General features: G+C 39.4%; 3 protein-coding genes across 5 annotated transcripts in view; 1 reads left to right on the forward strand and 2 right to left on the reverse strand.

Moving 5' to 3' along the window:
- Positions 1 to 14,635: 14,635 nt before the first annotated feature.
- Positions 14,636 to 31,561, reverse strand: LOC107798867 (vacuolar protein-sorting-associated protein 33 homolog). Its single transcript, XM_075225558.1, has 23 exons — positions 31,277 to 31,561; positions 23,329 to 23,413; positions 23,205 to 23,244; positions 23,013 to 23,093; positions 21,496 to 21,690; positions 21,292 to 21,402; positions 21,136 to 21,201; positions 20,909 to 21,016; positions 20,761 to 20,805; positions 19,908 to 19,964; positions 19,655 to 19,749; positions 19,134 to 19,185; positions 18,922 to 18,978; positions 18,575 to 18,637; positions 18,384 to 18,490; positions 17,541 to 17,663; positions 17,346 to 17,427; positions 17,189 to 17,259; positions 16,940 to 17,020; positions 16,478 to 16,535; positions 16,302 to 16,363; positions 15,460 to 15,553; positions 14,636 to 15,122 (listed from the first exon to the last, which is right to left on the reverse strand). The coding sequence occupies exons 2-23, from the start codon at positions 23,379 to 23,381 to the stop codon at positions 15,033 to 15,035; spliced, it is 1,791 nt and encodes a 596-aa protein (XP_075081659.1). The 5' UTR covers positions 23,382 to 23,413; positions 31,277 to 31,561; the 3' UTR covers positions 14,636 to 15,032.
- A 15,000-nt stretch (positions 31,562 to 46,561) lies between these two features.
- Positions 46,562 to 51,416, forward strand: LOC107780427 (protein FLOWERING LOCUS D). The gene is made up of 5 exons (XM_075225559.1): positions 46,562 to 48,377; positions 49,211 to 49,972; positions 50,205 to 50,250; positions 50,379 to 50,830; positions 51,011 to 51,416. The coding sequence occupies exons 1-4, from the start codon at positions 46,712 to 46,714 to the stop codon at positions 50,770 to 50,772; spliced, it is 2,868 nt and encodes a 955-aa protein (XP_075081660.1). The 5' UTR covers positions 46,562 to 46,711; the 3' UTR covers positions 50,773 to 50,830; positions 51,011 to 51,416.
- Positions 51,417 to 70,837: 19,421 nt separating this feature from the next.
- The window catches only part of LOC107780426 (uncharacterized), a 3,778-nt gene continuing 2,526 nt past the window's right edge, over positions 70,838 to 72,089 (reverse strand). The window contains exons 2-3 of one of the 3 annotated variants that reach the window (XM_016600968.2): positions 71,596 to 72,089; positions 70,838 to 71,347 (exon numbers count right to left, since the gene is read on the reverse strand). The exon at positions 71,596 to 72,089 is cut by the window's right edge and continues 213 nt beyond it. In XM_016600968.2, coding sequence (XP_016456454.1) covers positions 71,645 to 72,089 — 445 coding nt within the window. In that variant the 3' untranslated portion in view covers positions 70,838 to 71,347; positions 71,596 to 71,644. The other 2 variants (XM_016600967.2, XM_016600966.2) reach the window with 2 other exon arrangements.

The raw sequence follows: 72,089 nt of genomic DNA on the forward strand, positions 1-72,089 counted from the left end.
TTTAACAATAAACCTTCATAAAGTGATTAAGTCAGACAATAGTGCGGAAAGAAAGCACGACATCGAGGTATCACTAGTTATGAGAATCTACAAAGGACTGTCTGATAACACTAAGACATATACAGACTGGAAAACAACTAATAACAATCTATATGAAGACAGGAGGGAGAAAAGAAGGGTTGCGATCACCGTGCATCTACCTTACTAACTCCAACAGATCTATGACAAATGAAAAAAAAGACACACTAGCACGTCCAGCAATCCTTGGATCTGCATATAAGGTGCAGGGAGTAATGTGAGTACGCCAAGTCAGTAAATAATAAAAGTAAATAAAGACTGAGTAGTAAGAAACACATAAATCCACGTCACGAAATCTCGATAAGTACAACATGCTTTCAGATCAGTATATAAGGCAAATCATCTCGTTTAAAATCTAATTTTGGTAAAAAAATCATTTGAAGATGTTTTTCAACAGTTTCAACAGAGATTCAATGCAATTTAGAGTAAAAGTGATGAAAATCATAAATAGCCCCTCGGGCAAAACATGTATCATAAACCGCCCATCGGGCATAACATCACTCAGAATCAGCCCCTCAAGCAAACCTCACAATCACTAATAATCAGCCCCTCTGGCACAACATGGATCAAGAACAGCCCCTCAGCAACATCATATCACTCACTGAGGGTACCCGTGCTCCCTAGGGGTGTACAGATTCCAGAGGGGCTCCTACAGCCCAAGCGCTATAACAAGTCACCTCGTGGCATAATCAATCAGGCCATCAGCCTCACATAATCATAAATCAATAACAATATCAAGCCACCTCATGGCATAATTAAATCAGGCCCTCGGCCTCACAAAATCATGAATCAGAATCTGCACGGACAACTCACGTGCCATAGTCTCAATATCTCACGATCGGGCACTCGGCCTCACTCAGTTATGAATCAGTAATAACATGCTACGGCGCGTAGCCCAATCCCATAAATATCCTCACAAAAATAGGCCATCGGCCTCACTCAGTCATAAACCTCTCAAGCCACTCGGGCTAGTAGTAAAATAGGGTGCATAGCCCAAAATAATATTTTTATACGTCAAAACAAAGTAATAAAGATTGTGTTATGAAATTAATAAACATAGCATGATTGAATATAGATTTTTAAATCAAAACAGTGAGAGGATAATAAGAAAAAGGCCCCTAAGGGTCCAAACAGCTTTGGCACAAGGCCCAAACACGGCATTCAGCCTAACTTTATAGGAATTCTTTCTAAAACACAAAAATATCATATCGCTTCAGTCAAAAACGCAACTTAATAGTTGTTATGGGACGAATCAAGTCACAATCCCCGATGGTACACGCCTACACGCCCGTTACCTAGCATGTGTGTCACCTCAATGTGAAATCTGGGGTTTCATACCCTCACGACAAGATTTACAATCATTATTTAACTCAAACCGGAAAAAACACTAACCAGCGATGCCTTTGCCTCTCGATTCGGCCGCCAAATGCTCCGAATCTAACCAGAATTAGTATATTATCATCAATATATGCTAAAGGAATGAATTCCATATGAAAATAATCAAATTAGATCAAAAATCCTGAATTTGGCTCAAACCCAGCCCCCGAGCCCACGTCTTGGAATCCAACAAAAATTGCAAAACTAGAAATTCCTTTCACTCTTGAGTCTATATATACCAAAATCATAAAAATCGGACCTCAATTGGCCCCTCAAATCCCCAATCAAAACTCTCCAAAACTCAAGCCATAACCCTTCAACTTCACCCCAAATCCTCCACTAATTTCATAATTAAATAGTAGAAAAATCATCACAAACACAAAATACAAAGCCCAAGTAACTTACCTCATTGATAGCCTTCGATTCCCTCTTGAAATCACAACTCTAAGCTCCAAACTCGTACAAAAATGGTGAAAATGGACTGAAATTCGCGAAGGAGATCTTATATACTTTCTGCCCAGAACTTCCGCATCTGCGGTCCATAAGTCGCTTCTGCGACGCCGCTTCTGTAGCCAAACCAACCGCATCTGCGGTTTTCACTTAAACGCCCTTATCCGCATCTGCGTCCAAATACCCGCACATGCGGTCACGCAGGTGATGACTGCTGGTGCGTTCCTCCTTCCGTACTTGCGGTCTCTGGCCTTCTCAGCTGTGGCCGCTTCTGCAATAATCGCACATGCAGTCCCCACTTCGCAGGTGCGTTTATAACAGTTGAAGGAAGTCCTCAAATCCCATCCTTGATCCGTCAACCTCACGAATTCAACCTGAGGCCCTCGGGACCTCAACCAAACATGCCAATAAGTCACATATCACCATTCATACTTATTCAAACCTTCAAAATTCTCAAAACATCATCAAAAAGACCAATTCACCCTAGGATTCAAGCCTAAAGATTTCTAAACTTCCGAATTCCGCACACGATGCCAAAACCTATCAAACCTCATCCGAATGACCTGAAATTTTGCACACATGTCACAAATGACACAACAGACCTACTCCAATTTCTGGAATTCTATTCCGACCCCGATATCAAGATTTCCACTGCCGACTAAAAAACGCCAAATTTCCAATTTCGCTAATTCAATCCTAAATCTACCATGGACCTCCAAATCACATTCCGGATGCGCTCTTAAGTCCAAAATCACCCAACTGAACTAACCAAATCAGAAAAATCCAAATTTGAGATCATATACTAAAAAGTCAAACTGGGTCAAACCTTTCAAATTTAAAGTTTCAAGCTGAGAATCATTCCTCCATATCTATTCCGATTAACCTGAAAACCCAAAATTGACTATTTACATAAGTCATAATACATCATACGGGACTAGTCATGCCTGAGAACTGGCGAGCGAAGTGGAAATGCTCAAAACGACCGATCAGGTCGTTTCATTAAGTCTCTCTAGTTCCCCCAAGTAAAAAGAAAATGACTCAAAGAGTCGACAAAGTATGAGCCAAAAAGATAAAATGGAGTGCTTAAGGAAAGATGAACCCATTCTATTCCAACAAGTCCTACCTTGATCCAAAAGCCTTCATTACATCCCGAAAAAGCCCTACATGATTTCAAGTCGAGTGAGCTTACATTAGTGGTGATTTACATGAGGGGCAAGCATTTGGTACTTAGAGTCGTACTTGTGACATTCTTTTGAGAGAGATGAGCGAACTTTTCACAATTCTTGAATTGAGTGTTACATTCTAAAGTGAGATATGCTAATGGAGAGTAGAGGAAGAGGAGTTTGGGATCCACAATGACCTACATGATAGAGCGAGCTTTCTTGATGAATAAAGTCAACTCTTGATGATCTAGTGTCACATTAGAACTATTGTACTCAAAAGTCAAATCATTGCATTGTTGATAATTCATACGTGTTGTGTGTAGTTGTTGGTCCCAATTGATGTGTGATTGATTCACCTTAGGCTAGCTAAAATAGTTCTTTTCTTGTGGAGGTGGGAATTACCTTATTTACTTGAGGACAAACAAAAGTTTAAGTTTGGGGGAGTTGATAAGTAGGGATTTTGACTACTTATTTGCACTCTTTTACTTTCGTTTTAGCTCAAAATTGCTTAGAAGTATTCCCGAAAACTAATGAAATGTGCTTTCGTGTAGAAATATTGGGAAACGAGCCAAAGAAATGAAAATTAACTCAAAAGGAATAAAATTGGACAAGGACCAAAACAAGACAAAAAGGACCAAAGTGCGGACTGCACAATACTGTATGCGGCCGCAAAACTCTCAAGATCCACTGATAGAATTCTTTCGCAAAGTGCGGACCGCACATTTATTGTACAGCCGCAGAAGACAATAATCAGAGAGTTGTGTTTTGGGGGTCTGAAGATGTGTGGACTGCACTATTATTGTGCAGCCGCAGAATGCAAAAGTGTGGTTGTACTCATAAATGTGTGGTCCGCAGAAAGTGCCAAGTTCCAACCCAAGATCAAGAGTGCAGCCGCACTCAGAAATGTGCGATCCGCACAATCAAAGGAAGTGCGGCCGCACCCTAATTTATGCGGCTGCATAAGGCCGCCCTGTCAAGTTAGCTTCAAAGTGCAGACCGCATACAGAATTGTACAGCTGCACTATAAATAGATCTTTTTGTCATTTGTAGGTTAAGTTTTGTGCACCTGAGAATAGATAGCCGTTTTTCTTTACTGTATTGGGTAACTTTGTAATAGTTTAACATTTTAACATTAGATTTTTTTCCCTTAATCATCTATTATGAATTTTATCTTAGTTTCTTCTTTAATTTCTTCATTTTCCATGAGTATCTAAACCCTTAGCTAGAGTTGTGACCCAACCCTAGTATGGGTACTTAACGGGTGATTGATTTAGGGCTTATTTATGATTGGGTATATGATATTTGGACTAGTTCTTGCTTGAATTTTAGAACTGATGGTTGCAAACATTGATTCATGCCTAATTGACTTAGTATCTACTTGAGAAAGAGAGACTAAGTCTAGGAAAACTTGGCTAACAAGGAATTGGGGTGAACTCAAGAAATTGATAGCCCCAATTAAAGGTTCGAGCCTAGAGATAGTAAGACCCGACTTGAGCATCTATCACTTGTTTCGTGAAATACCCATTTGGATTTGAGAAGCCAAATTGGGCAAAAATCACTCTCAAACAACCGAGAGGTTTAGAATGAGTAATCGCGTGTGATTGTTATATTGTATCCCGATCAACCAAACGTGACCTAAAGCTCTCAATCCGTTAGGTAACCATCTAGGAGGAAGTTACAACCCTAGATCTTTTATAACCTGAAAAACAACAATACCAAAAACATTGTCTCTTAGCTTTTCAATTACAAGCATTAGCATACAAACAAGAAGTAGAAAAGAAACAACTGAATATGTGGAAGTGCAATCTTGGGAACGTCATACACTAGACTAGGTATATACCTAATCCTACATAAAGCTCTCTATGGAATTGACCCCAACTCACGTTGGGTATTATAATTACATAGACCGCCTCACAATCCCAATTAGTGGTGTGAGTTTGGGCGACATCACTGTGTGGAGTCACTTCTGAATCAACTTTACCTTTTCCAAGGCATCTTTCACCAGATCAGTACCATATAACTTAGCCTCACCGCGCTCAAACCAAACGATGGGAGAACAATATCGCCGACCATATAAAGCTTCAAATGGAGCCATCTCTATGTTGGACTAGTAACTATTATTGCAATAAAACTCGGTCAAAGGCAAGAATCGATCCCACCGCCCTCTAAAGTCAATCACACATGCTCTGAGCATGTCCTCCAAGATATGAACTGTCAGCTCTGACTACCCGTCGGTCTATGAATGAAATGCTATGTTGAGATCTACACGAGTCCCCAACTCACTCTGTACTGCTCTCCAAAAATGCGAAATAAACTGAGGGCCTCTATCTGATATGATGGAAACAGGTACACCATATAACCGAACTATCTCCTAAATATAAATCTAGGCCAACCTCTCTGAAGTATACCTAGTTACAATCGAAATGAAGTGTGCCGACTTGGTCAATCTGTCGATAATGACCCAAATGGCATCAAACTTCTGTAAGGTCTGTGTCAACCCGACTACGAAGTCCATAGTAATGCACTTCCACTTCCACTCAGGTATAGTCATCTGTTAGAGTAGGCTACTTGGCCTCAGGTGCTCATACTTAACCTGTTGGCAGTTTAGGCATCTAGCTACATACTTAACTATATCTTTCTTCATCTGCCACCAATAATGCTGCATCAGGTCGTGATACATCTTCGTAGCACCTGGATGAATGGAATATCGAGAACTGTGCGCCTCCTCTAGAATCCTCTCCCTTAAGCCATCGACATTAGGAACACATAGACGACCCTTGAGTCGCAGAACACCATCCCCGCCAATAGAAACCTCATTGGCACTACCCTGCAGTACCGTCTCTTTGAGAACCATCAAGTGCGAATCATCAAACCGTCGAGCCTTGATCTACTCCAATAGTGAAGACTGGGAAACAACACATGCAAGAACTCGGCCGGGCTCTAAAATATCTAACCTCACAAGTCTGTTAGCCAAGGACTGAATGTCCAAAGCTAGTGGCCTCTACTCCGCCGAAATGAATGTCAAGCTACCCATACTCTCTGCCTTTCTTCTCAAGGCATCCGTGACCACATTCTCCTTGCCCGAATGATAAATAAAGGTGATATCATAATCCTTCAGTAACTCAAGCAATCTACACTGCCTCAAATTGAGAACCCTTTGCTTGAACAAATGCTGCAAGCTGCAATGATTAGTGTAAACCTCACAGGACTTCCCATAAAGATAATGCCTCCATATCTTAAGAGCATGAACAATCGCGGCCAACTCTAAATCGTGCACAGGATCATTCTTCTCATGGGGCTTCAGCTTATATGAAGTATATGCAATAACTCGCCCCTTCTGCATCAATACACAATGCAATAACCCACCCCTCCTACATCAATACACAACCCAAACCAATGCGTGAAGCATCGCAATACAAAGTATACATCCCTGAAATGGAAGGCAACACTAGGACTAGTGTTGTAGTTAAAGTTGTCTTGAGCTTTGGAAGCTCGCCTCACAATCATCGTACCAACGGAACGGAGCACCCTTCTGGGTCAATCTAGTCATGGGTGCTACAATGGATGAGATCCTTCCACAAACCGGTGATAATAACCTGGTAACACCAAGAAGCTCCCAATCTCAGTCGTCGAAGTGGGATGAGGTCAACTCTGAACTGCCTCAATCTTCTTGAGATTCCCCTTAATACCCTCGCCTGATACAACATGCCCCAAGAATGCTACAAAATCTAGCCAAAACTCACACTTGGAGAACTTTGCATATAGTTTCTGTTCACGCAAAGTCTGAAGCACTACTCTCAAATATTGTTGTGCTCCTCCATGCAACCTGAACTCTGCCCCCAACCGGGCACCTCTAAACTCTCTAGAAAAACGAAACCACTTGTCCCGCTACATATACTCTCTACCTCGCTGACGGTAACCCTCAATCCTCTGAGCTATCTCCACAACCAGCATATAAGAAGTACCTATCTCGACCTCTTGAGCCATAGTGGCATGAATACCAAAGTGCAATCCTGCAACAAACCTCCATACTCTCTCAGTATCAGTAGAAAGTATCATAAGTGCATGGCGAGATAACTCAGAGAATCTTACCTCATAGTCGGTCACTGATATCTGACCCTACTGGCGCTACTCAAACTGACATCGCAACTCTTCCCTCTGAAAGGGTGGAATATACCTATCCAAGAAAAGGCGTGTAAACTCATCCCAAGTCATGGGAGGAGAACCTGCTGGTCTGCCGAGAAGATGTGACTGCCACCACCTACGGGCACTGCCCTCCAGCTGGAAAGTAGTGAAATCCACCCTATGGGACTCTAATATACTCATGTTGTGTAGTTTGTCCCTGCACCTATCAATGAAGTCCTGGGGATCATCATGTCGCTCACCTCCGAAGACAGGAGGGTGAAGCCTGGTCCATCTATCCAGTAGCTTCTGTGGCTCGCCAGTCGCAGCAAGTCTAGGCTGAAGTACAGCTGCTACAACTGGCTGGGCTCCGCCCACGGGTAGTGTGCCCGGGGTCTGATATCCAGCAGCTGCATGCCCAGCAGCCTGAGCAGTAAGGGTCTGTGCTCCCCCTCCCACCTAAGATGTGACTGGGTCTGCTATAAATAAACCAACATGGGTCATAGAATTCATGAAACATAGCATGTTGCCCATGACCTCTTGAAAGCCCGGTGTTGTCATGAAATCGACCGGGGATGGCTCTACTGCGGGCAGCTCGCCGTGCTCCTCAACAATGGGATCCTCTCTGGACCCACGGGTGGAACAACTAGGGTAACTCTGGGGCGTCCTCGTCCCCTAACTCGGGATGGGGTCCTCCCTCGGCTCTGCCTCGGGCTCGAGAAACAGGGGGAGTAGCTCCTCTCGGGTCCGAAACATCTGTCGTGCGCGTTCTGACCATCTGTGAGAGAATAAGAGAAGAAACTTAGTACACCATCAACTGCATGATAGGAGATGAATAAAGAGTAGTTTCCTAATATCCTATAGCCTCTTGAAGATAAGTATGGACGTCTCCGCACCGATCCACAAGACTCTATTAGACCTACTCATAACCTTTGAGACCTACGTGAACCTAGTGCTCTAATACCATGTTGTCACGACCCAATTCTATAATAGGATGTTGTTGCGCCTAACGCTGCCGCTAGGCAAGCCAACTGTGAACTAGCCACATGATTTGCTCTTACATATAAATTTTTCCAAGTAATTAAACTTTCCTTAAATTAAAAAGATTTAAGAAATAACAGATTTAAAATAAATAACACGAAAGCAACTGAATGCAATCATAATCATAAAATAAAACCAAAACCACAAGTCTATTAGTGTATGCCAAGACCTGATGTCACAAGTGTATGAGCATCTAGTAGAATATATAAAAGAATACTAGTCTACTGTCCGAAATGAAATAGACAAAAAATGCAATCAAGAGAAAGACTCTGACAGCTGCAGAACGGGCTCAGAAAGCATGTCATCGTGACCTCAAAGTGGTAATCATGTGTGTGCACCGGACTGATATCCAGATGCATCTGCCTCAAATCCTACACATTAAGTGCAGAAGTGTAGCGTGAGTACATAAACAACATGTACCCAATAAGTATGCAGTCTAACCTCGAAGAAGTAGTGACGAGGGGTCGACTTCGACACTTACTATGGGCCAACAATATAATAATATGAAATTCTAATTAAACATGATATATATAAGTGACAATAGAACTCAGAGCAAGAAATAAATAAATAAATAAATTCTTTCACCGTTAGTAAGAACCAAATCATTTCCTTCATTTAACCATGTAAGCTCTCCAGCCAATAAAACAATATTAAATATAAAGGGGCTTCTGGTATCATCACGCACGAATTATGACGAGGACGTACAACCCGATCCAAATATACATATGCGTATACTGTGTGCACTGCCAAGGGTCGAACTGCACGAACCATAGATGCATCTATTAACCTGCCGAGATGAACGGCCGGCACCCATGAGAGTAGTGGAAATTTACCCTGATCACGGAATATAGTTGCGACGCGGTTGAACATAGATTTTTCAAGTTATCATAATATCCCTAAATTCTTTCCAAAATAAGAAATTCAGCTAGAACTTTTAAAATCTTGAAATCCTCAACCTCAGCTATATTCAAGGCAATTAATAAGCATAATCAAATAATAGTGTCAACATAGCATGATGTGAACCTAAAGCTACCCGAATATAAGCATGAATAGTATCTACGTACGGACTGGTCACCTCATGGGTATGTAGCCCCCACAAATGGAAGCACTTATTAATCTAGTTCACATATGGTGTTAATTCCCTCTTACAAGGTTAGAAAAGAAATTTACTTCATCTCAAAGCCTACTTTTCGGTCCAAGATTGAGCTCCAATCCCCAAATTCACTGCCAACGACTCAAAGCTAGTCAAATTTTATATAAAATAATCAATACATGCTCAAAAGTTCATATCCTAGCTATCAAAGTGATTTTCCAAGCCTATTTGAAAAATTCCCAAAATTCACCCCCGGGCCCACGTGCCCAGATTCCGAAAAATTTTTAAGAAAGTTGTTACCCATAACCTCATGAAGTTAAATATATGATTTTTATCAAATTCCATAACCACTTTCGTGGTCAAATCTCATTTTTATTCAAAACCTAAGTTTTCATCTAAACCGTTGATTTCACCAATTTTTATATGTTAATCTACCCATAATCTATGTATTTAACTTATGTTGTGTAGAAATTACTTACCTCAAAGTTCTAGGTAAAAACCTCCTTCCAAGAGCTCCAAAAATCGCCCAAGAGATGAAAGATAATGAGCTAAATGGCCTAAGTGCCGCATTTAATAAAGTTGTGTACAGGTCGCAGATATCACATTTGCGACACCTGGTTCACAAATGCGAAGGCTGGCCATCTCTACCATGGTCGCAAATGCGACTAAAAACTCCGCAAATGCGAAGAGGGCCAGTTCGCAAAAGCGGCAGGGTCTTCGCATATGCGGCAGGGTCTTCGCATATGCGAAACCCTCAGAGCCTTCCCAACTTCGTAAATGCGAATGGCTATTCGCAAATGCGTGCTCGCAAATGCGATCAAAACTTCGCATTTGCGAGATCTGCAACTCCAGCCCAGAAACACCAGAAAACTAGAGCTTTTCATCATCCTTCCGAACGTCCAAAACTCACCCGAGCCCTCGGGACTCCGCACCAAACCTCCTCACAAGTCTAAAAATATCACACGAACTCGCTCGCGCGATCGAAACACTGAAATAACATAAAAATCATGAATCAGACGCCAAAACGCATGGATAACTCATGAACTCAAAAATTTCTAAAAATACCCCCGGACGTCCGATTCCTATCAAATTAACTCAGAGTGACGCCAAATTTTGCGTGCAAGTCTTAAATAATATTACGTAACTATTCCAGGTCTCGGAATCCCATTTGGACCTCGATATCACCAAAACCTACTCCAAACCAAATTTAAAGAACTTTAAAAACCTTCAAGGAAAACCCTTGAAGGAACCAACTTTCACTATTAGGCAACCCGATCCGAGCATACGCCCAAGTCCGAAATCATCATACGAACCTATTGGAACTATCAAATCCCGATTCCGAGGTCATTTGCTCAAAATGTTGACCGAAGTTAAACTTAGCCTTTTTAGCCAACCTTAAGGAACCAAGTGTTTCAATTTCAATCCGAACCCTTCCAAATCCCGAACTAACCATTCCCGTAAGTTATAAAACAGTAAAAGCATATACGGGGAGTCTTATTTAGGGAAACAAGATTCTAAAAAGTAAAATGACTGATCGGGTCATTACAAAGCCGAATATTTGCCACTTTAAAAAAGTATTTTCAAACTAATGTCACATCTTCTGCTTCGAATATGGCAGGTACTAAAGGTGTTGCTTTAGAAAATTCACCTTACTTAGTACGTAAGGATACTTATTGCACATGAAGTCTCTCAATCCTTGACTATTGCTAATGGGATTTAGAAAGTCCCAAGCTGGTTTTTAATAGCAACTTAGCATTCCATACAGTGGTGAAGCCAGGACTTTCACGAAGAGTGTTCAAAGTTTAATACTCTCTCTGTTCCAATTTGTGTGAATCTGTTTGATTTGGCACGAAATTTAAGAAAAAATGAAGACTTTTGGAATTTGTGGTCCTAAACAAGTCAAAATGTGGCCCAGAGTATTTGTGTGGTTATAAAAGCTTCTCATTAAAGGTAGAATTGGAAATTTAAGCTAAACTATTTTCAAATTTAGAAAGGGGTCATTCTTTTTGGAACGGAACAAAAAGGAAATAGGTTCACATAAACTGGAACGGAGGGAGTATATATGTTTAAAAAATAATTTTTACATATATATCGTATAATTTTCTATATGGTATAGTATAACTTTTCGATAAAGAATATTCAAGTGAACACCCTTCACACTATGTGGCTATACCACTGATTCCATGGTCTGCCAGATTACAATATATGTCTTTTTATAAAGATAGGTCATCACTTCTTCTCCAAAAACCACTTGTCATAACTCCTCTGTGCTCCAATCTTGAAATTATGCACATCTATACGTACAAGAAATGCACGTAGACATACACGAACCGTTTAATGTTCCATCTTTTGATTGATCAATGTATTTAATCATTTTTTTTATGATTGTGCAAGTATATAAATGTTAAACACTTTAGTTTGGACTTTGAATGCATTCATTAGTTATTGATTTCATGTAAGTAGCACTTTCTGTTATTGCACCGTCTTACTCGAATTATCGCTACATTACTTGCCTTAGCTAATTGGAGATAGTTGCAGATAGGACGAAGGACAAGTTGCATGAGAAAGAGAAAGAGAACGATTTTCTAGGAACATGCATGGGTCTTTGACGAAGATATGGACGACTCTCTAAAGTAGGCTTTAACTTTAAAGTTTTTTCTTTATAAGCTTTGTTCTATGTCTTTGGGCTTTAAAACTTATAATATACATTAAAGGAAACTTTTTATTGGAACTAAAACATGCTTGGACACCACTAAGCTGTGGATGAACAGTGAGTTGTGCAACATTATGGATATAGAATAGTGAATAAAAAACACGTTCTCGACACTGTTTGAAAATTTCAATGTTTGATACATTACAAATGTGACTAATTGGCATATCTCAGGAGTCCAGTGGCGAAGCAATAAAAGTGTTCAAAATATGAACACTCTTTGCCAATAGGCTATACAATGATGCTCAAAGTCTCTTTTTTGATTAATAACAAGTAATATTTATCCTATACACATTATAATTTTTCGGTGAAGGGTGGTCAACACATAGCTTCGTCCTCGGTCAGGACGACTGGAACCGGGGCAGAGGTGGTATCTGTATTGGTCAAAATCTGACCGCTGCGGTTGACCCAACCGAGATCCCGTCCAAGCGGCAAGACAGTGGAAGACGACACGATTTGCTCCAAACCCCGTGCTCACAATACCCGACAAGTCAAAAAACAATACTCAGGGAACAACGAAAGCAGACGTGGTATGAAAGTGTACTGACCCGAGATCATAGTAAAGATTCCATAACTATATATAGGGAGGGAACCTTCCTAGGAAAGGGGCTGCTTCTCTTTCTCTTTCCTCTCCTCTGTAATCTTCTTAGTAAAAAGAAGACAAAGCAATCTTCCATGGAAGATGTAAAACAGTTATTTCCACCGATTAGTGAGAGGAGAAATGAAAAATATCAATAAGATTGGCCGCCCCTATTTTGTCTTATGCATTATTTTCTGATTTGCTTATATATCTGGAGTTTATTATGTTTGACTAAGATTTACCTCATCATCTTCTTTAATTGATTTAATCAAAAAGGTTTAAATATCTTTTGGGTCAAACATTATCCACGTAATGGGTAGCACAGGCTATAGTTTCAAGTGCATGTGTTGTTTGCCGTAGTTTCTTAGATAGTTAGAAAAGTGGGCGAAAAAGGAGCAAATACACGAAGAGCTTAAGTCGTGCAGGTATGACTGAACGAATCGAAAATTAGACGAATTGAAGGGAGAAGAGAGAGTTTGAGACTTTGAGCTATGAATGAAGAGAGAATCTTCAATTTCTTGCCTCAAAGTTTCGCATACTCTTCTTATGAGGTGTTCGGATGCCATAAGTTGATTTTTTGTAGAATGAGAAGGAAGGAGGGGAAAAAAGTTAAAGTTTCCCCAAAGCTAAACAAACCTTATAAATACATACCAACGCCCAACTTTTCCTTCTTGATCTAGTTTTATTCTTTTCTTTTCTGCCTTTTCCTAGCCAAAAAGATTTTTTCATGTTTTCATCACCAACAACAGAGAAGAGGGTTTTAATCTTGAAGTCTTCAAATGGTGACGATTTTGAACTTGAAGAATCCATAGCCATTGAGTCCATAACAATCAAGAACATGGTAGAAGACGATTTTTCTACTAACATCTTCCACTCCAGAATGTTAACAGTAAAACACTAGTCAAAATCATCAAATACCTCAAGAAGTATGCAGAGGTCTCGGTTTCAAACGAAGAACAACAAGTCAAAAACTACGATAAGGAATTAGTGAAAACTAGCTTATAATCAATCTTTAAAATTGTATTGGCTACAAATTACCTTGAAATTAAAAGTTTGCTTGAGCTTTGTACTCATGCAGTTGCTGATAGGATCAAGAACAAGTCGCCTAAGGCTATATGTAAGATATTCAATGATATCACATGTTATTTTACCCCAGAAGAAGAGGCAACAATTCACAAAGAATTTGCATGGGCCTTTTGAAGGAGAAATAGATGCCTCTCTTGCGTACTCAAGACTTCTCTTTGGGGTTTTCATTTTAAGACATCTTGTTTCTTCTTTATTTTTCATTATGTTTACAGTCCTACGCAGGTACGGACACACCCTTAGATCGCTTGGTCCAGAATTTTACTAAATATAAATATAGAGAGATGAAATTATTGGGTATAAATATAGAAAACGACACCGATTATCATTATAGTGATTTATTCTTTTGTTTATTTCTTCAAACATTGACAATGCTTGTGAAAAATTCTGCCTACTCCACTGGTCCTACGAAGTCTATTAGGGGTTTAAATATGGATGTTGAATATATATGTATATTTTTTGAATTTTAAACAATGAATGCAAGTTATAGTTACAATATCTAAATTATTAATTAATACCTTATCATAAAGATATGTCTATTTTTCTTTACCCAAGCGGCGCAAACTTTTTTTAGAATTGAAACTCGCATGAGCTTATGACGTTTAATTATTTACTTTTTTCATTTAAAAACAGTGTGCTGTAATTGTGGAAATGAATTTTCGTTCGCTACAAAATTAATATGTTCAAACAAGTCGCCATATATATAGCTAATGAAAACGGCAAGATCAACGTAGAACATGATGAACATATTTTTTTTTTCGGGATAAGGTAGAACATTTTGTACATTGATCCCTCATGGATTACTTACTTTTTGTTTGTGACTTGGGACCAAGTGTTAAACAGTGTTTATAGCTAGGATATTCCATTATTATTTCCACATGTTCCGGAAAACAACCTCTAATGCAAGGTAAGGTTGCGTACAATAAATACTTGTGATAGAGCTTAATGCACCAGGCTGCCATTTATATCGATTAATGTTCTGAAAAATATAGATAGAAAAAAACAAATAAATCCACCATCTTGTTCTTACGTTGCTCGAAAGAACCAAACATAATATAGGTAACAGAAAACTCCAATCTTAGAAATAGGACTGCTGCCACTCGAAGCACACAGAGGGCGTTCTAAGCCTACACCACAATAAAGATAACACAGTTGTGTTCGTACAAACCCGTGTAGAAAAAATGTTGACAAATGGCCACGAGAGAAATATCTTAGGAACGGGAAGTCCACTCAATCTTCTCATGTCACATATAATTCAGCAGTAAAACTATGCATCCCTATCACACAAGCAGCAGAGATTTCCCGGAGATGATCGACCAAAAAAAACGTAGCAAGTCAACCCAATTTTTCCACAAATGTTTCTGTCAATGTGCTTCCATTGACAATTTTTGTAGTTGCTACAATTATGTCATATGCCATCCCTTCCTGTAACAGCATAACTAGCATTAGCACAAATGGAATTCATTGAAGAGGTTGAGAATGATAAATAAGAGGAAGCAGGGGATCAGCAACGAGACCAAGTGACTGATTTAACGAATGCAGTTATTACAGCATTTAGAATTGGAGCACTGGTCGAAAATCATGCATTGAATATCAGAATACTCTAAATTTATCCTTTTTAATTTTTTGGTTCCTTTTCCATAGCATGTTTCCACAGGAGCAATCTCCAATACCATCTGAGATACTTTGAATACGACAATAAATTTACATGATTACAGGTCATCAAAAATAAATTTACATGATTACAACTTATCAGACTGACCTGGCCGCTCAGGAAACGAAGAGCAGAGATCTCTGCAGATGTCACTCCGCCAATGAAAACAACAAGAATCAAAGAACGCCTTCCATCAACAACTCTGGAACATCATCAATGGTATTAGAAGGTTTAATACTGGCCAGAGATGATAAAAGAAATTTTCAGCTTGATGCTTGCATGAATTAGCATAATGAAATATAAGGTCCAGCAGCATTTCAAATGCTTCCTCAATCAAATAAAGATAAGAGCAAAGACAGAATACAATAAGGTGCAGCAAATGCAACAAATCAAAAACATAATGACATAGGCAGCCATCACTTGGGTGTCCATCTCTGCGTATATCATCCCATTCATGGTACAACCATAAATTTCCACTTAGAGCAAGCCCTGTCAGAGACTTTGCAGACAACTGATTTCCAGGTAACTTGAACCTATACAGTTATATTTCCCGAACAAGACCACAGCACCAGGTCCCACCTTCATTTCCTTATTTCATTCTCATCTAAATTCAAACATGATTTACACGACCTCTTGTCAATATCACCCCTAAAATTCACAACCAAACATATCTCTCCACTTATGTGCTTTTTCAGTCTGATCACACTATACAGGTCCCACCTTCATTTACCTCGCTTCAATTTCATCCAATTAGAAAACATTATTCATACTATCTCTTATCAATATAACCTTAAGTTTACAACCAAACAGAGTTCTCTCCACGTATTGGCTTTTCTGAGCTAACTTATGATGGTAAGCATGCATCTAAAAACTTCATTTACTTTATTGTCAGTGCTTTATAAGCCAGGGAATGTTACAGAGCCAGTAAGTGGATGCTCTTTAATACATACTTGTCCGAGCCATGCAAAGACCCGTTTAATGTGTCCAATGACGGACTGCTGGAAAATCCACCCTGTGGAGAAACAAGCAAAAACAACAGATTAAGAGTTGTATGCCATGATAATATGATCAAAAGATGGAAAAATCCATGTGAAGAACAAAATATAAACAGAAAGCTAAAGCTTACCCTCTTAATATCTGAGTGTGGACCTGGCAGCAGCTTCAATATTTCTTCAATCGGCCGCCTGAATATAAAATTTTCCAGATGTCATAAATAGTGGGACTGAGATTAAGAAATTAGCTCTTGGCTCCAAACTACATTTGTTGAGATTGGGGAGTTATCCACCCACATGGGGGACAGTGGAGGAAGGAAATCAATTACTGAAACATTGGTAAGATTTCTAACTGCAAAGAGGAATTAGTGAACTTTTCTTGCAGAAGACTTAATTCCATGACAACTTCTCAATGTAATGAAGGCCAACTCTAGGTTTATATATAGAATAGAAGTATCTTCTTCCAGTAAATCACAAGGAGATCTAATCAAAATCATCAAAGCAGCCAGATTCACAATCAAACCACAGTTTATTTGAATTAGGAATGTTCAGATAGGCGACATAGCACAGCAAATCTCTTAAGAACAAAAACTCACCACCCAGATCGAATTGCATGTTGAACCAGGCGAATACTGAGAGGTGCATACCCAGAGAAGACATAGGAGATATCGTTGGGACTGTATTTGTCAGAGATCAAATTTAAAGTTAACAATGATTGCAATGGTAAGATAGTGATGATAATGACAGCTGTGCAAGAACCTGTTTTAAATACATAGCCACATTGTTCAAGTTTCAAGGGAGGGAAGCGAGATGAATTTTTTATCAAGCTCAAAAAAATATCATACTTAGCAGTATCAATATCCTCCACTACGAGCTGCAGAGCACGTTTAATTGTTACCCAATTGCTTTTAGTCTCCTGCAATGATGAGGTAAGTTAATAGAGAGAACAATGCTGATAAATTTCCAGGAAGCAATATAGTTGATGAAAACTCATGAATGAACCTGTTTCTTAAGCAATCCAGACTTCTCCAAATTATTCAAGGTTGCTATATGCTCAAAACCATAGCTGTGAAGCAGTTCTCGCCTAATCAAAAGAGATGAAGTTGAAGACATCAGTTAGAGGTTCGCGTGGTGATACCTAAAACATGGAAGCCATGTCAAGTATAAATAAAACAGCTATTGCTAGAGTTGACTCGCCTCAAATAGTCAAAGTTTTTCTTGGGCAACCCTGAATTTGTTATTGAGAACAGGACAAGAAGACGTAGAACATTGATAAGTGGCTCTTGCTTATGGATCATTTCCTCAATGTACTCAAAGCATCTGCATTTACCCAGTGACCAAAAAGTAAACAAATAGAAAATGAAGACAATCACCCCAGAAGAAAGGAAAATGGTAGAACACAACCAAGACCCCCTCCCACCCCCTCTCTCGCACCTCCAGCCCATATCACCTCTTTCTGCTCATCCTTTCCTCCAATGGTCTACAATTGCTTGAAAAGCAACCCGACAATGAAATCAAAAATTAAAAGAATTTAATAGTAACAGTAATGTTTCTGATTAATTCTGTAAATGGCAAGAAAACTGTTGATTTAAGTGCAAGACTAGTTGATGGTATTGCAGGCATTTTTCTCTAAGTAGTTAGTGTGGAGACTGGCATTTTTGAGAAGGATATCTTCATTTTCTTTAGGTTGGTTCAGTATGGACTGGCCAAGAATGCTATGCATCTCCAGATTGAATAAGCATTTTCCTTACTACACAATAAAAAGAAAAAAAAAAAGAGAGAAGAAAGAAAGAGTGAGAACTGAAGGACACCCTTGTTCACAAGCACAAATAATCTATTACATGGCAATGCAAAGAATTTGTTCTAGGAACAAAAACTGGACTTGAATTTACAATTGTCCAATATTTGAAGCCAAGCACTCCATGTAACAGAGCTTTCGAGTACCCATTGAATATTATAACAGAGAACTGAAAGGTTGAAATGGTATAAGACTACCAGAGTAAATACAAATAGCAGAATGAAAAGTTCAACTTTACTCACATATCATAGCTTTCAGCCTCAACAAGAGTTTGCTCCATATCAAGTCGGCCAAGGAATGAAGGTTTGGATGTAAATGTAGTTAAATGCTGAGCAAGATTTATGTGTCTCTGGAACAGAAAACCAATAGTATTATAACACTGCTAATGTCATTAAAGTAGTTGTATAATCAAACAGTAGAAAAGAACTCTTACAGTCATTTCTGGCAATGAGTTCAGCTTTTTGACAAAATCCTTCAATTCGGAGACTGTCTGGGTCTATATGTAATACACAACGTAACATAAAAGTCAATTATTGAACAAGCACCTAAGACCTTTAGGAGTTAAACGGAAATGAATCACTAGATTTCAGTTTCTTTTTTCTTTTTCAGGAACCACAAATTAAGCATCTCACTGAGGTGGTCCAGAACTATATATATATTGCTCCAGACTGCTATTCTATTTTATTGCACAAGCAAAAGATGATCAGATAACTACTACAAAAGTCAAATCATGTAACAAGGGCAAGGCTAAGACATGCACTTGTAAGATCTCTGACTAACCGTAGTCTGCATCTCTGAGTAATCTTGCTTCATGGAAGTTGCTTTTTGACGTAGAACCTGCAATTGTACTGCAAATGACAATTAAAGAAACAGAAGACCAAGGAAGAAGACGTGCGAGTTGACTGTTATGATAGAGCATGATAGATTGATAGGTATGCTGAAGACGCCTAGAATTTGTTAAAACTTAGAAGATGGCGAGAAAATAAATCAACCTGGACAACAACTTCAAAGTTCTGGTCCCGTATCTCTTTGAACAACTTGTCACTACAAAGGCAATGAATTAATATTTCAAACAGAGAAATAAAACGTCTAAGGCACGGAGAAAACGTCAAAATAAGACAACTCTTTTTTTCTTTTAAAAAGAGACAAAAAATAGTAGATGTGTATTTCCCAGTGGTCACATCTGACTATACATTGGCATGACAAAGACCTGGAATCCATATGAGAGAATACCATATAACAGAAGAAATTGCATGCATGAGAATCAAGGGCATTATCATGTAGCACATAAAAGAAGCATGAGGTAGATCACTAGGAAATCACACAAGAATTTATTGTGCTCTGCACTTCGCACACTCCTTGTATACAAGAGTCTCTCATTTACATCAATAAAATTACTGCATTATCCCCCCTCCCCCTCCCCCTCCCCCTCCCCCTCCCCCTCCCCCCAAAAAAGTATAACATTCTTTTTTTTTTTAATGAAACTAGTTTAATACCAATGAAACTAGCTTACCTTGAATTAAGGGGAACCTTTATCTTCTTGCCTTCTTGCTGGACACCCATAATAGATGCATCTAGTTCCACAGCACCATTATTGATACCAAGAAACTGCATGAAGCCTATTAGAGATAGCTTTTAAAATTCTCACAGCATATAGTCTGTTTAATGTTCTATAAGCAGCAGACATATTATACAACCATTAACTGCTGCCTAAACGGTTTCCTAAAGATATAGATCCATAGCAATCCTAAGAACATCACTTTTACCTCATCCAGCAGCCCTTCATATGTTAACTGCGAACACATTGGAGTTATCATATCCACCTGCACAATCCCAGGAAAGTCTTACAACCACAGTGACAAATGGACATAAAGGCCAAAAGAATAGTGTCCCAAACAACTAAAGATACACTAACTATAGTATTTCCACAACTATGAAGGTTCAAAAAAATAAATAAAACTCAAGCGCCAGAGCACTTAACTGACCGTGAGGATCAGAGACAAAAGGAGTAAAACTTTATGAACTAGCAAGATTAGACCTGAAGAATGCTCAACTATTTGTACACTAGACAAATAAAAGAGAATGCTTTTTTCCAATTCTTAAATCCTGAAGTTTCAGGCTTTAGCCAAAGTCGGAATTCAGAAATAAAAAAGTTCCTCAATTTTCCACTCAAGCAAGCTGAAAGACTATGATAAGATGTTCCCCTTCCCAGCATTTTTTATCTTCAAAGGAGAAAATTGAGATCATGAATCAACGGATCAGTGCAAGAAAAGGTACTCAATTTTAAAAGATTTCCTTCATTACCTCATGCTTTGAACTGTGTCATTAGAACAGACCAACTACTTTTGGACATGATACCATTCAGAAAAGCCAAACCCCTTTCCTCTCACCTTTGTTTTATGAGAAAACTGAGTCTCACTCTCTCATTATCCCAATAGAATGGCAATAAACACCTACTCCAAACTAGCCTGAACCTTCAGAAAAATTCTATAATGAAGCCTTCTCTTTATCAAATAACTGATGAAGCCACACGGTAATACTTTTTATAACTACATTAAATGCATATACTGAGAGAGGAGGAGGGGTAGTGCCAAGGGGAAGACAAAAAATACGTGGTACCTCTCTGTCCAAGAGGATGATAGTATTTATTTCAGGTACACCCATCTGCAGTGAAAGAACGAATTGGTATTATTTTGTGACAATGCATGGTGCCCATTATTTTTTTTATGTATGATATTGATCTAGTAGATTTAAGATTTTGAGTTACCTCAGATGTGTTCACAGGTTCTTCCAATTGCATCCGATTCAAAATGTCAGCAACACGAACTGATGCTTTTCCTTTGGCCCTCACATTTGGAATCACTCCAAAGGAAAACTACATTTCTCAGAAAACAAAAGGCTGTTAGCTAATGTTTATGCTGAACCTACTTTGCCCAAAAACAATGAAACCGATTCCAATAGTAGTTAGTTCTATCGAGTAAACATAAAAAGCACCTCGAGTTTATGGAGAGCTTTTGCTATGTGCCACAGGGAGGTAGTGTCCCCATCAACTAGGTACTCCTGTCATATAAATGTAACTATTTTTACATATGCCAATCTTTAGAAAAGTACATAACCTTTTCCTTGAATCAATGCAAGGAACAGACGTACTTTGTGAGCAACATCAAGTTCAAATGATAATACATCCTCATCCAGTGGAATAAGATAAAGGGGATACTCCCCTATAGTCAACAAGTGATGAACTTTTTCTTCCTCAAGTATCTGTCAAAAATTATATACAATTGTTAATGAGAAATACATGCCAAACTAAATTCTTAAAGAAGTTTATTAAGATTTTTTCAAAAAAAGGCTAACCTTCTCACATGCAACTGCACGACGAGGGACAAAATAAACAAAATACTCCCTTTGAATCCCTTTAGAAATATCATTATGGATGTGTGAGCAAATGAACTTCATCAAGTCAAGCTGAGCTCTGACTAGATAAACTACTTTCGTGCAATCAGTTTGAACTGGTTCCGCATTAAGATGCCTCAATTCGGCCCCATGCTCCTGTTTACAAGTGTAAAAACACAAAAAAAAAAAAAATAATAATAATAATAATAATTAGTGTGAAAAAGAACACAGTATCAACATGTTTGTTACCCAATACCACTGCAAAATAACAGTTCTCTTTAACTCAATATTTCATTTCTTTTAGAAACTCAAAAAATTAGGGAAATTTTCACCACGGAAACTTTCTTTTGCAAAGACAGCTAACATAAACTCTTTGCAAAAACTCAAAAATTCAGCTAAAAAATTAGTAAACTGAATACTCCCTCTATCCTAGTTTATGTGATAAGTATTACTTTTTTTAACCCATTCCACAAAAGAATGACAAAGACAATTAAATTCACATTTCCTATTTTACCCTTAATGAGAAGCTTTTGTAACCATAATGGGGGTGTTTACTGGAAACCGACCAAACCAAACTGAAAACCGACTCAAACCAAAGAAAAATTCAACATATTTTTGGTTTTGGTTTTGGTTTTAATTTTAAAAAACGACAAAAATTTTGGTTTGGTTTTGGTTTTAAGCAAAAAATAAACGGAAAAAACCAAACCAAACCAAACTAACTATGTAAATACCTATGTAGAAATTATAATTATACACATATATGTATATTTTTATATAAAAAAAATTAAAATGTCACAACATATTAATCTTTTACACTCTTGGTTTGTAATCTAGTTCTTTGCCTTTATTTTCTAGTTTGATTTATTATCTATATTTAGATAAGTCCAAGAATCTATTTCATGTTAAGAACAACTTATCATTAATTGAGTCCTTCAATTATTCATTACTATTCAGTTCAATTATCATCAAGATGTCTTGGTAAATACAATTTTTCTTAAAGAATAATAGGCTTGGTAGTGTTATGCTAGAATATAATCGGTGGAATGTGTTTGACAGCGTATTTCACATACACTTCAAAAAAACAGACAAAAAAAACGAAAAAACCAACAAAACCGACTCAATTAAACTAGTTTGGTTCCAATATTTGAAAAACTGACATAATTGGTTTGGTTTTCAAGTTTTCTTTTAGGAGAAAACCAACCGAAACCGAACCATGAATCATACAAATGTTATAGAATATAATGCCACAAGTTTCAAAAGTCTTATACCCACACAAAATTATTACTCCCTCCATTCTACTTTATGTGATACACTTCCTCCATTCTATTTTATGTGATACACTTTTTTTAGTCTATCCCAAAATAATGATACATTTCTAAATTTAAAAATAATTTAACTATAAACTTCTCACTTTACAGTTTACCCTCAATGTAATGATTTGTTGTATACCACAAAATCAGAGAGAGAGAGAGAGTTGCCTTGAGAAGTGAGCTCTGTACAATAAGAGAGAGTGACCCGCCAAGCTTAGGATCAATTACCAAACACTTTTTCCCCCTAATCTGCAACTCCAAACAAAAAAATTCAATTAAAGTTTCAACTTTTCGGTTAAACTTTTCAAATATTAATAAAAAGGAAAATTTTAAAAATCCAAATTATATAAATAAACTCACGTTCTTCAAAACCGTAATAAGTTCTTTCAGCGATTGATCTCTGTAAGACAATTGAGAGAGAATGATCAATTGGGGATATACATATGCATAAGCATTAAAGTACATTATGTATAAGTATTTGTACCTTAGAGATTTCAGATTTATGGGAGCGTTATCCAAATTGGGAACTTGCGCCATATTTGATCGATCGATCTCTCGAGCTTTCTTTCCTGTCAGTAAAGTGTGAGCAAAGAGATGTTACGAGCACGACGATGATTGAGACATGCTTAATTCTCATCCAGTGAACTTGTGGAAATATAGTCCAAGTTGAATATGGCCTTTTCAAAATGGGCTATGTTGGGCTCTTAAATGGGGCTTTTTAGGAGTGAATCACACAAATAGCCGCTTTTTAAAATAGATTTTTTCCTTCATATACAATATTTGAAACTTATTTATCAAAATTGTCCAAATTTTGTATATTACCCGCCCTAAATAAATTTTTCTTATAATTTATATACAATCCATTATTAATGCCTTAAATTAGGGGATTCTTTGCTTGGAAAAGGGCGTAACTGAAGGGAACAACGTCCAAATTGTCCTTCCATCTAAATAAGACTCCTTCCAGTTGTGTGTTACCTATTTTAAGCCATAATTAGTGCAACTTCCTCTCTCTTTGCCATAATTATCTATTTAAAGAATAATGTATGGTACAACAAGATACAAATTAAAAATAAAATTCATACAAAATTTGATATATCTACAACATCATACATACTAAAAACAAATTTCATACAACTAATAATGCAGTATGCAACTTATTTATAACTTATCTGCAACTTTCATAGAGTATACTTACCCAGTTAAATACAACTACAATATCATACAACTTAAATACAATTTTCATAGAAATTTTATACAATATATCTTTTGTATATATTTTGTATGTGGTGTGTTCTGCTGCTTCTTCTTCGAATTCCAATCTAAAAATCCAGCCAAATCAAATCTAATCTTCGCCAAATATCCTACAAATCGAGATATAAACTCCATAGAATATTATTCTCAATCGTTTGCAATAACACCCAATCCAAACACATAATGTTTTTTGAAAAATCTGAATTTGAAATCAAGGCTTCAAAGCTTTTTTAATGATTGTCAATGGTGGAGAATCAAATAACTCCAAAATTTATTGATTAATATCCATATACTGCTAGCCCGATATCGGAACACCAACAAGAAAAGGGAAAGCCCAGAAAAGATCAAAACTCCAGCCATGGAAAATTTAGATAGATAAAAGATTAATCCCTTTCTTCGCCATCGTTAGAAAAAATATGAGCTTTAGAAGAAAAAACCTTCTAGAAAAAGGGTTGATTTCAAAGAGAGAAAGAGAAAAAAGGTATTGCGATTGTGGGATTTACTAAATTAATGGGGTACAATTAAGGGAGTCTCATTTAAAACTATTTTGTATATAATTGGTAAATTGTATATGACCATATAATTAAGTTATAACTTGATTAGGGAGGGTAAATAAGTTTCATATGTAGTATACATATGTAAAAACCCCTTTTTAAAATGACTTTTTTCAGAATTTACAAAGTTTTTAAAATTTAACGACGGTCTAAAGTAACCTTCAATTTGAAGAATGAAGTTTTAGGCGAAAAGCATGATGTTTGATTTTTGCAGTTAAAATATCAGACTATCTGGTATGAAGTAGGGATAGCAATGGGGTAGAGCAGGTGCGGCGCGAGGCAGGTTTTATTTGATGTGGGGCGGGGCGGGGCGGGGTGAGGCGATTTTACTCTTATGTGGGTGTGGGACGGGTTAAAACAGTTTTTAAAATTTTTAAAGCAGGCTGCAGGTTTAACACAGGTTCAATGCGGGGCAGCTTTGTCTTTTTTTGAAACAAGGCAATCACTTCAACTACAATTTTACATTCTTGTTTACTAGCAATTTAACTTTCGGTCTTTTCCTAGTAAGCATTCTTGTTTATTTATCTTGTAATTATTTTATTTTTAATCTTTTCATATTTGAAAACGATGATGGTTACTATTTTAGAGTGTTCATATCGAGAAACGTAGCAGTGAAATACATTATGAACCGTTAAAAATGGTTATAAAGCTTTTAAAATTTGTTTTATTTCAGCTTTATTTTGCAGAGTGTGGGGCAGAGTGTGGGACCGGGGTCAGGGGAGGGACGGGAGGCAGGGGAGGTAGAGGGGGCAAGGGAGCCTATAGGTTGAGAATCGGGTCATGGAACATAGGTTCACTAACGAGTAAGTCTATAGAGTTGGCGAAGATCCTTCAGAAGAGAGATTAATATAGCAGGTGTCCAAGAGACTAGGTGGGTTGGATCGAGGGCAAAAAATGCGGATGGGTATAAGTTATGGTACTCTGGAGTCCGGAGGGGTAAGAATGGAGTGGGTATCCTGGTAGATAACCATCTTGAGAGTCGGTGGTAGAGGTCAGGCGGGTGAATGATAGACTAATGACTATTAAATTGGTGGTGGGTGAGTATACTTTAAATGTCGTTAGCGCGTACGCGCCGCAAACAGGCTTAGATGAGGAGATTAAAAGGCGCTTTTGGGAGGGGTTGGATGACATCGTTCGTAATATTCCGCCTTCCGAGAGGTTATTCATAGGAGGAGATTTCAATGGTCATATTGGGTCGTCTACGGGTGGCTATACTGAGGTGCATGGCGGCTTTGGTTTCAGGGAGCGGAACGGAGGGGGCATTTCGCTGTTGGACTTTGCCAAGGCATTCGATCTAGTGATTGCAAACTCATGTTTTCCGAAACGGGAGGAGCATTTGGTTACTTACCAAAGTTCGATGGTGAAAACTCAGATTGACTATCTCCTCTTCAGGAGAGGCGACAGAAGGTTGTGCGAGGATTGCAAGGTTGTCCCAGGTAAGACCCTTGTAACGCAGCATAGGCTTTTGGTGATGGACATTGGTATTATGATAAGGAGGAAGAAGAGGTCAGTACGAGGCCGCCCGAGGATTAGGTGGGGCGCTTTGACTAAAGATAAAGCTCAGGAGTTGGAAGGAAGGTTATCGGTAATGGGAGCTTGGAGAAGTAGGGGGGACGCAAACACTATGTGGTCGACGACGGCGGACTGTATAAGGAAGGCGGCGAGAGAGGTGTTAGGGATATCTTCGGGCCGCACCGGTAGCCACAAAGGAGACTGGTGGTGGAATGCAGTTGTCCAAGGTAAAGTGGAAGCAAAGAAGGCGGCTTACCTACGGTTAATAAGGAGCACCAGTGAGGAGGAGAAGAGAGCGAACAAGGAGAGGTATAAGGTAGCTAGGAAGGAGGCGAAGATGGCAGTAACGGAGACTAAGACAACAGCTTTTGCTCGTTTGTATGAGGAACTGGGGAACAAAGGCGGGGAGAAGAAGTTATTCCGACTCGCTAAGGTGAGAGAGAGGACGGCTCGGGATCTGGACCAAGTGAGGTGCATAAAAGATGATGACGGCAGAGTGTTGATGGGGGATGACCAGATTAAGAGGAGATGGCAGACCTACTTTCAAAAACTTCCAAATGAAGAAGGGGATCAGGATATTGTACTAGGTGATTTGAGGAAGGCCGACAATCCCCGTGGTTATTGTAGGGACATTGAGGTCGATGAGGTCATAGAGGCAATGCGTAAGATGCGAAGGGGCAGAGCTACCGGGCCAGACGAAATTCCAGTTGAACTTTGGAGGTGTGTGGGTAGAGCAGGCTTGGAATGGCTTACTGGGTTGTTTAATGTTATATTCAAGACTAATAGGATGCCTGAAGAGTGGAGGTGGAGTACAATGGTTCCGTTGTATAAGAATAAAGGTGATATCCAGAGCTGTAACAACTATAGAGGTATAAAATTACTGAGTCATACCATGAAAGTCTAGGAGAGAGTGGTAGAAATGAGAGTGCGAAGGACAATGTCTATTTCAGACAACCAGTTCGGGATCATGCCGGGGCGATCTACCACAGAAGCTATCCACCTTATTAGGAGGATGGTGGAACAATACAGGGATAAGAAGAAGGACCTCCACATGGTGTTTATTGATCTAGAGAAAGCGTACGACAGGGTTCCTAGGGAGGTCTTATGGAGCTGCTTAGAGGTTAAAGGGGTCTCGGATGCCTACATTAGGGTGATTAAAGACATGTATGATGGAGCTAAGACACGGGTTAGGACAGTAGGAGGCGACTCCGAGCATTTTCCGGTTGTTACGGGGTTGCACCAAGGGTCTGCGTTCAGCCCTTTCCTATTTGCCCTGGTGTTGGATGCACTAACTCATCATATTCAAGGGGAGGTGCCATGGTGCATGCTATTTGCTGATGACATAGTTCTAATTAACGAGACACGAGGCGGCGTCAACGAGAGGCTAGAGGTTTGGAGACAGGCCCTTGAGTCTAAAGGATTCAGGTTGAGCAGGACGAAGACGGAATACCTCGAGTGCAAATTTGGGGCCGAGCCGACGGAAGCGGGAGTGGAAGTGAGGCTTGACTCTCAAGTCATTCCTACGAGGAGTAGTTTCAAGTACCTTGGGTCTGTTATTCAGGGGATTGGGGAGATCGATGAGGATGTCACACACCGTATAGGGGTGGGGTGGATGAAGTGGAGGTTAGCGTCGGGAGTCCTGTGTGACAAGAAAGTGCCAACGTTACTAAAAGGTAAGTTTTATAGAGCAGTGGTTAGGCCTGCCATGTTGTATGGGACCGAGTGTTGGCCGGTTAAGAACTCACACATCCAGAAGATGAAAGTAGCAGAGATGAGGATGTTGAGGTGGATGTGCGGGCATACAAGGATGGATAAGATTAGGAATGAAGATATTCAAGAGAAGGTGGGTGTGGCCCCCATGGAGGACAAGATGCAGGAAGCAAGACTCAGATGGTTCGGGCACATTCAGAGGAGGAGCATTGATGCACCGGTGAGGAGGTGTGAACGACTGGCTGTGGTGGGCACGAGGAGAGGTAGAGGGAGACCTAAGAAGTATTGGGGAGAGGTGATTAGGCAGGACATGGCGCGACTTAGGATTACTGAGGACATGGCCCTTGACAGGGAATTGTGGAGGTCGAGCATTAAGGTTGTAGGTTAGGGGAAGTTGTGAATATTTCTGCAGCGCACTAGAGTGAGACTAGCCAGTTAGGAGTTAATCTTAGGATGCTACTGGTCAGCTACTGATGCAGGGCTTTATCGGCGGGATGTTATTATACCTTCCACCTTTCATCTTTTTAGTATTTCTATATTTCCTACATTTCTTATATTACTATTATTTTGTATTTTATGTTATTTTATTATGAGTCAATTGATCGTACTAATATATCGTCTCTTGTTACTTTCTTGAGCCGAGGGTCTCCTAGAAACAGCCTCTCTGCCCCTCGGGGTAGGGGTAAGGTCTGCGTACATATTACCTTCCCCAGACCCCACTTGTGGGATTATACTGGGCCGTTGTTGTTGTTGTTTGTTGTTTGCGGGTAGTAATTAAATATTCCTAATTAAGGATGAATGCAAAATTGAAAAGGAATGTATTATGCATATAGCAACTGACTGATTAGATGAAAGAATCTTGTCTCTCTTATTTCATGGGCAGTGCGTGGTTTAGCTTTATACATTTGAAAAATTATGTTTCTACTAATGAGATTACTTGGTACGAGCATCTAATTTCACACTACGACAAAGAGAAAAACGTAATTCCTTGAATAATATTAAACTCTCCATTTTATAAAATAATAAAATATCAAACTAGTTTGTTTTAGAAAAAAAAAAGAACAAAAAATTTAAGTGGGGTGGGGCGAGGCGGGTTGAAAACTGAAAAAATAGCTTTATGGGGCCAGGCGAGACAGGCTGAAATTTTTGTGGGTTTTGCCACCCCCACCCCCGGCCATCGGCGTTGGCAATTCAAAATCTTAGACTCCAAGGTCTAAAAGGAGACGGAGGAAGAAGAGAGAGAAACTATCTATAGTTTACTATATTTGACTAAACTTTAAATAGTTTTTAAAAATACAGTGCTCTCAAATTTAGCTACATGTTGCCATTTTTACTTTTTCAGCAAGAACATAAGGGTCTTTCCAGAAAATAAAAATAAAAAATGAACTAAGGTGAGGAGTTCATTGCTCGTAGGCCATTGAAGTCCTGACTCCTGAGCAAGCTTAAGTAGCATATACAGCATTATTTACCTTAAAATAAAATGTAAAGTAAAAACTAGGTCCTGCTTTTTTTCCACTAAAATTACTAGTTCCTTATTTTTTTATTGTGAAATATCAACTTCAATCGGATGTAGAAATAATAAATTATTAAGGTTTCCTATTGCTCAGTGAGAAATGCAATGTGTTTTGTAAATATATGTAAGTAATTTCAATTTATTGCACCATGACGGTGCTAATTCCTGTTCGGTGAGAAATTATCTTATGACGGACTCCAAAAAGTAGATTATGTTTATTTGAACTTTCCAATTCTTCAGTCAGAGACCTAACTGCTTAAAAAAGTACCTAGGATTAAAGAAGTGACTGGAACTTCACGAGTCCTGATTAAGGAGATGGGGATTACCATCCTCTTGTTGCCAATCACTAGGATTATTAACTAAATTCCTATCTAAAAAGGAATGTGAGTATTGAAATAAACAAAGTTTTGAATGCTTCCCAATTTCCATTTTGGAATTATGTAAGTCAAGGAAAAATGTAAAACTGAAGTTGCTTACCAAGAAAATAAAAGAAGATTATTGATCTCACATTATAGCAAAGAATTATAACCACTCTTATTACGAAGTTAACTTATCTTATTTTGTTTACACAATCATTCCTGTTAGCGGTTTTTGCTGAAAGGTACCTATGGAGAAGGAAATTCCAAATAACTGTGGATTAAAAGGTGACTAGAGAGGACATTGTCCAGAGAACTATTACGGTACAACAACAATTCAACAACAACTACGCTTCAACCCAAAACTATTTGCAGTCGCTATGTGACTTCTCTATATCCATTCCACTCCACTTGGGTCCGTCTCATTTCACTACTCAAAATTTGACTTTAAGGACAAACTATGATTTCTCTTAAATTAGGGATTATCTAAATCTCACATCTATCCTATAGAGTCAAACAGTCACTAATATAACTAAAATACATGTGTTAAACGCTAGACCTAGTGAAAGAGCCTTAATCCCCACTGGTTAATATCATCTTATGGATTCTTTGCTTCCATTGCATTCTGCTCTTCGCTGTTTTCACAAGAATTCTAAATAACGGTAAAGTTACTTTATTCATATTCGTACTTGAAAATCAAGCTTTTACTAACACTTTCCTACTTGATTCTCTAACGGTGTGTTCACTGGTTAATCTTGGGAGTTAGCAGTGTAAAATGCCAATGCAGAGTGAATTGACATTTTACTAACACTGTTTGCACTTAAACCAGACTTTGTTTTCTATCAGAAGTTCAACACAAATACATACTAAATGATGCTGTAACTATTTTCAGATGATTGAAATTGCCATCCCTTACATATGTTTTTGCTGATATCATGACTTCAATACAATGTTGCAAGCAGTGGCGGGGCCACATAGCTCCAAGGGGCGTGTATATACTATGTGTTGAACTCCCTCAACTTCTTCGTATATTTACTTCTTCAAATTTTGACACCCCTTAATGAAAATCATGGCTCTGTTACTGTTTGCCAATATCAAACTACTAATGCCCTCAGTAACTTTTGATCAATCAATGAATCAATCATCTATGCATCGGTCCTAAACAATTAGGATAAACCATACGAAATATAACTACAAATCAATCAATCAACTATTGCTCAGTCCCAAAATAGTTGGAGCAATTATATGAATCACTAGATATATTACAAATTACCACTAGTCTGAATGAAGAAACAAATGTAAAAAAAGAACTTACAAATTACCAAATTTTAATCTAATCCCAGTCACTGAAATGACTAGGTAAAAGCCCAAAAGACCAACATAAAAGAAAAAGGAAAAAATCAACTTTATGATAGGATAGAAACCATATTGGCAAAGAGGAAAAGTAACAATTTTTAAAGCACAAAACACACACACAGTGTGTGTGTATATATTTATATAGGAGTATATATTTAGAGAGACAGAGAGAGAATGTACCAGTTAAACCAGCAAGTCGAGGCAATGAGCAATGAATGTATGTGTGTGTCTCTCTCTGCGTGTGTGTGTGTATAGAGAGAGAGAGAGAGAGTGACAAAGAGCGAGATGAGGGGTAACGGAGAAGAAGATCGCCGGAGAAGAGATCGACGGAGGTGGAGTTGAGAATCGGCGAGGCACAATTAGGAATACGGTGTCGTTAGGGTTAGGTTCTTTAAAATTTATTTTTAGCCTTATAGCAATTGGGGGAATTTGACAGTGTCCATAAGGTTTTGTTTGGATGTACATAGATTACACAACTCCTTGTTTGGAAGGAGGGAAAAAGGGAAAATGTAACAATCTTTTATCAGTAATTTCATAAAGGACAATTTCTTCTAAATCCTGACATATTTAATTTAATAGTTAATGTCACAAAAAAGTAATTATAGATAATTATAGACTTTAGCACATAAGAATGTTTTTTGATAGAGCATCCTTCAAGAGATATGAAAAATAGTTCGTTTTACTGCAAATTTTATTACGAACAACCAATTTCAAATTACATTTTTCGATTCGTTTACCGTTGGATCAAGCTGAAATTTCGACTGAGTAGCTGAAATTTCGACTGAGTGTTGCTAACATCTTGATTTTTTATTTGAGTGATGGAGATCGGATTTGGAAGCCTGTAGCATCCGATTTCGAGCCTTGAATAGTAGCTCTATTTTTTGTGATTTCTCCTTTTTCTTCAATTGATTTGTTATTGCTCTTGTTGCTCGGTGTTTGGTACTTATTGGGTAGCTAATTTGGAAAACTATTGTAACTCTATTATTGTTATAGTGTAGCCTTTTGAATTTTTGTAATCTTGTAATTTTTATCTTCGTTTTCAAGGGTTTTTCTTCTTTATCTTCTTTATTTTCAAGTTTGCATCTTTCTCGATACAACATTTATGACTTTTATCTCAATTAAATTTATAAGGCAAAATCAGTTTATGAATGCATTGGTATCTCATCGCACGATGCGCAGCAAAATTAACTAGTGGTGAATAACAAAATAGTCTTTGGCTCGCATAGAACTTGTGTTAGAGATGTACATTTTTTAAAAAAATTAATATTAAAGTATAATCTTATAAAACTAGATAGTGGTCATAATATTTTTATAACCACTAATTCATGTGCTTCCATGATCTAAAGTTTGTCCTTTATTTCTTTCAATCACTTACTTATTATCCACCTAATTATTTCTGACTAAATAATCCACGGCTCATATTAACACATGTTTATTACCCTACTACGATCTTGTTTACAACATAAAAGAAATCCTACGCCTATAAATAAAAGCCTTTCTTCCATAAGTAGTGTACGAAAAAATATTAGTGTGCATGTAAAATTAAGGTTATGTTATAAAAAAATGAAAGTAGTGATAAAAGAAAAGTCTAAATCTTCAACTTATTTATTACAAAAAAGACAATTTTATTTTATTGAGAAAAGATGTTCTTTTTAATGAAATTTTATTCAAATGACGCGATGTTGTAAAGTTGTTGTATCAATGGGCGTAAACATGAATAAAACTTGCTAGTATGGCAAGAGTCACTCAAGGAAATAGAGTTCTTGCTCCCAGGGGTGGCTCAATAGCATCGGAGGCCTAAAGCAAAGCCTTAATAAGATGCTTATACACACACACACACACACACACACACACACACACATATATATATATATATATATATATATATATATATATTGAGCATCGTTTTTTAAAAAATTAGACAAGTGAGTATGTGAAACGAAAAAAAATGAGAACTTGGTTTTATAAAGTACAAAAATTTGAATCAATTTAACGTTGATTGCATCACAACTAAAATGAGAGAACCCATAATAAAACATACTTCCTCCGTTATGTGATACCTTTTTTTTTAGTTAGTCCCTTGTTTTATATCACGAGTTTCAAAAGTCTTTCTTTATTTCATAAATTTCATGTCCGGTCAAACACCTTCATATAAATTAGGACGGAGGGAGTATAATTTATGTGGGAAAAATAAATGATAACTTAGATTATTAGATATATTTACGTGACTAACTAATGAATAGAGAATATAATTTGGTAAAAACATAAACTAAGATCAGTAGAAAACTATTTTTTTATAATAATTAGAGGAAGAAATTAAGTTATTAGAAAGTAATAGTTTTTATGAAAATAAATAAATAAATTTATCAATACTAAGAAATAATTATATAAATAATATACTATATATAGAGAAATTTTTTGGGGCCCTTAAATTTTTGGGGCCTAACATCTTGTTTGGATGGTTGTTACATGTCGTTTCATAATGTATCGTATCGTATTGTATTGTAGTACCGTATCGTTAATGAATATAATGTTTGGATAGATGAAATTGTTTGTCGTTATTTCATGATATCACGCACCAACAATATGAAAGAATAAACTTGAAATATTTATAAAGAAAAATTATGATACGGGGTAAAATTGTTATATAAAAAGTTAGTCTAAATGATAAAATAAAATTATTTAATAATAATAAAAGGTGAGATAAGAGACAAAGACAAAGTAACGACATAATCACACCAAATCGATCGTTACATAAAATGACACATTTTATCGTTACGTAACGACGAATTTAATGATACGATACAATAAAATTTAAGTAACAATCAAAACAAACATCGTATTTAACGTAACAATATCTTACTGCCATCTTGTTTACAAACATAAAAGAAATCCTACACCTATAAATAAAAGCCTTTCTTCCATAAGTAGTGTAAGAAAAATATTAGTGTGCATGTAAAATTAAGGTTATGTTACAAAAAAATGAAAGTAGTGAAAATAAAAGAAAAGTCTAAATCTCCAACTTATTTATTACAAAAAAAACAATTTTATTTATTGAGAAAAGATGTTCTTTTTAATAGAATTTTGTTCAAATGACACGATGTTGTAAAGTTGTTGTATCAATGGGCATAAACATGAATAAAACTTGCTAGTATGGCAAGATTCGCTCAAGTAAATAGAGTTTTTGCTCCCAGGTGCGGCTCAATAGCATCGGAGGCCTAAAGCAAAGCCTTAATAAGAGGCTTTATATATATTGAGCATCATTTTATAAAAAATTAGACAAGTGAGTATGTGAAACGGAAAAAAAAACGAGAACTTGGTTTTATAAAGTACAAAAATTTGAATCAGTTTAACGTTGATTGTATCACAACTAAAATGAGAGAACCCATAATAAAACATACTTCCTCCATCCCAACTTATGTGATACATTTTTTTTAGTCAGTCCCTTGTTTTATATCACGAATTTCAAAAGTATTTCTTTATTTCATAAATTCCATGTTCAATCAAACACCTTCATATAAATTAAGACGAAGGGAGTATAATTTATGTGGGAAAAATAAATAATAACTTAGATTATTAGATATATTTACGTGACTAACTAATAAATAGAGAATTATAATTCGGTAAAAACATAAACTAAGATTGGTAGAAAACTATTTTGTTATAATACTTAGAGGAAGATATTAAGTTATTAAAAAGTAATATAAAAATAAATAATTAAATTTATCAATACTAAGAAATAATTACATATAGACTATATATAGAGAAGTAGTAATTTTGGGGCCTTAAATTTTCGGGGCCTTACATCTTGTTTGGATAGTTATTGCATGTCGTTTCATAGTGTATCGTATCGTATTGTATTGTATTGTATTGTACTACATCTGGTGTCACAGTGTCACAAACTGTCTAAGAGTTACTACATACAAGGTCTGGAAAAAAAAATAACAGTACACTGTTTCTGAAGTATGAAAAATGAAACAGGAAATAGAGATAGAGAGAGACGCCAGAGCCTACGGACGCATGCAGGTCTATCTTGGGTCTCCGAGTGGACTGAAGGAAGCCCTCCAACTACTGTCCGAAAGTTGCTCCGGGATCTGCACACAGTGCAGAGTGTATTATCAGCACAACCGACCACATGTGCTGGTAAGTGCCTGGCCTAACCCCGGCGAGGTAGTGACGAGGCTAGGACCAGACTTCAGATAAACCTGTGCAGTTATATAACATATGGCGGAAAAGTAACAAGTAATAAGCAATTAAAGTCGGGGAAGGGGAACATGCTTCGGGGGTAGCTGACAAAACAAAATAACAAGAAATAACAAGGAAACTAACAATATATCTTCTAACGCAGATAAAAAGAAGTAAAGACAGCTTTCACTTTCAGTTTCCATCTTGTTGCAGGCGTGCAACCCGATCCCATTTCTCATATCTTGTGGTAGGCGTACCACCCGTTCCCATTTCATCATATCTTGTGGTAGGCGTACCACCCGCTCCCATTTCATAATATCTTTTGGTAGGCGTACCACCCGCTCCCATTTCATAATATCTTGTGGTAGGCGTACCACCCGCTCCCATTTCATAATATCTTGTAGTAGGCGTACCACCCGCTCCCATTTCATAATATCTTGTTGTAGGCGTACCACCCGCTCCCTTTTACAGTTCATCACACAACCACAAGAAATCCCGGCAAGGGAACATAAGTAATAGAATAACTTCCCGGCAAGGGAACAACAATATCGAAATAGTCATCCCGGCAAGGGAACAACAATATCGAAATAGTCATCCCGGCAAGGGAGAATCAGCTATAACCAATCTCACTTAGCTGGTACTCAGTTCAATTAACGAAAATGCTCAATCATAGAAGATCATTAATTAAAGCATACAAGGCGTCATTCAATAACACAACAACTTTCAATTTAAGACTCACGGTCATGCTTGACACCAGCGCATAGATACTCGTCACCATGCCTATACGTCGTACTCAACAAGAAGCAAGTAGCAAATATGACTCAACTCCTAATCCCTCAAGCTAGGGTTAGACCAAACACTTACCTCGATGCCTTGAACAACACTCAAGTCTCAATTATAGCTTTACTCCTCGATTCCACCACCAATCCGCTCAAATCTAATCACAAGTTACTTAATTACATCAATAAGTGCTAAATAAATCAACTCCAATGCATGAAAATGAGTTTTTCAAAGTTTTACCCTAAAAGTCAAAATCATCCCCGGGTCCACGTGGTCGAAACCCGAGGTCCGGACCAAAACCCGATTACTCATTCCCCCACGAATCCAAATTTATAATTTGTTTTGAAATCGGACATCAAATTGAGGTCTAAATCCCCAATTTTAGAAAAACCTAGGTTCTACCCAAAACACCCAATTTCCCCCATGAAAATCTTTGATTTGAAGTTGAAATCATGTTAAAGATGTTAAGGAGAGAAGAAAATGAGTTAGAAATCGCTTACCAACGTTTTGGAAAAGAAAGGTTATTTGAAAAATCGTTTCTTATGTTTTTTGGGTTTTGAAAAGTGAAAAATAGCTGAAATTCTCGTTTATTTATACCCCTCTCAGACCCCCAGTGCGGACCGCATCAAATGGACTGCGGTCGTACAGCCTCCACCGCGGACCGCATAAAGGCGATTGCGGCTGCGCTGGCCCCTCGCTGAAGACCTGCAGTTCAGCACCATGTGCGGACCGCACAAAGGCGATTGCGACCGCACAGCTTCCATCGCGGACCGCATAAAGGCGACCGCGGCCGCACTGGCCCCTCCGCGGTCGCACGCGATTTCTCGCGGACCGCACTAGAGGGTTCAGAGACTGTGGCTTCCTGAACCTGCAACACCTGACTTTCTAAGCCTAAGGCATCCTGGAACCTACTCGAAACTCACCTGAGCCCTCGAAACTCCAACCCAAGTATACACACAACATCAAAAACATCCTACGGACATATTCGTGTAATCAAATTACCAAAATAACATCACGAGCATCGAATTAAACCTCGAGATCAATGAAAACAATTTCACTTAAAAATTTATTTCTCGGGCTTGGGACCTCGGAATTCGATTCCGGGTATACGCCCAAGTCCCATATTTTCATACGGACCCTCCGGGACCGTTGAATCACAGATCTGGGTCCGTTTATCCAAAATGTTGATCGAAGTCAAGATTATTCCTTTTAACATCAAAACTTAGCATTTTTTACAGAGTTTCATATTTAAGCTTTCCGGCTACGCGCCTGGACTGCGCACGCAATTCGAGGCGACTCTAATAAGGTTTTAAAGGCCTCAGAGACACAGAAATCAACTGAAAGCAAGTGATGACCCAAGGTCATCACATTCTCCACCTCTAGGACAATTGTTCATCCTCGAACGGACAAAAGAAGGAAGTACCTGAGTCGGGGAAAAGATGAGGATAACGGCTACGCATATCGGACTCGGACTCCCAGGTCGATGCCTCAGGAGGCTGACCTCTCCACTGAACACGAACCGAAGGAAAACTCTTCGAGCTCAACTGTTGAACCTGCTGGTCTAGAATAGCCACCGACTCCTCCTCATAAGACAAGTCCTTGTCCAACCGGACAGTGCTGAAATCTAACACGTGGGATGGATCGTTGTGATACTTCCGAAGCATGGACACATGAAATACTGGATGTGCGGCTGATAAGCTAGGTGGCAATGCAAGTCTATAAGACGCCTCTCCAACTCGATCAAGAATCTCAAATGGACCAATGAACCTAGGGCTAAGCTTGCCCTTCTTCCCGAATCTCATCACGCCCTTCATAGGCGACACTCGGAGCAATACCCGCTCACCAACCATAAAAGCCACATCTCAAACCTTGCGATCTGCATAACTCTTCTACCTAGATTGAGCTGTACGAAGCCTATCCTGAATGATCCTGACCTTGTCCAAGGCCTCCTGAACCAGATCCGTAACCAACAACCGAGCCTCTCCCAGCTCAAACCACCCAATCGGAGATTGACACCGCCTACCGTATAAAGCCTCATAAGGAGCCATCTAGATGCTCGACTGGTAACTGCTGTTGTAGGCAAACTCTGCTAAAGGCAAAAACTGATCCCACGAACCTCCAAAATCGATGACACAAGCTTGGAGCATAACCTCCAAAATCTGAATAGTCCGCTCGGACTGCCCGTCCGTCTGAGGATGAAATATTGTACTCAACTCAACCTGGGTGCCCAACTCTCGCTGAACTGCTCTCCAGAAATGCGAGGTAAACTGCGTACCTCGGTCCGAAATGATAGATACGGGCACACCATGAAGACGAACAATTTCCCGGATATAGATCTCAGCTAACCTCTCGGATGAATAGGAAACTGCCACAGGAATGAAATGCGCTGACTTGGTCAGCCTATCAACAATGACCCAAACTGCGTCAAACTTCTTCCGAGTTAGCGGAAGTCCAGTAACGAAGTCCGTAGTAATCCACTCCCACTTCCACTCGGGAAGCTCAATCCTCTGAAACAGTCCACCAGGCCTCTGATGCTCGTACTTAACCTGCTGACAATTCAAACATCGAGCCACATATGCAACAATATCCTTCTTCATTCTACGCCACCATTAATGCTGCCACAAATCCTGATACATCTTCGCGGTGCCCGGATGAATAAAGTACCAGGAGCTATGGGCCTCCTCTAAAATAAACTCTCGAAGCCCATCCACATTAGGCACACAAACTCGACCCTGCAATCTCAAAACTCCATAATCACCTAAGGTAACCTACTTAGCACCTCCACACGTTGCATCGTGTCTCTAAGGACACACAAATAGGGATCATCAAACTGCCGATCACGGATACGCTCCAACAATGAAGAACGAGCGATCGTGCAAGCTAATACTCGGCTAGGCTCAGAGATATCCAATCTCACAAATCGATTGGCCAAAGCCTGAACATCCAACGCAAGCGGCCTCTCACCGACCGGAATATAAGCAAGACTGCCCATGCTGGCTGACTTTCTACTCAGAGCATCGGCCACCACATTGGCCTTTCCCATGTGATATAAGATGGTGATGTCATAATCCTTCAATAACTCCAACCACCTTCTTTGCCTCAAATTCAACTCCTTTTGCTTGAACAAATACTGAAGACTCTTATGATCCGTGAACACCTCAAACGCCACGCCATATAGATAGTGCCTCCAAATCTTCAATGCGTGAACAATGGCTGCCAACTCTAAATCATGAACCGGATAGTTCTTCTCATGAATCTTCAACTGCCTCGAAGCATATGCAATGACCTTGCCATCATGCATCAACACTGCACCAAGCCCAATTCGAGATACATCACAATAAACGGTATAAGGCCCTAAACCTGTGGGCAAAACCAATATCGGTGCTGTAGTCAGAGCTGTCTTGAGCTTCTGAAAGCTCGCCTCACACTCGTCTGGCCATCTGAATTGGGCACCCTTCTGGGTCAATCTGGTCATCGGGGTAGCGATAAATGAGAACCCCTCCACGAACCGACGGTAATAGCCTGACAATCCCAAGAAACTCCGAATCTCTGAAGTTGATGCTGGTCTAGGCCAGTTCTTGACTGCCTCAATCTTCTTCGGATCAACCTGAATACTCTCTGCTAATACAACATGACCTAGGAATGCAACTGAACTCAACCAGAACTCACACTTCGAGAACTTAGCATATAACTGATTATCTTTCAAAGTCTGAAGAACCACTCTGAGATGATGCTCGTGCTCCTCCTGGCTGTGGGAATATATCAAGATATCATCAATGAAGACTATCACGAATGAGTCCAAATAAGGCCTGAACACTCGGTTCATCAAATCCATAAAGCTGTTGGGGCATTTGTCAACCCGAATGACATAACCAAGAACTCATAATGTCCATACCGAGTGCGGAAAGCTGTCTTAGGGACATCAGATGCCCTAATCCTCAATTGATGGTAGCCGGATCTCAAGTCAATCTTTGAAAATACCTTGGCACCCTGAAGCTGATCGAATAAATCATCAATCCTCGGCAGTGGATACTTATTCTTGATGGTGACCTTGTTCAACTTCCGGTAATCAATGCACATTCTCATCGAACCATCCTTCTTCTTAACAAACAAAACCGGCGCACCCCAAGGCAAAATGCTGGGTCTAATGAAACCCTTCTCAAGCAAGTCCTGCAACTGCTCCTTCAACTCTTTCAACTCTGGGCGGGCCATGCGATACGACAGAATAGAAATGGACTGAGTGCCCGGAGCCAAATCAATGCAAAAGTCAATATCCCTGTCGGGCGACATACCCGGCAGGTCTGAAGGGAATACCTCAGGAAACTCACGAACAACGGGCACAGAATCAATAAAGGTAACCTCCGCACTAGAATCACTAACATAAGCTAAATTGGCCAAGCACCCCTTCTCGACATACGCCGAGCCTTCACATAAGAAATAACGCTACGAGTAAAATGACCAGGAGTTCCTCTCCACTCTAAACGAGGCATACCCGGTAAAGCTAAGGTCACAGTCTTGGCATGACAGTCCAAGATAGCATGGTAAGGTGATAACCAGTCCATCCCCAATATAACATCGAAGTCGACCGTGTCTAGAAGCAACAAATCCATACGAGTCTCAAGACCCCCAATCACAACTACACAAGAGTGATGGACTCGATCTACCACAATAGAATCACCCACCGGTATAGACACATAAACAGGAATACTCAACGAATCACTAGGCATGACCAGATACGGTGCAAAATAAGATGACACATACGAGTACGTAGACCCTGAATTAAATAACACTAAAACATCTCTATCACAAACCAGAACCATACCTGTAATAACTACATCTGAAGCCTCAGCATCGGGCCTGGCTGGGAGGGCATAACATCGGGGCTGGGCCCCACCACCCTGAACTACCTCTCTGGGACGGCCTGCAGCTAGTTGGCCTCCACCCTTGGCGGCCTGAGCTCTACCTCTAGTACCTCTATCTCCACCTCTAGCACCTCTACCCTCACCTCTAGCTGACTGGGCGGGCTGTAGAACATCTGGTGCCTGAACCATAGCACGAGAACCTGATGCGGAGAACTACTCGAAGCTTGAGGGCAATACCTAGCAATGTGCCTCGGGTCTCCACAAGTAAAACAAGCTCTCGACTGCTGGGGCTAACGACCCTGAAAACTCTGAAGCGGTGGTGCACTGATAGGTGCTGGTAGTGCACTAAAGGACTGCTGGTCAGAATACTGCATCGGAGGACCACGACTACCGGAAGCACCGTGAGAAACCTGAAGAGCTGACTGAAAGGGCCTAGGAGGATGACCTCTACCACATGAATCTCTACCTCCAAACGAGGTACCACTGAATCTGCCTGAATGACGGGGCCTTTTATCCGACCCATGACCACCTTTATGTGACAAAACCATCTTAACTCTGCGGGCCACATTGGTTGCCTCCTGAAAAGTGATCCCACTCCCGGCCTCCTTGGCCATCTGAAGATGAATCGGCTGAATAAGACCGTCGATAAACCTCCTCACCCTCTCTCTCTCGGTAGGAAGTATGACAAGAGCATGGCGAGCTAAGTCGATGAACCTGGTCTCATACTGGGTGACAATCATGGAACCCTGCTGGAGGCGCTCAAACTGCCTCCGATAGGCCTCTCTCTAAGTCACGGGGAGAAACTTCTCCAGAAACAATACTGCAAACTGCTCCCAAGTCAAAGATGGCGACCCGGCTGGTCTAGCTAAGCAATAATCTCTCCACCAAGTCTTGGCGGATCCAGACAAGCAAAATGTAGCAAAATCGACCCCATTGGTCTCAACAATGCCCATGTTCCTGAGAACCTCATGGCAGCTGTCTAGATAATCCTAGGGATCCTCAGTAGATGCGCCGCTGAAAGTAGAAGTAAAGAGCTTGGTGAACCTATCCAGTCTCCACAAAGCATCGGCGGACATAGCCGCTCCATCACCGGTCTGAGCTACCACACCCAGCTGTACTGCTCCAACTAGCTGAACCGCTGGAGTCTGAATCTGAGTGGATACCTGCTCCGGAGTGCGAGTAGCAGGAGTCTGGGCCCCTCCTCCAGCCTGAGAGACGGCTGGTGCTATAGGAAGTAAGCCTCGGGTGACACTCTCCATGAGGACCAACAATCGGACCAGAGCGTCCTGAAGAACTAAGGTAGCAATAAACCCCTTTAGGACCTGAGCTGGGCTCACCAGAACTGCTAGGGTCGGAACCTCTTCCTCAAAATCAACTTAAGGCTCCGCCACTGGTGCTGCTGCTTGGGGCTGAACTCTGCCCCTACTCGCCCTCGCCCTCTGCCCCTAATGGAAGCTATTGCTGGGGGCTCGGTCTGCTGAGCGGTAGATGAGGAAGCTCGTGTTCTCGCCATCTATGAAAGAACGGAGTAGAAATTCAATCAGTATTGGGGAAATAGAACCGCACGACAAGAAAGAACAAATGTGAAGTTTTCCTAACTCTGTAGCCTCTGAGAGATAAATACAGACGTCTCCGTATCGATCCCTCAGACTCTACTAAGTTTGTCTGTGAATTGTGAGACCCATGTAACCTAGTGCTCTGATACCAACTTGTTCACGACCCGGATTTTCCACCTTCGGGAGTCGTGATGGCGCCTACTAATGAGAGCTAGGCAAACCATACCTTAACTACCTACTGCACTTTCATATTGCTTCATTTTAACAAACACGAGGCGATAACATGATAACAACGGAATTTTAAGTAAATAAGTGGAAGTCAACAATTATATAGCTTAAGGCTATGTCTATTACAACTTTAAAAACCTCAATACCCCAAAATCTAGTGTCACAGTGTCACAAACTGTCTAAGAGTTACTACGTACAAGGTCTGAAAAAAATAACAGTATATTGTTTCTGAAGTATGAAAAATGAAACAGGAAATAAAGATAGAGGGAGACGCCAAGGCCTACGGACGCATGCAGGTCTACCTTGGGTCTCCGAGTGGACTGAAGGAAGCCCTCCAACTACTCTCCGAAAGCTGCTCCGGGATCTGCACATAGTGCAGAGTATAGTATCAGCACAATTGACCCCATGTGCTAGTAAGTGTCTGGCCTAACCCCGGCAAGGTAGTGACGAGGCTAGGACCAGACTCCAGATAAACCCGTGCAGTTATATAACATATGGCAGAAAAGTAACAAGTAATAAGCAATTAAAGTTGGGGAAGGGGAACATGCTTCGGGGGTAGCTGACAAAACAAAATAACAAGATATAACAAGGAAGCTAACAATATATCTTCTAACGCAGATAAAAAGAAGTAAAGACAGCTTTCACTTTCAGTTTCCATCTTGTTGCAGGCGTGCAACCCGATCCCATTTCTCATATCTTGTGGTAGGCGTACCACCCGCTCCCATTTCATAATATCTTGTGGTAGGCGTACCACCCGCTCCCATTTCATAATATCTTGTGGTAGGCGTACCACCCGCTCCCATTTCATAATATCTTGTGGTAGGCGTACCACCCGCTCCCATTTCATAATATCTTGTGGTAGGCGTACCACCCGCTCCCATTTCATAATATCTTGTGGTAGGCGTACCACCCGCTCCCATTTCATAATATCTTGTGGTAGGCGTACCACCCGCTCCCATTTCATAATATCTTGTGGTAGGCGTACCACCCGCTCCCATTTCATAATATCTTGTGGTAGGCGTACCACCCACTCCCATTTCATAATATCTTGTGGTAGGCGTACCACCCGCTCCCTTTTACAGTTCATCACACAATCACAAGAAATCCCGGCAAAGGAACATAAGTAATATAATAACTTCCCGACAAGGGAACAACTATATCGAAATAGTCATCCCGGCAAGGGAGAAGCAGCTATAACCAATCTCACTTAGGTGGTACTTAGTTCAGTTAATGGAAATGCACAATCATAGAAGATCATTAATTAAAGCATACAAGGTGTCATTCAAGAACACAACAACTTTCAATTTAAGACCCACGGTCATGCTTGACACTAATGCATAGATACTCGTCACCATGCCTATACGTCATACTCAACAAGAAGCAAGTAGCAAATATGACTCAACTCCTAATCCCTCAAGCTAGAGTTAGACCAAACATTTACCTCGATGCCTTGAACACCACTCAAGTCTCAATTATAGCTTTACTCCTCGATTCCACCACCAATCCGCTCAAATCTAATCACAAGTTACTTAATTACATCAATAAGTGCTAAATGAATTAACCCCAATGCATGAAAATAGATTTTCCAAAGTTTTACCCAAAAAGTCAAAATCATCCCCGGGCCCACGTGGTCGAACCCCGAGGTCCGGACCAAGCCCGATTACCCATTCCCCCACGAATCCAAATTTATAATTTGTTTTGAAATCGGACATCAAATTGAGGTCCAAATCCCCAATTTTAGAAAAACCTAGGTTCTACCCAAAACACCCAATTTTCCCCATGAAAATCTTTGATTTGAAGTTGAAATCATGTTAAAAGATGTTAAGGAGTGAAGAAAATGAGTTAGAAATCACTTACCAACGTTTTGGAGAAGAAAGGTTGTTTGAAAAATCACTTCTTATGTTTTTTGGGTTTTGAAAAGTGAAAAATAGCTGAAATTCCCGTTTATTTATACCCCTCTCAGACCCCCAGTACGGACCGCATTAAATGGGCTGCGGCCGCACAGCCTCCACTACGAACCGCATAAAGGTGACCGCGGTTGCGCTGGCCCCTCGCTAAAGACCTACAGTTCAGCACCATGTGCGGACCGCACAAAGGCGACTGTGGCGGCACAGCTTCCACCGCGGACCGCACAAAGGTGACCGCGGCCGCGCTGGCCCCTCCGCGATCGCACGCGATTTCTCGCGGACAGCACTAGAGGGTTCAGAGACTGTGGCTTCCTGAACCTGCAACACCTGACTTTTTAAGCCTAAGGCATCCCTGAACCTACTCGAAACTCACCCGAGCCCTCGAAACTCCAACCCAAGTATACACACAACCTCAAAAACATCCTACAGACATATTCGTGTAATCAAATTACCAAAATAACATCACGAACATCGAATTAAACTTCGAGATCAATGAAATTTCTCAAAACTCTTTTAAACATCAAATTTCTCAATTAAGGTTCGGATCGCGTCAAACGACGTCCGTTATTAACCAAATTTCACAGGAATGACTAAAGTCAATATAAGACCTGTACCGGGTGCCGGAACCAAAATCCCGATACCATTGCTTTCTAATCAGTTTTCATTTCAAATTTCCTTAATCAATATCTGAAAACAATTTCACTTAAAAATTCATTTCTCGGGCTTGGGACCTCGGAATTCGATTCCGAGCATACGCCAAGTCCCATATTTTCCTACGGTCCCTCTGGGACCGTTGGATCACGGATCCGGGTCCGTTTACCCAAAATGTTGACCGAAGTCAAGATTATTCCTTTTAACATCAAAACTTAGCATTTTTTTACAGAGTTTCATATTTAAGCTTTCCGGCTACGTGCCCGGACTGCGCACGCAATTCGAGGTGACTCTAATGAGGTTTTCAAGGCCTCGAAGACACAGAAATCATCTGAAAGCAAGTGATGACCATTTGGGTCGTCACAATTAATGAATATAATGTTTGGATAGATTGTATCGTTTGTCGTTGTTTCATGATATTACACACTAACAATATGAAGGAATAAACTTGTAATATTTATAAAGAAAAATTATGATACAGGGTAAAATTATTATATAAAAAGTTAGTCTAAATAATAAAATAAAATTATTTAATAATAATAAAGGGTGAGATAAGAGAAAAAGAAAAAAGTAATGACATGATCACACCAAATCGGTCGTTACATAAAGTGACACATTTCATCGTTACGCAAAAACGAATTTAATGATACGATACAATAAAATTTAAGTAACAATCAAAACAAACATCGTATTTAACGTAACAATACGATACAAATACAATATGTAACAACCATCCAAACAAGTTGTAAAACAAATGCTTCACTTGTTTTAGGGTATGGCCGCCCTTGGCTTGTACGTAAATAAAGAAGATAGTTCCGCTTCATTTTTATTTTATTTATACTTATTTTATCTTGTCTCAGTTCATTAAGTTAGGTTTCACGGTAAAAAATATTCAATCTTCTTATCATTTTGATTATTTCTTACAGTATTATCTGTTTATGTTTAATATATCATCTAGAAAGCAAAAATAAAGTTTCAACTTGTCAAGTTAAGTGGTTAATGTAAATAGTTATATACATATAAAATTTTGGGGAATGTTGAAAGGAAATAAATGAGGGTATTATTAGAAGTTGTAAACAGACTTCAGACACAAAAAATTCAGAGATATACTGCACATGTATTATTCTTGTGTATAGTCAATTTTACTCTTACAATAATCTCATTATTTAATTTAAAATTGTCAATATTAAATTGTCTTTTCTCCTTTGGTTTTTTTCACCTTCTTTGCTTGGTTGTCAAGAACCAAAATACATCAATATTTCAAATCAATAGCCCCAGGAGAGCCATTTTTTCTTTATTCTTCATTTGGTTAGGACCAAAAATCCACAAACCCGAACCCGGCTTGCCTGACCCGAATATAGAAATCGGATCACCCTTTCTTCAGATTCTCAGAGCCCTTCTTCTTTCTCTCGCTGCTCTGATACAGTTGCAGAAAACACAACGGTAATGGATCAGCAAAATTCTCATCATACTTCCCCTTATATTACTAATAACAATCCCCTCCAATTCCCAATTCATTATCCTAACTCAAACTCTAACCCCAATTCTGCTCCCAATTTCAATTCTATTCCAAACCCTAATCCCAATTCCGATTCAATCACAAATCATTCTCTTCCCTTCTCTACCCCCAGGAAGAAAAGAACAAAGAGTTCCAATTTTTTGAATAAAAACCTTAATTCTGATGTTGGTAGTAGCTCAAGTGCAAGAACACAAGTTGTTTCTGATGAGATTATTAGCATAAACAAAGATTCAACTTCTGAGGCCTTAATTGCATTATCTGCTGGTTTTCCAGCTGACGTGTTAACTGATGATGAAATTGAAGCTGGGGTTGTTTCTGTAGTTGGTGGGATAGAACAGCTTAATTACATTTTAATCAGAAATCATATTATTACAAAATGGCGTGAAAATGTGTCGCATTGGGTGACAAAAGATATGTTTTTTGATGTTATACCTAAACATTTTTATGGGTTATTGGATTCTGCTTATAACTATTTGGTATCACGTGGGTATGTTAATTTTGGGGTTGCGCCGGCCATTAAGGAGAGGATTTTAGCTGAGCCAAGTAAGGGTAGAGTGATTATTGTCGGGGCAGGACTTGCTGGGTTGACAGCTGCGAGGCAGCTGATGTCTTTGGGCTTTAAGGTTATTGTTTTGGAGGGAAGAAAGCGTGCAGGCGGAAGGGTGTATACGAAAAAGATGGAAGGAGGGAATAAGGTGGCAGCTGCTGATTTAGGAGGGAGTGTTTTGACAGGTACTCTAGGGAATCCGCTTGGTATCTTGGCGCGACAGTTATCGTATACGCTTCATAAGGTGAGAGGTGAATGTCCGCTCTATCGTGCTGATGGAAAGCCAGTAGACAAGGATATGGATCAAAAGGTTGAGGCTGCTTATAACAGGCTTTTGGATAAGGCAAGCAAGTTCAGGCAAGAGGTTTCTCAGGATGTTTCTCTTGGAGCGGCATTGGAGACTTTCCGAGAGGTTTTGGGTGATGCGGTGAATGATGAGGAGATGAGCTTGTTTAACTGGCATCTGGCAAATCTGGAATATGCAAATGCAGGTTTGCTTTCTAATCTTTCCTTGGCATTTTGGGACCAAGATGACATCTATGATATGGGAGGGGATCACTGCTTTTTGCCCGGTGGAAATGGAAGATTAATTCAGGCACTGGCTGAAAATGTGCCTATTATTTTTGGAAAAACTGTGCATTCCATTCGTTATGGTAGTGAAGGTGTGCAAGTTGTTGCTGGGGGGCAAGTATTTGAGGGAGATATGGCATTGTGCACTGTTCCTCTTGGAGTTTTGAAGAGTGGTTCTATCAAGTTCATCCCAGAGTTGCCTCAACGGAAGTTGGATGCAATAAAAAGATTGGGGTTTGGATTGTTAAATAAGGTTGCAATGCTTTTCCCATGTGTGTTTTGGGACACCAATGTTGATATGTTTGGTCATGTTGTTGATGATTCTAGTAGTCGGGGAGAATTCTTTCTGTTTTTTAGCTACGCAACAGTTGCTGGTGGCCCCTTATTGTTAGCTTTAGTCGCTGGAGAAGCTGCACACAAGTTTGAGATCATGCCCCCTACTGATGCAGTGACGAAAGTTCTTCATATTTTAAGAGGTAAAAGCCATGTTCCATTGTAACTTTGCTTTCTATATACCAAAGTCTTATTCTTCTTCTCTTTTTCTTAAGGTAGTGAGCAGAAAAATAAGAAATAATTTCTTTAGGAGTGGATTCATCTTGGCCTAGAGTTAAGCTATTGAAAGAGTATTGTGCCATGACCATTTCATATTCAGTGAGTTTCATTTTGAAGCATTTATCTATCGTCTTGATTGAGACGTGAGAAGCTCTGGAATATAAGCACCTGCATAGATAGCTGTAATCTCTACTTGTATCAGTAGTATAATAAAGACGTCTTCTTGTTTTAAATATTTGGTTATATGATATTATAGAGTAATGAAAATTTTGGAAAAAATTTTCTCGGTTCGAGATGACAACTTCAAGGAGAAGTAGATAATGGAATTTTGACAAAGGGTGTTTATGTGTATACTGCTTTAAGAACTAGCCTTTGTTTACCTATCAACAAAAAAGAAAGAGCTTATAGTATTTAAAGTAGAAAAGAAAATAGATAACCCCTACATGGTAATGTTGCTTTGTTAAGCTTCCAGTCTCTCCCTAAAACAGGGGAACACTAGAGAAACATATTGGAAAAAGAGAGAAATCTTTTAGTTTTACCTCTTAAAGTCGCATCTCAACTCTATACTTGAGAGTTGATTTCATCGCCTGCCATTTTATTTTGCTGCTGAATAGGCATACATATTTGAATATGGATCAATTTAGTAAAGACAAAACTTAGTGCCCTCTTCAAAGTTTCTGGTTCATGATGCGTGGTATCAATGTTTCTTATAGTCATGGAGCTACTGTAGTAATGAGATTTTGGGCATTATGATCAGGTATATATGAACCACAAGGAATTGAAGTCCCAGAGCCCATCCAAACTGTCTGTACAAGATGGGGTAGTGATCCGTTCAGCTTCGGTTCCTACTCAAATGTTGCAGTGGGGGCATCAGGAGATGACTATGACATTTTAGCAGAAACTGTGGGGGAAGGAAGGCTTTTCTTTGCTGGTGAGGCCACTACTAGGCGCTATCCAGCCACTATGCATGGAGCATTTCTTACTGGGCTTAGAGAAGCTGCAAACATGGCCCACCACGCTAGTGTTAGAACATCACATTTGAAGGTTGAGAAAAAACCATCAAAGAATGCTTATTCTTATGCTTCTCTTCTTGAGGATTTATTTAGGGAACCAGACTTGGAATTTGGCAGCTTTTCTGTAATTTTTGCTGGAAAGCATTCTGATGTTAAGTCAGCAGCAATTTTGAGGGTGACTTTTAATGGATCACAAAAGACAAATCATGATGTGACGAGGACTGAGCAACATCATTCTAATAAGTCACTTTTTCAGCAGCTTCAGTCCCATTTTAATAACCAGCAAGAGCTTCATGTTTATACCCTGTTATCCAAGAAGCAAGCCCTAGAACTCAGAGAGGTCAGAGGGGGTGATGAGGTGAGGCTGAATTTCCTCTCTGAGAAGCTTGGGGTAAAACTGGTTGGTAGAAAAGGTTTGGGGTCATCCGCCGATTCGATAATTGCTTCAATTAAGGCTGAGAGGGGCAAGCGCAAACCTGGATCCAGTTATCTTACCCTTAAATCTGGTTGTTGTCTTTCTTACTCTCTCTCTCTCTCTCATACACACACACACATACATATAAATGTATATGTATGTGTGTGTAAGTGTTCATCTTACTCTGTCTCTCTGTGTGTGTGTGTGTGCGTGTGTGTGTGGGGGGGGGGGAGCCTGTGCCAGCTTTGTCTGTTTCTCTTTTTGCAGATGTGGCATATATCATTCTTGAGCCTAATATTTTCTTATATTTTGTGCTTAATAAGGTGTTGCAAAGTCAAGAGCAACCACTCTCAAGCAAAAAATAATCAGGTATGAGTCGTTTCCTCTCTCTTTAGCTTCCTCTTTCCTATTTCTTTCCTCTAGTACATCCTTTCCTTTTCTTTTTCAGACTGAAATATCAGTTTTTTCATGGATCCCCTTTTAAACTTGTTTCTCAGAAAGGCTAAAATAGTTGGCAGAAGCAGTGGAACCACTTTATCTGCTGGGGATATCAGAACTAATGTAGTCGGCAGCAGCTTTAGCTCTATGCCTCTGGAAAATAAGAACTTGGCGTCTCTACCAGCTTGCGATAAGGGATCTGCACTTCCTCCAAGTTCGCATATTCTCGTAAATGACAACATTGGGTCTAAACCACCGGGTAGTGGTCATGGATCTGTGCTTCCAAATTCAAGCATTGGTGATAAGTCTGGGGTTGGTGTCACTGGTTCTACCCCTCCGAATCCTAGTGTTGGAGGAATAATATTGGCTAATGGTAGTAGTTCTATCCATGCATCAAATACTTATCAAGATACCACAGCTACATGTCCCAGCGCAAATTCTGGTTGTTGGTAAAAAAATCACACATGGATGTTGTGGGAGTAGAAACTTTGCATTGCTTGGCTCTTCTATGGTAATTATCTTTATGCCATCTTTTCTCTTTGCTCATTAAAATCTTATAGTAGTTGAGCATTTATATTCGACAATTATACTATTCTTAGTTCTTGTCATAGCAAATTAGCATTAAAAGAACCCAGATTTATGCCAGTGCGAAAAACTTACAGATTTTTGACCTTGATGTTGTCGCTTGCAGGTGATTGGGATCTAGTTATAGGTGACAATGGTTGGCAGCGGCTAAGGATGCTATCTTCAGCTCAACTCCTTTGCTCCCTACTCATTGTCTTCAAGCTCTGTACATATTTCATATCTCAACAGTGGGTTAAAACCAGTGGAAGCAAGGACTCCACTGAATTATACCTAAGGCCTTGTAATCCCTTTGTATATATCAATTTTAGGAAGTTAGTATAGGAATTCTGGAATTGTGAGGTGCCAATTTCTTATGGAGCTCTCTCTCTTGTCCGAGTGAGGGGAAAAAGAAATTAGTGCACTGAAAGCAATATAGATCCATAAAATGTATGTATTCCATATTTTTACAATATTAGGTCATTTTTGTACTACTAAATCACCGTAAAGATATCTACTGGTATCCCTCGTAAAAAGTGAGATTTGTAAATTGTAATCTTAGAAATAAGATAATTACTTGTTATAACGAAGGAATTTAATTTGATATTGTAAAATTAAACTCTTTTTGAACTTAAAAAGAGAAAGTCAAGAAGTAGCATAAGAAGAAAAAAATTGTATGATATGTTGATTGTCAAAAGTGCCACATCGGTGGGTGACAATTTGGGTTTGGTAATTTTTCCCTATAAAAGGAGGCCTAATGTTTAGGATTTAAATACACTTCTCATTTGTCTTCTTATCTTCTTAAGGCATTTGTATCTTCTCTCTTTAGTATTATTTCACTTGTATTTTTGGAGTGGAATAAAATATTGGTTGTATCCGAGGAAGTAGGCAAAATTGGCCAAACCTCGTAAATTCTGGTGTTCCTTTTATTGTTCCTTTATTGTTTTATTTATTATTTGGTGGCTGTCATAATATTTGATATAGTAGTTGTGACTCATACACACTATATACATTTGGCTTCCGCAATAATTGGTATCAGAGCCAAGGTACTGTCTAAGTATGCTTTGTGGTTGCAGCATAGTCTGATCTTCCACATCAGAAAAGATTTATCTTGGTAACTGAGTCAAGATTCTGTCTGCGTATGCTGAGTGGTTGCAGCTTAGTCTGATCTTCCACACCAGAAAGAAAATAATCTTGATTTGTGTCGTCAGCTATTAAATAATATTTGCGTCAAAGATGGGAGACAATAAACAAGAAGAATTTACATCAAGTGTCAACAATACGTCATCATTGGCATTTTCGCTTATGACAAGAATTGTGTCAAATGCAAAATTTGCGGTAGAAATTTTTGACGGGTCAGGACATTTTGGGATGTGGCAAGGCGAGGTTCTAGATGTCCTTTTTCAACAAGGGCTAGATCTTGCCATTGAAGAAAAAAGACCAGATGTTATTGGAGAAGAAGATTGGAGAATTATCAACCGCATTGCTTGCAGTACTATTCGATCCTACCTTGCTAGAGAGCAGAAATATCCATACACAAAGGAAACTTCTGCAAGTAAATTATGGAAAGCACTAGAGGATAAACTTTTGAAGAAAAACAGTCAAAATAAATTGTACATGAAGAAGAGACTGTTTCGCTTCACCTATGTTCCTGGTACCACAATGAACGAACATATCACCAGTTTCAATAAGTTGGTCACAGATTTGCAAAATATAGATGCAACTTTTGATGATGGTGATTTGGCCTTGATGTTGTTGGGGTCACTTCCTGATGAGTACGAGCACCTTGAAACTACTCTACTCCATGGGAATGACAAAATTTCTCTCAGAGAAGTTTGTTCAGCTTTATACAGCTATGAACAAAGAAAGGGAGAAAAACAAAAGGGCGGAGAAGGAGAATCACTGGTTATGAAGGGTCGTCCTCAAAATCAAATGACGACAAAGAAGGGGAGATCCAAGTCAAGATCTAGACCCATCAAAGATGAATGTGCCTTTTGTCGAGAAAAGGGACACTGGAAGAAAGATTGTCCGAAGTTGAAGAATAAGGCCAAACATAACAATGGAAAGACCATTATGGATTCAAATGTAGCTGATTGTGATGATTCGAACTTCTCATTAATTACAACAGAGCCATCAACATCATCAAACATATGGTTGATGGACTCGACTTGTAGCTATCATATGTGTCCCAACAGGGACTGGTTCGTGGATTTTCAAGAAGGAGAATATGGAATCATCCACACAGCGGATAACAACCCTCTTACCTCATATTGGTTCAATATGATTAAGGAACCATGATGGAATGATCAGAACATTAAAAGATGTTCAATATGTACCGGATTTGAAGAAGAATCTCATCTCTGTGGGAGCCCTAGAATCAAAAGGGTTCAAAATCATTGCAGAAAGTGGAGTGATAAGAGTATGCTCCGGTGCACTAGTGGTAATGAAGGCCAATCGGAAGAACAATAACATGTACCGTTATCACGGTAGTACAATTATTGGGACAGTGACAGTAACATCCAGTAACGAAAAAGAGGCAGAAGCAACCAGGCTATGGCACATGCTCTTGGGACATGCTGGAGGTAAATCCTTGAAAACTTTATCAGATCAAGGATTGTTAAAAGGAGTAAAGGCTTGCAACTTGGAATTTTGCGAGCATTGTGTCAAAGGGAAACAGACAAGGGTTAAATTTGGTACAACAATCCATAATACTAAAGGTATTTTGGTTTATGTACACTTTGATGTTTGGGGTCCTTCCAAAACACCTTCATTGGGTGGGAAGCACTATTTTGTAACCTTTGTTGATGATTTTTCCCGAAGAGTGTGGGTGTATACAATGAAGAGCAAAGCTGAAGTGTTGGAAATTTTTCTCAAATAGAAAATGATGGTGGAGAGTCAAACAGGCAGGAGGATCAAATGTATTCGCACAGACAATGGAGGTGAATACAAAAATGATCAATTTAATAAGGTCTGTGAAAATGATGGCATCGTCCGACACTTCACTATCAGATATACACCACAACAGAATGGAGTGGCAGAACGTATGAACCGGACCTTGCTGGAGAAGGTACGGTGTATGTTGTCCAATGCTAGCTTGGGCAAAGAATTTTGGGCTGAGGCAGTTACATATGCATTCCACCTCATTAATCGTTTACCATCTGCTGCTATTGATGGCAAGACATTATTTGAAAAATGGTATGGAAAACCTGTTGTAGATTATGACTCTTTGCACGTGTTTGGCTCAACTGCATATTATCATGTGACAGAGTCAAAATTGGATCCAAGGGCAAAGAAGGTTATTTTTATGGGGATTACTTTTGGAGTCAAAGGATATCGCTTATGGTGTCCCTTGACAAAGAAAGTAATATTCAACAGGGATGTTACCTTTGATGAATCTGCTATGGTAAATAAGGTAACAGAAGATACCAAACAAAATGAGGGTGCTTCTAAGCAGGGGGAGTTTGAAGAAAATTTATTTTTCCTACACAAGAAGCAGAGGAGGAAACAAATGAAGATTATCCTTTGGAAGAAGAGCCAGTAGAGAGGGAGATTCCAACTCAGGAACATCAACAACAACTTGAATCAATTGCGACTAGCAGGCCAAAAATGACAATAACAAAACCTGCTCGTCTTATAGAGACGGTTGCTTGTGCCGCCTCAATTGTAGCTGATGATGTTCCTACCACTTATAAAGACGCAGTCCAAAGTTCAGAAGAATATAAGTGGAGGATTGCCATGAATGATGAAATATAGTCCCTTCATCAGAATCATACATGGAGATTGGCCAATCTCCCGAAGGGAAAGAAAGCAATTGGGTGCAAATGGGTACTTGCAAAAAAAGAAGAATTTCCTAACCAAGAAGATGTTCGCTACAAAGCAAGATTGGTGGCCAAAGGATATGCTCAAAAGGAGGGAATTGATTACAATAAAGTGTTTTCTCCAGTTGTAAAACATTTCTCCATTAAAATTATGTTGGCTTTGGTAGCACAGTTGGATTTGGAACTAGTTCAGATGGATGTAAAAACTGCGTTTTTACATGGAAACTTGGATGAGGAAATCTACATGACTCAGTCAGAAGGATTCAAAGTTGTTGGAAAAGAAAATATGGTGTGCAAACTTAAAAATTCATTGTACGGATTGAAACAATCTTCTAGACAATGGTACAAGCGATTTGACGAGTTTATGTTGTGGCAAGGGTACAAGAGAAGCAAATACGATCATTGTGTGTATTTGCGCAAGCTTAAAGATGGTTCCTTTATATATCTTATCCTATATGTTGATAGCTTCCAAGAATTCGGAAGAAATTGATAAGTTGAAGATTCAACTGAAGAAGGAGTTCGAGATGAAGGATCTGGGTGAGGCAAAGAAAATTCTTGGCATGGAGATAATAAGAGACAGACGTTCAAAGAAACTCTATTATCTCAGAAAGAATATTTGAAGAGAGTACTGCAGCGTTTTGGCATAGATGAGAAGACTAAGCCGGTACCATACGCAAATGTTATTGGTAGCTTTATGTATGCAATGGTCTGTACGAGACCTGACATTTCACAAGCTGTTGGAGTTATTAGCAGATATATGCATAATCCAGGAAAGGAGCATTGGCAAGCTGTGAAGTGGATTCTGCGGTATATTCACAATACTGTAGATGTTGGGTTAGTTTTTGAGCAGGAAGGCAATCAGTCTGTAGTTGGGTATTGTGACTCAGATTTTGCGGGTGATCTGGACAAACGAAGATCAACTACTGGTTATGTGTTTACTTTTGTAAAGGCACCAGTTAGTTGGAAGTCTACTTTGCAGTCAACAATTGCTTTGTCTACAACAGAAGCGGAGTACATGGCTATTACAGAGGTTGTGAAAGAGACAATTTGGCTTCAGGGGTTGCTAAAGGAGCTTGGTGTTGAACAAAAAAGTATCACAATTTTTTGTGATAGTCAAAGTGCCCTTAGCAGCCTGTCTATTAATTATTGAGGGTCCCACATTCCCAAATTACTCCTTAAATTACGCCTGAAACTACTACCCATCAACTGTACCAACTCACCTAAGGAGGAAAGCTAAGCATTGACTAAACTAATTCCCAGATGATCACCTAAATTAATACAGCTATAAACCAATTTCAGCTAGTAATTTAAGATAGAAAAATACATCAAATACAAGAGTTTCAGTGATTCAGAACAATGCTTATAATCAAACAGAATCTTAATTAATCAGACAACTAACAATTGAAAAACCATAAACGACAGAATGCCAAATGATTCAAACTATACGAACGACCTAATCAACGAAGCTTAATTAATCGATTACATATTACAATTGACACTAAACAATCAGAAACAGAGAATCAGGCAATTCACGGGTAATTTCAGTGGTATTGACAGAAACAGGGACTAACAGGAAACTAATTAATCGACGCAACTTATTAATCGATTATGCATACACAATTGGTAACAACAAACAGAATCAAACATACAAACAGGGTGATTCATGGCTTTGGACAAAACAGGGGACTTATGAAACTAATTATTCGACGACATTAATCAAATCGAATGTGTAGTTTATAACAGGTACAATTAATCAACAAACAGAAAATCGACCAAATAAAAAGGTCACTGGGGATGAGAAGATGAATTGATAAAGAATGGAACAATCAACAAAACTAAACTAAACAAATACACAGATAAAAAAAACATGAACACAGAATAAGGGAAAAAGAAAAATACCTCAGAACATCAGAACTATACGGACCCAAGCTCGAACTCGGACACTTTGAGGTCGAACAGACCTTAGTCGAAGTGTTCTCAACTGAGAACACTTCGATTAAGGTCGATTAGACCCCAAATCCTCACTTAATTTGGACGGATTCCATGATTTGGAATTTCTAGGGTTCCTAGTTTTCGATTTAGGGTTCGAACGTTTCTAGGCAGATTTGAACGGAACTAAAGTCATTTATGGTATGAGGGAGGTCTGGGTTGCCTGGTATGAATTTGGAGTGGATTGGGGTAGGTTCATGTTTGGCTCGAATCTTCAAATAAAGATTCGAGGAGTTTCACGAAGATTCGAGCCAGATGGTTAACATATTTGGAGCGAGGGTGGTCTGATGGTCTTATGGTGTTGATTTGGTGACCGACGACATTGTTGCCGCCAGGTTTTAGGTGGTGGGGTGTCATGGCGGCTAGGGTTTCGGTGAGGGGTGTTTGGTTCAGTCTTTGAGTTGAGACGATGAACAGGAAGCCGAGGGGGAGTGTTTGGTTAGGGGGACTGGGGTAGGAGGTTGAGTTTATATAGGGGCGGGGTTGTTTGATACTGGCCGTTCGATCAAGCACGATCGACGGCCTGGATCGTTTCATTTAATGGCACGACACCGTTTGGTCTCTATACGAAATTGGGCCGACCTTGGGTGAAAATAGGTCTGGTATAGAGGAGGCCTTAAGGCCGTTGGATCAAGATAGATGAACGGCTCAGATCTGATCACCTAAAATGGCGTCGTTTCAATTATGCAGGGGCTGAACTGGACCGTTTGTTTGAAACAAATCAACGGCCCAGATTTGAGACTCAGAAACGACGTCGTTCGAGTCTTCTGAGGGACTGGCTGAAATGGACCGGGTCTTTTGAATGTTTGGGCCTTATTTTTGGTCTAAAATTTTGGCCCAAATCCGATTTGCCTTATATTTTCAACTCTTTTCATTTTCTTCATTTAATTAATAATTAACAAAAATTCTAAAAATAAATTGTAAAACCAAAATTAAACTACAAAATATTAATTAACTCTTAACAACAATTAGCACACAAGTTAAAACATTTAATTAAAATAAAATCACACGATGGCACACTTTAAATGACATAAAATAGACTAAATGCATATTTTTGTGATTTTCTTCTTTTAAAACCAAATTATGGTTCGATTAGTTCCTAAATGCACAATCAAATCCTAAATATGCATGCAACATATTTTTGTTTTTGTATTTTAATTAATTAAAACAGGATAAACATTCACAGATAAAAACACAAATAATTATTCAAAAATGCCACGCAAATTCTAAAAATTGTACACCAAGGAAATTTGTTTTAATTTTCGATTTCTTTTGGAGTAGTTTTTTCGTGAAGCAAAAATCATGTGCTCGCAGCTGCCCCTCTTTGTCCGAAAACACAAAGAGTTTTCGTGCAAAGATAAAGTGAGCGGATTCGAGCGATTTTTGCCCGTTGGAATACTCCGTGTGAAGCATTTTTTGAAAAGGTTTAACCGAACCTTTGCTTCAAAGGTTTCCTACATATCTCTGGCTAAAAGGGAATCAGGTTAATGTAGTTCGGGAAGTTTTGGTAGCTGGGACTACCATGGGACTGCAATTTTATTGTTACTGCTGCTGCATGTTGTTACTACTGCTTACCGATCTCCTTGTTACATTGTGCTCAAAAGAAAACAAGAGGCTAGACTAAACTAGGAATTACAAAATCTTATCTATCTTCCACTCGCTCTGGTTGCCTTGCTTTCTTGTCAGCTTGTATTTCCTCTGGTGATTTTTCTTCCGAAAACTGCTGGGAATGACACTGGCCTTTTGCTTTTCTGAACACAAGTTTTATCATTTCGTTCTGTCTGCTGGGGACACTGCTTCCTACATTAAAGCTTGTTATGCTGGGGATTTTTGTTGTAACCCTCCGCATTACTGACTTCTGATTTGATCTTGAAATGTATTCCTCTGTTCTGCAGGCGGGCTCTTGACTCCAACTTGACTTTTGAAAGATGACACAACCTCCATTCTCCAGGAGGGCTCCTGACTTCAACAATAATTTAAAAATATAACAACCTCCGTTCTACAGGCAAGCTCCTGACTTCTTCAACAATTTAAAATATAACAACCTCCATTCTACAGGCGGGCTCCTGACTTCTTCAACAATTTAAAAATATAACAACCTCCGTTCTACAGGCGGTTTCCTGACTTCTCAACTTCAACTTTAAAATAAACACCCCCATTCTACAGGCGGGCTCCTGACTCCAACTTAAAATTTAACAACCTCCGTTCTATAGGCGGGCTCCTGACTTCAACAACTTCTTCAAAATAATTCAGCTTCCATTCTCCAGGCGGGCTCTTGACTTCAACAGCTTCTTAAAAATAATTCAGCCTCCATTCTCTAAGCGGGCTCCTGACTTCAACAGTTTCTTAAAAATAATTCAGCCTCCATTCTCCAGGCGGGCTCCTGACTTCAACAACTTTCTTAAATTTTAACACCTCCATTCTCCAGGCGGGCTCCTGATTTCAACGATTTCTTTAAAATTTCAGCCTCCATTCTCCAGGCGGGCTCCTGACTTCAACAATTCCTTAAAAATACAACACCTCCATTCTCCAGGCGGGCTCCTGACTCCTTTAACTTGAATCATCTTCTTTCAACTGCTTCCCTCAAAACTGGTGTTTTATTCCTCTGAAAACTGCTGGGGATAACACCGATATTTTATTCACAAATATGTCATTTTCCTTCTTCAAAGACTACCTCCTTTAAAGCTGGTGCCTTCCTTCCACTTGGAACTACTTTCCTCAAGCTGGTGTTTTCACTTCTCTGAAACCTGCCGGGGATATCACTGCTGGGGAATTATCTTCCTTCTTTAAGACTAGTTACTCTTCTCCCTTTAATAATGGCGGGGATGATACTGATTCAAAGACCGCTACCCTTAAAACTTGGGTTATCTTGCTTCTTCCAAGATTGCTTTCTTATTTCAAGAAAATTTTCGTAATGAGAGAAAATTTTCTGCCCTAGTTTGATAATCTTCTTTGTGGCCATATCTTCTTGCAGTCAATACTATTTCCTTTCCCTGCTTTAAATCAAAAAAAAATTTGTTAGTTTAAAACGTGGTGAGTGGTCGCGCCACTTCTGCTGGGGATGATTTTTCCCCTTTTCTTTTCCTTGCTTTGCTACAAAACTTGCTGGGGATGATATTATTTGCTGGGGATGATATTCCTGCTGGGGATGGTTTTTCTTTTCTCTTCCTTCCCCGCTCTGTGTTGTCCGACCATTGCGGAACTTGGTCGAGAATCTGTCGGAGTTGTTCCTGTATCTTGCAAATCTGCTGGGGATCCTCTTGGAATTTGATCCATAACTTTTCAACTGTTTTTCTTTCTGTTTTTCTCCAACTTCCCCTGGAAATTTGGTCCTCTTGGGGTCTAGACTCGTTCATCATTTGGTCTTGCGACCAACTTCTTTTCGCTTTGTCGTCTTAGCTTTGGCCTGTCCTATTCGCATTTTGCTTTGCACCACTTTGGCCACTGGTAGTAAGCTCTGAAAATCCTTTTCAAAAATAAACTGTTAAGGAGGTAAAATCTTTAAACCAAGAAATGAAAAAGCGATGATTTCAAAAAAATAGAAAAGTCTTCAAATGCTGGGGAAAAAGAAAGAAAAGGACTTATCTGAATGATATAATCGATCCCAACGATCATGTCGTGCATTCCAGACTAATCAACCCAGTCTATTCGTATCAATCAATCTTTCGGACGACCTCATCTTGCTAGGGATAAATAAACACTCAACTCTTTGCCAAATGTGGACCCTTTCCGCCAATCTTGCCTTGTCGCCTCATAGTGCCCTTCGAGGGGTTTTCACTAATAAGACTCTCTCATTTCTCTCAACTCTCGTCGCCTCATGGTGCCTATGAAGGTTTTCACCGATAAGACTCTCTCATTTTATTTTATTTTTCAGCTGGGGATTGGAGTGTTGTCGATATGACTCTCTTTGCTGGGGATTCTTTCGGCTATCAATTCATTTCCAGCTTATGATCTCCTTCTTTGCAGGGGATCAGAGTGTTATTCTCGACTTCCATTTGCATTGACTTGGCACTTCTCAGATACTGATCGGGAGGTCTTTTTTGGACATCAATATGGGCTTTTGTGTATGGTTAAAAGAAAAGGGGTAACAAGAGGTTCAAAATAATTTTGATGGGTAAAACATTACAACTCTTGGAATCAACTTTCTTTCCCAAAATTATAAACACAACTTCTGCCCCCAGTTTTTCTTGCTTGGGGATTTTTTTTTGTTACACTATGACCGAGCCGTGAGGCACCTACGTATCCTTCTTTGGGGTCTGGTTTGATAGCGAGGGGCTGGACCTCTTGTTCTGGACCAAGTACCTGCTTCGACTGTTGCGACCTCCTCTCTCTTCTTTTTCCCGAGCGCACCTCCCGTGCCGCTTTGGATAGCCTGAGTTGTGGCCTTGATTGCCGAATAACTCATTATCTTGTTGGACCTGAGTCCCTCTTCAACCATACCGCCCATTTTTACTACTTTGTTGAAAGATTTACCAATAGACGTCACTAGGTGGCCAAAGTAAGTTGGCTCCAAAATTTGTAAGAAGTAGTCCACCATTTTACCTTCCCTCATTGGTAGATCGACTCTTGCTGCTTGTTCTCTCCAACTGAATCCGAATTCCCTGAAGCTCTCTCCAGGCTTTTTCTCAAGTTTCAACAGTGTGAGACGGTCGGGGACGATCTCAAGGTTATACTGAAAATGACCTGCAAATGCTTGTGCTAGATCGTCCCAGGTATACCACCTGCTCGGATCCTGCCTCGTGTACCATTCCAGTGCGGACCCGCTTAAAATTTGACTAAAATAAGCTATCAGCAGCTCATCCTTTCCACCTGCCCCTCTCATCTTACTACAGAAACCTCGTAGATGTGCCATGGGATCACCATGTCCCTCATATAGATCAAACTTTGGCATCTTAAAACCTGCTGGCAATTGAACATCGGGGAAAGGACACAAATCTTTATAGGCCACACTGACTTGGCTGCCCAATCCATACATATTCCTGAAGGATTGCTCCAGGCTTTTCACTTTACGGAGCACTTCATCCTGCTCCGGATTCTTTGCTGGCCTCTCAGTTTCTGTCGGGAGCTGAAGGTGAGGGGTGTAAGTGTATGGCTCGGGTGCTTTGAAGGTGAGTTCGGGAGGATAGTATTGGTTGTCGTGAACCTGAAACACTGGTTCATCAGATAATTTTTGCAATGTGGCCGGTGGAGGTGCCACGAAAACAGGAACAGTTTGTGGAGGAGGGTTTTGTTTGGGTGGTGAAGCTTGGGGATTATAGGAAGTTTCCCCCTGATAGTATTGGGCGATGGGAAAGCTCGTTGATGGACCAGTGGAAGGGTGTTTCGGAGTCCGAGCTGGTGAGAGGGTAGGAGTAGGGGGAAGTATTGGTGATGTTTGTCCCTTAGCCCAGGCTAGGTGCATCCCAGCTATCTCTTGTCTCAACCTGTCTACTTCCTCCTTCATCATTTGCATCTCTGTTTTTTCCTCCTCAACACTTTTGTCCGAACCAGACATACTTTCCAGAATGGGCCCTTTAGATCTTGTGTGGTAATGGTAATCTGCCAGAACGTTCTAACGAGCTAACTGTTTTGAAATCTCTTTCTCTGATATAAACAACAAACTTGTTAGCATTAGAGTTTAACACATATTGCAATTTCACATTGGGGAATGCAATGTTCCTAGGCAGTTTAACCATTTCTAACATGTTTTTGCTTCGATTGCATGCGTCATCCCGACTTACTCTTTCTTTTTATGTCCTTTTTTCCTTTCTTTTATTCACAATGCCTTTTCTTTCTTTTCCTTTTTAGTGATGGTCAAATCTTATGTGGATTGCCTACATATCATGTCCCCGCATGAATCAGACCGGGCGTAGTTCTGCCACAAGTGCGGAAAATAAAGACACTATTTTTGGATTTTTCAACCTTTACTAGCAAAACGTTTTATTATAAGACAAAACATTTTTGAAAGGAAATTAACAGACTTGATACAGACTACAGAATTTTATGCCAAAACGGGAATACAAACTCCGACGGTCAACAGACTCTGAAGATAAGGAAGATACAGACTCAAGCTATGAATGTTTCAAGAGTTTTGAATTTTGGCGCCCGCGGGGCGTCGTTCGGCTTTGCCGCGGGTTTTGGTGCAAGGTCCCTTTGCAGATCCTTCAAATCTTCCATGATCTGGTGGACATAAATCATTATTGAAGCAAGGAAGGTGGTGCGGGACATATCCTCACAAGCTAGGCACTTTATGGTGATGTAGTGCCCGATATCGTCGATTCTTCCCTTGATTCTGTCCCTTTCCATAAGCAATCGCTCTATTTGTTGATTCCGCGTCCCCAACATTTGAGCATTGCAAAGGAGTTGATCCTGAAACTCATTCACTTGTTTCTCCATTCGGGCCATAATATCATAGCAGCGCTTCCTCTCTGCTCTGGAATCTCGGGTTTGTCTGAAGATCCGCCCTTCGAGAGTGGATATTGTTTCTCTCAATAGAGCGATGCTCCTTTCATAGTCCCTCTTCATTTGTTGCATAGACAGTGCTCGATGTTTTGCTTTCTTTTTCCATTTCACCTGGATTCTCGCTAGACCAACTTTAGATTTTTCCAGGTCTTCTTGATACTCGAGGACTTTCTTCTTCAGACCGTTTATGAGCTTTTCATCAGCCCGGCTTCTCTTCGGGTTTCTGGAAACTATTTTCATTTCCCGAATTTGAGATTTGAGGATCTCGCTTTCCCGGGCTAATTTGTTCTTTTCTCCTTCATCGGCAACAACTTGCACCTTGTTCTCAAATTTCAGATCCTTAATTTGTTGTTTCAGCTTGCCTATTTCGGCCCGGTATTTCCGCTCTTTGGCCAACCAGTCCCACGGTTCTTGCGATGCCTCAATGAACTCTTGAATGTGAGGTTTTTTGGCTGGTCGTTCTGGCTCATCTCTTACAACATCTCTGTTCCTGTACTAGGCGATATAAGCCGGTGATACTTCACCTCTGGATAGGTCGCGCACTCGAGTGTTTACCGTTAAATATTGGCATTCATTCCATATAGAACGAACGGCTTCTTCATGAAATTGGCCGTTGATACCAACCTCGATTGCATAAATACTGAGATCTTCATCTGGGTGTATCACCTGACACCTCCCTAACTGCCTCATCACCCGGTAAGGCGCATAAGACTGAATGCTTCGGAGTCCCATTAAGAGGAAGTAAGGACCCGTGGCGGGCATGTACACATTTTTTTCAACAGGAAGCCAAGCCAATGTCCACCCTATTTGTGCTGCAGTGATGGTACGAAGGCAAGATACCCAATCCTCAGACCCTTCTGGCAATTTGAGCCCTGAAACCCTCGTGTTATATCTTTCAATGCAACCTTCGTTTGTAGATCTATAGCTTGTATATTGAGGATGATGACTCAAGTGCTCGATCATCCATATCTGCAATAACAAATTGCATCCTTCGAAAAAATCTGCCCCAACTTTACAGGCTGTGAGAGCTCGGTATATCTCGGACACTATCATAGGGGCAAGTGTGCTTTTGTTGTTGGTAATCAGGACCTTGACGACTCCAGCCACCTTCAAATCAATATTTCTGTCTTTCCGAGGACACACCACAATGCCCAAGAATGCTACCATGAAGGCGAACCGCCTATGTTAATCCCATTTTGTCTGATTCCCTATACTGCAAACCCCGCTTTCCAGATCGTCGAACCCTCCTATATTCCCATACCTCTGGTATATGAACTGCAAAGTAGAAAAACCCCTATCCAATTCAGAGTACGGGACTCCTTTGCTTATCTTCAGCAGATCCATGAACTTGTGCGAATTGACGGCTCTTGGAGCAATCAGATATTTGTGCCTTAGCCCCTCAGTAATGTCCATATAACCTGCTACCTCTTCTAAGGTTGGGGTGAGTTCAAAATCCGAGAAGTGGAATACGTTGTGGGCCGGGTCCCAAAATATAACCAAAGCCTTTATGATGTCACATCTGGGTCTGACATTCAACAAACTGGTGAGACCTCCCAGATGTAGTTTGATCTTATCTCGCTCTGACTTTTCCAAATCCTCCCACCACAAGCGCAACTCCAAAGGGATCTTGCTCCTAACTGTTACTGGCAAACTTTGACCCAGGCTCATTCTGTATGTTTGTTTGGGGTGATTAACACTCATTGGACTCAAAGAAAGAATAAACTAAAATTGACACACATTAAAATAAAACTTCGGTCTTGTCAATACGGCCTTTCAGCACTTCGAAGAAGATTTAAAGGCTGTGTTTTACCAGCCGGACAAAACATTGAAAATGACCAAAAGTGGCTATTTTCGCAAAAACAACCTTTCGGCGTCTTTTTAGGGACATTCGGCTATTTTTACAAGAATGAATCACCTGACTTATTTAGGGACATTCGGCTATTTTTACAAGAATGAATCACCTGACTTATTTATGACGAAAGATTAAAATTTTTGACATTTTTGGCTATTTTTGCAAAAGAGGAGGTTGGACCCGATGAGGGTTGCCTACGTATCTCACATCCAGCGAGAATCAAACCGGCGTAGTTCGGGCAACGAAAATAAACTAATTCTGAAAACAAGACTTGTTTAAATAAATTACACTAAAAAAAATATTTTTTCATTTTCTCAAAATTTTGGCAGAGTTTGCTATTTGGGCATTGTTTTTTTTATTTAAAAAAGGTAATTATCTCTCTACACCGCTATTTTCTTTTTCTTTTTCCGATATTCCAGTATTTTCAAAAGCCGGTCAGCATGCAAGTCTGCAGCAAATAAATGCGTAAAACAAACAGGATGCAGCAGGATGATCTTTTTCTTTTCAGGTCGCTTGTCCTAGACGGACCCAACCCCTGTGTTGAGTCCCCTAAGTCAAGTGCACATGATGCAAATAAGCGTTCCTACTAGGGATCCGACATGAGGTTTTGTTATACTAGGTTTATCCTGGGTGTTTTGTTCTAGACCTGGCTTACCCGAACGGACAACTCGAGCCGAGGATGGGAACTGCGTACCGGTAACCAAAAGATCATCCGGTTTTGCAACTCCTTCGAATCCCCGCTCTATTTTGGGATATGACACTAACAGAAAGAAGTCACGACCAACGTGCACTCCTCAAGAGAGAGAAGAGAGGGATTTCGTAGCAATTTATATATACAGTTCAGATAATATCAAAGCGGTAAGAGCAACATTTTGCACATTTAGGCTAAAACATATAATAAAATCAGATAATAAATAAAGCCAAATAATAACAATTATTCTATGCTCGAATTCTTGAACCCTGAACCAGAGATTCTGGGTTCGGGTCCCCAGCAGAGTCGCCAAAGCTGTCACACCTCCATTTTACCTGCGCCCGCAGGGGCGTAAGGGGTAAGTGGAGTTTTTTCAATTAAAGGACAATCGAAACGGGATTTATTATTTAAGAATCAGAGTCGCCACTTGGGAGATTTATGGTGTCCCAAGTCATCGGTTTTAATCCCGAATCGAGGAAAAGAATGACTCTGTATTACAGTCTGCGAACCAGAAATCTGGATAAGGAATTCTATTAACCCGGGAGAAGGTGTTAGGCATTCCCGAGTTCCATGGTTCTAGCACGGTCGCTCAACTATCGTATTTAGCTTAATTATCTTATTTTAACAATTATGAACTTATGTGCCAGTTTTAACTTTGAACCGCTTTTATTATTATTATTTTTTTTAAAAAAAGACTTACAACGTCATGAAAACGGGTCTCGAACCACGTCACATCAATGCACCCGTGGTTATTGACACGTTTCGACGACGTTGAGATTTGGATTTGGGTCACATAAATGTGCACCCGAATTTAGGGAGATAACATTATTAAAATACGCGCCTAAAGAGACTAACACATTGTTATTTTTGGGAAAAAGCCGTGAAATTCACTAAGTGGTCGATCCCGAAGTCTATACAATTATTAACCAATTATTGAAGGCCCCGCAGCTCGTGCGTTTTATTTGATGAGGCTCATCTCGTTTATTTTAAAAGGATAATCCTAAAGTGACTACATTTTTTCTATTTAAGTTCGTCTCTAAAAAAGAGAAAAATCCTAGTTAATTACATGCTTGAAAAGGCCGCTACTTATTTATCGGATTAAGACAAATGCAAACTGAAAATTGCAATCGAGACAAAGGGAGATTGTTTCATGCCTTATTCTATAATTGAATATTACTAAAATTGAAATTATAAATAGAATACGGAATTTACAAATAATATTACCAAAATAAACTAATTATCCTCTAACTAATTTAAACCCACATTGTTAGATGAATTGAGCCGTTGGAATTAATTGTTTACAACTATTTGAAACTAGAATTAACCTTAATCACTAATGCTTATTCGAAAGTTTGTTAAACTTAATCGTTAACTCGTCTTGTTTGAACTCAACTCATGCCTATTGGATTAATGATCTTAGCAATTACTACTACGATCCTAACTTAAAATATAGTGGGCCTACTGATTCTACGAAATTACTGGCTATTTTTTATTCTGCCTAATATTTACAGATCTCCATTACTAACATGATTAAAAATTCACAAGCTTTGACTCATTTCTATTCCAGTTTGCATGAATTCAGAATTATATTTCACTAATTAAACTAAATCAAAATAATTTCCAGTAATGACTATCTATCAATTCATGTACCCATAGGCATATAGAAAACAGTTCAAACTACTTAGAATAGTTCTTGGTACAGTCCAATTTTTAGTATAGTTGTACAATGTAAATACATATCTAAGATGAGCATAAACATATACAATATTTCCTAATGTACATTCTAATACATTAATTGAACACACTTTAATAGGCAATCTGTTAAGCCTTTTAATTCAGCATTTTTGCAGCTTGAAGTCACATCAGAACTAATCTCAGAAATATGTACCTGGAAAGGGACCACAAGGAAAAGGAAGAAAAGGATCAGCAAGAGCAGTAGCAACAACACAGCAACAACAACAGTAACGGAAACAGAATAGCCAAGTAACAGTGTTTAATAAAACCAGCAGAATTCCAGCAACACCCCAATGAAACAATAACAAATAACCAACCAAACTCAAGGAAGAAACCAAATGAAAGCCCAGAAACACCAACATCAATCAACGGGCAGAAACAAAGTGAACCAGAAATGCAATAGGACAATCGATTTCTGACTCTCTGTCTTTCAGACTCTTAAGGAAAGAAACTCAGAACTTCAATTCAACAAAAAAAAAACCAACACTAATTCTAATTTTCAGTAGTCAAAGCAAGACCTCACTCTTTCAGTTTTTAGTTCTTAAATTACTCACCTTTTTTAGATTGAAAGACCAGTTAATGTTTAATCCTTAAATTCTGACTCCCCCCCCCCTTCAAGTCTATCTCTGTCCCCTTTTTATGGCCGAATGTCTAAGCCCCTTTCTTTTTTTTATTTATTTTTTTATTCTCTAAGTCTTTCAATCCCCTTATCTTTGCCGGATCTTTAGGCCCTGATGGATAGTCAAAACTTAAAAAATGGTCTTCCACTATTAGTGGTCTATTAACTATTCAATCCCACTTGAAATTGTCCCCTCTCTTTTTCAAATCCACTAACCTTTTTCTCAATTAAGCCCTTAGCAGCCTGTCTATTAATTATTGAGGGTCCCACATTCCCAAATTACTCCTTAAATTACGACTGAAACTACTACCCATCAGCTGTACCAACTCACCTAAGGAGGAAAGCTAAGCATTGACTAAACTAATTCCCAGATGATCACCTAAATTACTACAGCTATAAACCAATTTTAGCTAGTAATTTAAGATAGAAAAATACATCAAATACAAGAGTTTCAATGATTCAGAACAATGCTTATAATCAAACAGAATCTTAATTAATCAGACAACTAACAATTGAAAAACCATAAACGACAGAATGCCAAATGATTCAAACTATACGAACGACCTAATCAACGAAGCTTAATTAATCGATTACATATTACAATTGACACTAAACAATCAGAAACAGAGAATCAGGCAATTCACGGGTAATTTCAGTGGTATTGACAGAAACAGGGACTAACAGGAAACTAATTAATCGACGCAACTTATTAATCGATTATACATACACAATTGGTAACAACAAACAGAATCAAACATATAAACAAGGTGATTCATGGCTTTGGACAAAACAGGGGACTTATGAAACTAATTATTCGACGACATTAATCAAATCGAATGTGTAGTTTATAACAGGTACAATTAATCAACAAACAGAAAAATTGACCAAATAAAAAGGTCACTGGGGATGAGAAGATGAATTGATAAAGAATGGAAAAATCAACAAAACTAAACTAAACAGATACACAGATAAAAAAAACATGAACACAGAACAAGGGAAAAAGAAAAATACCTGAGAACATCAGAACTATACGGACCCAGGCTCGAACTCGGACTCGGACACTTTGAGGTCGAACAGACCTTAGTCGAAGTGTTCTCAACTGAGAACACTTCGATTAAGGTCGATTAGACCCCAAATCCTCACTTAATTTGGACGGATTCCATGATTTGGAATTTCTAGGGTTCCTGGTTTTCGATTTAGGGTTCGAACGTTTTTAGGCAGATTTGAACGGAACCAAAGTCATTTATGGTATGAGGGAGGTCTGGGGGTTGCCTGGTATGAATTTGGAGTGGATTGGGGTAGGTTCATGTTTGGCTCGAATCTTCAAATGAAGATTCGAGAAGTTTCAGGAAGATTCGAGCCAGATGGTTAACATATTTGGAGCGAGGGTGGTCTGATGGTCTTATGGTGTTGATTTGGTGACCGGCGGCGTTGTTGCCGCCGGGTTTTAGGCGGTGGGGTGTCATGGCGGCTAGGGTTTCGGTGAGGGGTGTTTGGTTCAGTCTCTGAGTTGAGACGATGAACAGGAAGACGAGGGGGGGTGTTTGGTTAGGGGGCTGGGGTAGGAGGTTGAGTTTATATAGGGGCAGGGTCGTTTGATACTGGTCGTTCGATCAAGCACGATCGACGGCCTGGATCGTTTCATTTAATGGCACGATGTCGTTTTGTCTCTATACGAAATTGGGCCGACCTTGGGTGAAAATGGGTCGGGTATAGAGGAGGCCTTGAGGCAGTTGGATCAAGATAGATGAACGACTCAGATTTGATCACCTAAAACGGCGTCGTTTCAATTATGCAGGGGCTGAATTGGACCGTTTGATTGAAACAAATCAACGGCCCAGATTTGAGACTCAGAAACGACGTCGTTCGAGTCTTCTGAGGGACTGGCTGAAATGGACCGGGTCTTTTGAATGTTTGGGCCTTATTTTTGGTCTAAAATTTTGGCCCAAATCCGATTTGCCTTATATTTTCAACTCTTTTCATTTTCTTCTTTTAATTAATAATTAACAAAAATTCTAAAAATAAATTGTAAAACCAAAATTAAACTACAAAATATTAATTAACTCTTAACAACAATTAGCACACAAGTTAAAACATTTAATTAAAATAAAATCACACGATGGCACACTTTAAATGACATAAAATAGACTAAATGCATATTTTTGTGATTTTCTTCTTTTAAAACCAAATTATGGTTCGATTAGTTCCTAAATACACAATCAAATCCTAAATATGCATGCAACATATTTTTGTTTTTGTATTTTAATTAATTAAAACAGGATAAACATTCACAGATAAAAACACAAATAATTATCCAAAAATGCCACGCAAATTCTAAAAATTGTACACCAAGGAAATTTGTTTTAATTTTCGATTTCTTTTGGAGTAGTTTTTTCGTGAAGCAAAAATCACGTGCTTACAGCGACTACTCGACATTAAGTCATACCATAGTTACCCCGAAGCAATCCTTTTCTAGTTGTGGGATTAAATGCTACAACCAACTGCTAGCTTCCAATAACCAGCTGCGCAATAAGCTCAATTCTTCAACAACATGAGGGGCGGGCTTGCACAACTGAATGATGTAGGTGCACAAGAGTAATTCGCGCCACAACCATATCATTGCACATGCTACACCAATTATTTGATGCCGATATATAATAAATCTTGATAAATCAAGTTAAAAGATCACCCTTTAGCGGCTTCAGTTGGATGGAGTTGCAGCTCATTGCAGTGGAAAATATGCAATATAAATTGGAATTCTAGTGGTTTATCTCAGATGCAAGTTCAAGTGAGGTCACATGCAAAATGAATTCCTAATCATTGAACTGCTTCCATATACTTCAAGAAAATATAATGTGTAAAATTGTACACATTGCAGCTACTTGTGTGGAAATGCCAAGTTCTATAAGCAAGCAATTTACACCTGACCTTTGACTCTACTGGGCCAATCCCTTGAGATTAATAGGCAAACTACATGGGTAAGAGCTTTGATTAATGGCATAAGCTGCTTGTGGATTTAGGTTTGTCTTATCAGTTTGAACTATGAAGCTGACAGTCAAACTACGGTCCGGAGAATAAACTAAAAGCAATTTACAAAGATAGACTCCTCAAGGTACAATCTCGTGCAGAAATGCAGGGTAAGGCTGCGTACAATAGATCCTTGTGGTCCGGTCCTTCTCCAAACTCCGCACATAGCGGGGCTTAGTGCACCGGGCTGCCCTTTTAGACTCCTCAAGGTACAAAGACAATTAGAATATATTGTAGATTCAAGCTTCTTTTTCCCGTCTCTTTCGAACACTGATAATCTCTCACTTTTACATTTCCTGTTTTGGTACAAAGATTCGTCAAATATGGTACGAATGAAGTCCCTTCCAGAGAAAAAGAATTGTTTCCGGTTCAAAGCTATATCAAGCTAAAGCCCTTTACTGCTAATTATCTTCTCCAGGAACAGCATTATGATTGCCCGTCCTCCCGACCACTCCTCAAGTTTTTCTTCTCTTTCGACCTAAACTCCTCATTGTTAATTTTCTGATACAGACAGAATTTGATCAAGGGACATGCTTTTATTTACCTGCACTTGTTGTAGCTCATTGGTAGTTTGACTTGACAATGAAAACTCTTCATCTTTGTCCTCTCGAGCAAGAGCTGGCATCTGGCTTTGAGAGCGCATCATTAGAACAGGCCACAGGTTGCTCATCTTTGTCTGACAAAGATGCTTCATTCTTGGCTGCTTTAGAACCAGATTCTATCGACTCCAACTGAGGCCACTTGAAGCTACTAGCTTTTTCTTTTGCCGACCTGAAAACGTTTGAAATATAACCAGCATTCCTCTCACCATCTTGTTCTGTACCTGTGTTATGATCCCAAGTAGCAGGATTCCAAGAGATAGTTCTCCCTATCCGGAAACTTGAACTTGGTCTACTCATAAATCCTCTTTTGGGCTGCTTCGCGGACATGACAGCTAGAGAATGTCTGAGATCTTTAATCATTTCATTAGCAATTGGAAAGCCAGACTCTTTCATTGACCTGACAATGATGATAGAATCTTCTGAATCCGCCGTGTGC

This window comes from Nicotiana tabacum, chromosome 11 (assembly GCF_000715075.1).
Source record: "Nicotiana tabacum cultivar K326 chromosome 11, ASM71507v2, whole genome shotgun sequence".
Taxonomy (NCBI): Eukaryota; Viridiplantae; Streptophyta; class Magnoliopsida; order Solanales; family Solanaceae; genus Nicotiana; species Nicotiana tabacum.

Bases quoted from the DNA above. Each gene is read 5' to 3' on its own strand.
- LOC107780427 (XM_075225559.1), top strand. From the start codon at position 46,712: ATGGATCAGCAAAATTCTCATCATACTTCCCCTTATATTACTAATAAC. The intron at 48,378-49,210 runs GTAAAAGCCATG...CATTATGATCAG, and splicing joins AGTTCTTCATATTTTAAGAG to GTATATATGAACCACAAGGA. The intron at 50,251-50,378 runs GTATGAGTCGTT...CTTGTTTCTCAG, and splicing joins CTCAAGCAAAAAATAATCAG to AAAGGCTAAAATAGTTGGCA.
- LOC107798867 (XM_075225558.1), bottom strand. From the start codon at position 23,381: ATGGCGCAAGTTCCCAATTTGGATAACGCTCCCATAAATCTGAAATCT. The intron at 17,664-18,383 runs GTGAGTAAAGTT...GGGTAAATGCAG, and splicing joins GAGGCTGAAAGCTATGATAT to ATGCTTTGAGTACATTGAGG. The intron at 15,554-16,301 runs GTATGTATTAAA...ATGATGTTCCAG, and splicing joins TCTTTGCATGGCTCGGACAA to AGTTGTTGATGGAAGGCGTT.